This window comes from Nyctereutes procyonoides, unplaced genomic scaffold (assembly GCF_905146905.1).
Source record: "Nyctereutes procyonoides isolate TBG_1078 unplaced genomic scaffold, NYPRO_anot_genome, whole genome shotgun sequence".
Classification (NCBI taxonomy): Eukaryota; Metazoa; Chordata; class Mammalia; order Carnivora; family Canidae; genus Nyctereutes; species Nyctereutes procyonoides.
The window spans coordinates 12,768,012-12,840,100 of record NW_026575147.1 but is presented as its reverse complement, the minus strand read 5'-3'; the positions used below and the strand labels follow the sequence as shown (position 1 = coordinate 12,840,100).

At 43.3% G+C, this 72,089-nt stretch overlaps 1 protein-coding gene across 3 annotated transcripts; it reads left to right on the top strand.

The window, feature by feature from the left end:
• Positions 1 to 14,879: 14,879 nt before the first annotated feature.
• TSPAN2 (tetraspanin 2) lies at positions 14,880 to 65,466 on the top strand. 3 transcript variants are annotated; one of them, XR_008662696.1, is made up of 9 exons: positions 14,880 to 15,010; positions 30,979 to 31,081; positions 42,058 to 42,155; positions 43,472 to 43,546; positions 44,796 to 44,894; positions 46,006 to 46,077; positions 59,830 to 59,913; positions 62,244 to 62,442; positions 65,086 to 65,466. XR_008662696.1 is itself a non-coding variant. In XM_055312177.1 (8 exons), exons 1-8 carry the CDS (start codon positions 14,942 to 14,944, stop codon positions 62,307 to 62,309), a joined length of 666 nt encoding a protein of 221 aa, XP_055168152.1. In that variant the 5' UTR covers positions 14,880 to 14,941; the 3' UTR covers positions 62,310 to 65,063. The 3 variants fall into 3 exon arrangements, 2 of the variants coding, with proteins under 2 accessions (XP_055168152.1, XP_055168154.1); XM_055312177.1 differs by lacking the exon at positions 65,086 to 65,466 and having other exon boundaries at positions 62,244 to 65,063; XM_055312179.1 differs by lacking the exons at positions 59,830 to 59,913; positions 65,086 to 65,466 and having other exon boundaries at positions 62,244 to 65,063.
• Positions 65,467 to 72,089: the final 6,623 nt, after the last annotated feature.

Genomic DNA, 72,089 nt, shown 5'->3' with positions numbered 1-72,089 from the left:
CAAGCATGCTAGGAGAGAGAAGATTATGGGCGGGCCCTGGGGGAGGGTGGGCCAAGATCTGGGGGACCGCAGATGGGTGCCCAAGGGACAGGGTGTGCTTTCAAAACGAATGATGGGAAGTCTTCTTGGTTGCCAGGAAAGAAACCTCCCTGAGAATGCTGCTGCTAAAGGTGCTGGTGCTGGTAAAGGTACGGGAACCTGAGAGTGGGGGGAACTGGGAAACAGCAAGCAGGAGTGATTCAGAGCTGAAGCCACAGACTGAAGGTCTGAGCTCCCTGCGACGCTGGGCGACCCAGGCCCCAGGAGCCAGGCACCAGGTAGCACCCTGGGCAGGTTTCTGCCCCCACACCCATGGCCCATGGATCCCCCTCAGCGCGCACACATGGGGCCCACACAGGGAGGCCAAAAAGCAGGTCCCCAAGGCCAGACTATGCTGAGATATCTGACTAACCACTGTTCTCCATCAGATCAGTGAACTCAGAGTGCCTCCATCTAAGGAGGTCAGGGGTCTCGCCTCGTAAAAGGGGACCAAGATGCAACCTGCAGAGAGGCAGACGTAGTTTCAGCAACCTCAGCTCCCAGGGGCCTGAGGGTTGAGGCCTGAGAATCGCCAACACTGAGCAGTTAACAAACCAGATGCTGATGTCGAGGGAGGAGGGAGCCTCCTGGCACACGCCTCGGCCCAGCGCTCTTCCTCTTCCTCTCCTCTTCCTCGGTTTTGGGCCCCAGGCTCCCTGCTCCTGGTACACTCCCATGGGGTGAAGACGACTCAACGCCCCAGAACATCCCAGAGTCAGGGCAGCTCTCATCACCGCTGACAGTCCCAACCAGGGCTGCCTCCTTGGGGAGCTTTGAGAAGGATCACAATGATCACTACTGCTATTGCCATTTACCAATCACACTAACTGGATGCCATGCATGTTAAGGACTTTATACCCTGCCTCGCGGAAGGCGCAGCCTGTGAAATGGGCACCATCGACGCTATCTTACAGATGAGGACCTGACAGCCACAGGCATCTACCGATCTAGATAGCTAACACTCGGGGGTAGAGGACACCAGGGAGACAAAAATCTCAGACTTTGGAATTGATCCTGGGGGTTAAACGCCTCAGTTCTTGAAAGAACAATATCAGGACAGAAGATGCTCAGAGCCAGCTGGGAGTCCTCACAACACTGCTCTCTGACAGCAGGGGGCACCAATGTCTGTGAAAAGCTACTTGCCACAGACAATTTAGCCGCCCTTGGTGCAGAGGAATACAGATACCAAGGGGAAGGAGGAGACCGGATCCCTTGATCCCTATAGGCCCCAGGAAGGAAACTCAAAACAAAAATGGCCTGTGCAATAGGCCCAGATTTAGACAGAGCTTGATTCTGGCTTACCAAGTCTTCTTATCAACCCCCCGCCCCCGCAACACTCTATGGAGAAGAGCAGGAGCCTTGCCTTCAGAGCCTCTCTGGTTTCTCTGTCCCACTGGCCCCTGGAGATGGCCACATCCTCCGTGGTTTCTCTTGTTTTCTGTGGAGTCTGCTCACTCAGATCAAGTGCATTCCTGTGCTCAAACCAGGCAAGTGCCCTCAGGGAAGAAAATGAGTGGGCATCAGCTGGCCTGGGAGATGCTCTTCTTTCTCTAGTTTTGTTGCTTCCTACTCATTGCTTCCAAAGCTCTCCACCATCTCGCCATATGGGCTTTGAACAACGTATCCTGTTCTCTTCTAGCTCCTGTCTTATTGCAACAGTTGTGGTGGCCTGTTGCAACTCTATATCTTACCCAGAAGCAGAGAGTCAAGTTCTCTCTCTCTCAGTTTCCACTTCCTTGTTTGTGAAACGACAATGATGGTGTGAACTTGAAATGAACAGAGGTACCGCAGTCAGCCAACACAATGCCCAGAGCACAGTGGGCACTGAGCAGAGTCTGACCTGCAGTCACTACAGGTGACCCTATAGGCCCTGCTAAAGAGCAATGGCCCTGGAGTCTGTGGCTTCCGATTTGAATCCCAGTTCCCCAGTTTGCAAGTTGTGTGACCTTGAATAAGTTGCTTAACCTCTTCTAGCTTCAGTTTTCTCCTCAAATGAGAAAAACTCATGTCCATCTCATAGTCTTGTGCACATTAAATGAGATGCCATAAGTGAAGCCCTCAGCTCTGTGCATGCCTGGCTCTCAGTGCATTCAGCAGTAACTAGTAGTCTATTTTCTTTCACTTACTAGATGAAGTAAGGGCAGGTGGGTTAAAGCATTATAGCATTCGGAGAGTGCCTAGAAAAGACTAAATGTCATCATGGATATCAGAAAGCTATAAGGCAGTAGATAAATATTTCTCACATTTTATGTCCACTTAGCAATTTTCCCAAATCTTTGACATTATCTCTTCACATTCTCATCATCACTAGGCATTAGACAGTAGAACAAATATCACCCCCATTTTAAAGATGAGGAAATTAAGCTTCAGAGAGATTAACTGAATTAGCTACTCAGGCACAGAACCAGAATAAAGAATTAGTTTTCACAATTCTATTTGCTGCCTTCAAGAATCTAATAATCCTACCATGAAATAGGCCTCCATAGGAGAATATAATCAGGTGGTGTAAGGTGAACATTAGGCAGGCCTAGGATAGAGGGTCAAAGAGAGGAGAGTTGCAGGAATGCTTGCTAACCACAACTATGTTTACGGGTTTGATTAGAACTCTGGCCATCACTGCCCAGTGTAGACCAGAGCCCTAAAGAGAACAGATGCAGCCCAGAAATACTGATAAAAAGGGAGACTGGGAGTGAATTCATATCTCAGGTGGTCTGGCAAGGTCAGATTGCACAGGCTTTTTGTACTCATTCAGCAAAAAGGTCTTGGACTCTTACCCCATAGCAAGTGCTGTGTTAGGGACAAGAATACAGTCTGCGACAAAAACAGAGTTCCTATCATCATGGATCTTATGGTCTAGTGAAGGAGACAATGATCAAATGAGCCACAGAGAGATATATAATTACAGAATACTTGTCATCATGAGGAAGTACCAGGAGTGTTAAGAGAGCCCCTAGCCCACCAACCTGGGCAAGGGTTGGGAAGGGTGTGGGAAGGCTGATTCTAAGAGCCCCACAGGCAGAAGGCAGCACGAGTGAGTGGGCACATAAGAGGGCATGGGACACACAGTGAAGGGGACAAGGCGAGGGAGGTAGAAGAGAGAATGGTCGCCCATGGAGGCTCCCAGAGCCCATGTGGGCTGGGCCCGCAGGCTGCTCTGGGAACAGGGGCTTGCTCTTAACAGAAACATGAAGCCACCAAGGCCATGAGCAGGGAGGAGCTACAAGAGACAGAGAGAAGGGAGCAGAGGGTGGCCTTTTCTGGGTGCTTTGATCATAAACAATAGCAACAAGAGTCTGGCTTACTCCAGAAAAAGCTAATTTATTGGAAGCAGATGTGGGGGCATCAAAGGAAAGCCTAAACCACAGGGTTTTGAAAAGGAAAGGAACAAAGGAAATGCCACCAGGCCCAGGAGCAGGGATTCTAGGCCGTCACCATCATCCCAAAGAAGCTGCCTTGACCACCTTCCGGTCCTGGTGCTGCAGCTCTCTTGGCCTCTGACTCCCCAGCGGCAGACTATGACAGCTCAGTCTGGATCATATGCTCACTGCCCACTGACAGACTCTCAATAAGACAGCTTCCAAGGGGGAGGAGTGTTCTCCTAAGGAAAATCGCAGAGAAATTGGAGTGATAATTCCAAAGAAGTAGGAAGGGATTCTGCCCCCCCCCCAAAAAAAGTGTCTAGTATAGACTCTGCAAGAAGGCTAGAGGATCATTAAGGACAAAGTGAATTTATTTGTGGTTTAGTCTAAGAAACAGAGTCAGGCAGCACTATGTCAAGAGGTGGGCACAGAAGAGGTTTGGAGGATGGAGAGAAGAGAAAGAAGGTACCACATGGCACCTCATATCAGGTCACACGCCACGTAACCCTCCCCAGGCTTCGTCTGACTCATCCTTAGCACTCAGAGAGATAAGGTAACCAACCACGGGATAAATAAACCACCAAGGTATGGAAAGGTGGCAGAGGATACAGAAAAGAAATTTATTTATTCCACCAATGATTATGTATAAACATGCCCCTCTAAAGAAGGCTGCCTCTGATTCTGAAGTGGCCCCCTCTGGAAGGATGCAGGAAGGTATAAGTGTTACCCTTCCATGAGATTCGGATGTCAGAACAAAAAGCCAGAAGAATGAGCTGACAGGCTATAGGCAGGAAGCACTGGGAGACAGGCTCGAGCCCCTTCTCCTCCCCAAGACCAGTTGGAATAGCACTGTAGTTTCCTTCCTGGACAGGCAACTTCCCTTGCCACATGCTAATCCAATGCTTAATTTCTCACAGGAAGAACATTTCGTTGTGGGTTGCAGCATCTTAAGAAATCCGCAATGCCTCAAAGAAAGTAGACATTGCCAGAGAACAAAAATAAAAAGGACACAGGCGTGGACATTAGGGTGGGATGGAAAGCCTTCGCTTGCCTCCCTGCTATGTTGTTTCACTGGGATAGAGCTCAAGCTTCTTTGTGAAATGTCAAGGCATCAGCCTGACAGTTTCAGAAGGTCTTATCCTCCGCCCCCCCACCTCCTCCACCCCCCCCCCCCGCCCCACATACACACACTTTTCACAGAAGACTTCTTTCATTGCAACAAGACAAAAATCTCTGGTGCAAAAAGAATGGCATTGATTCTAAGGAAAGGAGCTCAGAGAGGAGACTGACATATAATCTGTCAATCTTCAAAATACCACCGCCCAAACCGGGAGGTGGCTACTTGCAGAAAGGCAGTGGGGGAAACTTCCAACAGCACGTGTTGCCTCCACGTGAAGCAAGCTGATGAATTTACAATAAGAACTTGAGCAAATATAGGAACGTGTGAAGGAAAAGCAGCACATGTTCCTTAAACAGGAAACTCTTACTACTAATGCGTTACAATAGTTTCCTTACTGGTCTCTCCAGCCTGGATCACTTTTTCCACTTCACACGAGCTTCCAGATTGATCTTTCTACCAAAGCACCACTCTAAAAAACTAGTGTGCCATCCCTCCTAAATCATTCTAAACTTAGCCCAATTTCCTTGGGTTAATTTTTCCTTGACGATTTTTGTCAGATCTGTGCTGTGCCCCATCCAAATCATTACTTCATGAAAATTGATTAAATTGCCTCATTTTCTTTACTTTCCCTCATTGTAAGCAATGTTATCATTACTGCTTAAATATTTCCACTGTACATTAATATAAATGCCTGACTGATGAACTCTAAAATGTCCACCAAAAACCATCTCATGCATCCCCTAATGGCACTTCAGTGTCCCTGGTTCCCACCCACTAAGCACCCTTCATTCATACATCCTGCACTGTGGCCAAATTTTGCCATTACCCCCTCACACACACACACACACACACACACACACACACATACCACTCGCTCCGATATTTGTCCCACCCCCCAACTCAGCCTCTCAAATCATACTACTCATTCAAGACCCTCCACTGTCACCCTCTCCTGAGGTTTTCCCAGACTGATGCAGCCTGAAGGAATCTTGCCTTCCTGAGCTCTAACTGCACTCAGAGCATCTGGGACTTCTCACTTAGGACTCTCTGTGGGTCTCTTTGAAGTATAAGGCTTTGGTAGACTCCTTCCCTTTCAGAAAACCTGCTGGCTTGCAGAGACCAGAAGTCATATCTGGTTATTTTGCATAGGGTCTTGCTTAGTTAACGCTTGCTGAATGAATGCATTCTCCCTGCTGTCCAGTGCTCTTTTTGACAAAACACAAATCTACTCAAATCATTCTCTTCCTCCCCACAAAATAAAGTTTCAATAACTTAGCAGACATAAAAAGACCGGGTCCTTCATGATTCTGCTTGAGTTGTGAGGAGAAGCACGTCTTCCCTCTCCCCTCACCCTGGTGGGGTGAGATGGACCCTTTCTCTCCACTTTGTCCATGTATTTTTTTTTGTAAGGTCAAGGTGATGGGGGGATACCCTTGGCTAGCAGATTAGGTTTCATTTCATCCCTTTGCAAGTCCTGCATAGACAGTACAGTAGTTATTTTTATGTGTCAACTGGACCAGGGACAAGGTGCCTAGACATTTGGCCAAACATCATTCTGAGTGTGTCTCTGAAGGTGCTTCTAGATGAGATTAACAGTTGAGTGTGCTTCTGGATGAGATTAACAGTTGAGTTGGTAGACTGAGTAGAGCAGATTACCCCCCCCCCCAATGTAGGTGGGCCTCATCCAAGTAGCTAAAGATTGGAATAGAACAAAAGGATTGAGTAAGAAAGACTTCTTCCCACCTGACTGCCACAGAGCGAGACACTGGTCTTTTTCTGCCTTTAGATTTCAAATGGAAAAATCAGCTTCGTTTCAATCTTAAACCTGCCAGCTTTGGGACTGGAATTATACCATTGGCTCTGCCTCTGTAGACAGAAGATCTTGGAACTTCTCAACCTCCACAATCATGTGAGCCAATCCTATATAATATGTTTACACATACATCCCTTTGGTTCTGTTTCTCTAGAGAACCCTACTAATACAGACAATCATACACCTTGCTTTAGAATGTAAAGGTCCCTAAGATTTTGTTCTCAGTCTTTGGGGCCTCTGTCAAAACTTAGAAACAACAAGAAAAGTCACATTAAGATGATGCCAGCTTATTATTCTGTGATTTTTTTAAAGTTTTTCCTAATCCAGGTGATGAAAATGGGGATCATCTATGAGATACGATAAACATTCAGACTTAGAACTGACACCTGAATGGGTCATGTTCTCTCCCTTCCCGACTCCCTATGAAAGTAAAAACAAAAATGAGTAGGTTATTACCATAGGACCCTATGGAAACGGTCAATTATCCTTTGCTTTTGTTTCCTCTCCTGTTTCATGGTCCCTCTTCTTGCTTCACTCATGCCTGTACAAGCAGATGTACACTCCTTCCTCTCACCAGCAAACACAGAAGCAAAGCAAGGATGAAAGGGAGCTACTGCTCCCTGAATGCTACAGAGGAAACTTTGAAAGAGGAGTGCCCAGGGGCACCTGGGTGGCTCAGTGGCTGAGCCTCTCTGCCTTCCACTCAGGTGATGATCCTGGGGTCCTGGGATCAAGTCCCGCATCGGGCTCCCCACAGGGAGACTGCTTCTCCCTCTGCCTGTGTCTCTGCTTCTCTCTGTGTGTCTCTCATGAATAAGTAAATAAAATCTACCTCTCCTCTCTCTGGCCATCCAAGAACTGACTGGTTTACAAACCGAGCCCACAGACTATTTTCCAGCAACAGTGGCATAGCAACAGGATTTGTACCTTGCAAACCCAGAAGTCAAAAACTGTCTATGTCCTGTTTTATCAAAATCAGTTACAGTAGCAGGCACACCAGACTTTTTCTTCCAGCGGTAGGGCAAACTTGATATCCCAAACCACTTTCTCCATAGAAACTAAAACATTGGATAAAATACATCAGCATCTTTTTAAAAACACGTTGCTTAGCTAGCACAAAAGAGAAAGAATATACAAAGGCCAAACTGACATGAAGGCAAGAATGCTGCTGAAGTAAAGGTGGCAAGGCCACCTCTGGCTCCGAGGTTCTGTTTTAACAGCCGGAAAGTCTTGCAGTTTATCAAGTAAAGTGTGAACTCCTACTAAGATAAAGAGTCTATCAGAAAACCCTACCCAGAACTGGTGTCCTCTCCCAAGGGCTACACGCTCAAGGCAGAAATAGAGAGGAAATAAACCCATCACAAGAAAGGGGGCAACAAGAAAATGGTCATGTTTTGATCTTGAGGTTTGCAGGGGGAGGCTTCAGGTGAAAATGACCCTGGGAACTTGCAAAACCAGCCTTGAAATGGGTCTACAGTGTTACCTTGAGATGACTGATTTGCAAAAGTGAAAGTCTATCCCCTCCAGAGAAACAAAATCTCAACTCAAGACACAAAGCATTTCCCACAATTTTCCAAGGAAAACAAGCAGCTGACCATAAGAAAAGTGAAAGAAATCACACAATTCACAAGGAAACAAGATACTAGCTAAAATCAATGGGTAGAAAGTTCCACAGGCAGCAAAATCAGATCGCAGAGTGTTTGAGGAATGGGATTGGGCCACCTTGACAGCCACCTTTTCCTATAACGCTGTCCTTGCCTGTGTTCTCCAATCTCCAAAGGTAAACCTCCATCTGGGTCCTGTCTCTCCACCCACTTCCAGATCTCCCTCTTGCTTCTCTTTTTCCACCTTTCTCCACAGGCACCTTCCCAAAGCACTAAGAACATATCCAAATCTTTACATTGAGGAAGGAAGGAAGGAAAGAAAAGAAAACTTGCCCCCTCCCCATCTTGCTCTACCACTTTCATAGCTGGGCTTCCTGAAGAGCAACTAGGGTGACTCCCCAGCTGCCCATTCACCCATAAACTGCAGCCCAGCTTCCACACCCAACCCACCACTTTTCTAAAGCAGCCCTTACCCTTACCTGAGTTACCACAGCACCAAATCCAATCAACTCTTATCTCATGGCTTCACAGATTCCTGCTGAGGTTCCTGCTGAGGTTCCTGCACTGTGGCTATTCCTCCCATTCAGAAACTTCCTCCCAGACCTTCCCTCCCCACCCCCCAACCAGCCTCTATGACATCACTTTCTTCTGATTTTCCTCTTACCTCTCCCATCATTTCCAACCAGTCTCCTTTGAGTGCTATGTCTCCTCCGCCCACTTCTTCAAATGTAGTTATTTTAAAGTTTCCATCCCCAACACTTTTCCCCTCCTCCCTGGCCATATCATCCACTCTTCGTGGCTTAGAGCAGCCGTCTCATCTCATCTCTGGGGTATGCATCACCTGGCAATGTAAGAAATCTTTCCGGAAGGGACTCCAACATGAATAGTTTCATTTCCAGAACCTCAACTGCCATGTGCATTCATTCCCTAGCATCAATCTGCCTGAGAATATGCCTGTGATCAAGCTGTGTTTCTTCGTGAGCTTCTTCTCACTCATCCTAAATCTAAGAAGGGTAGGGCTCCTCAGAGTTTGCGGGGAAAAAAATCTTTGGACCAGCAACCTGAAAAACTGCTGTAGGAGAAAACAGTCTGATGGCTGCCAGAGGGTAAGGGGGCAGGGGAATGACCAAAATGGGTGAAGGGGAATGGGAGACCCAGGCTTCCAGCTATGGAGAGAATAAGTCAAGGGAAATGAAAGGTACAGCACAGGGAATAGAGCCAATGGCATTGTAGTAGCATTGTATGGGGACAGAGGGGAGCTACACTTGTGGTGAGCATAGCACAAGTGTATAGACTGGTCAAATCACTACGCTGTGCACATGAAAGCAATGTAATATTGTGTATGTGTCAACTATACTTCAATTTTTTAAAAATTGCCATAAATAACGAGACTATTTACAGTGACGATAATACAGTGAACGACTATAATATGGATAATAAATGCTCTTGTAAGTTAAAAGACTTCCAACTCTATTTTCAGTAAAAAAAGAAGAAAGATCAAATGGAGTGGCCAGCTTATTGATCAGTTGATGATAGGTTTTGAGGATACATCCATATGCGAATTGGGGTTTATAATTCAGAAGAGGTTTAAAGAACTGATTGGCATTTCTATAACAAATTTTTCCATCCTCATTCACTTATTTACCCACTATTTACCTAAACAGCATTTCTCGGGGCACCTGGGTGGCTCAGTGGTTGAGTGTCTGCCTTCAGCCCAAGTCATGATCCCAGGGTCCTTGTATAGAATTCCACATCGGGCTCCCTGCTGAGTGGGAAGTCTGCCTCTCCCCTCTGACTGTGTCTCGGTCTCACTCTCTCTCTGTGTCTCTCATGATAAATAAATAAAATCTTTAGAAAAATAAAATATAAACATTTCTCAGCATTAATATCAAAGCAATGAAAAATATTAAGGGAATTTATGCTGAGCCTTGTGTTGTTCTAGCAATAAGGATTATTCATCCATGAATACAAGAACTAACAGAAAAAAATCCCAGCCCCACCAATCTCGTTAAGAGATGCAGCTCCAATACTATTTTATTTTTATGTTTAATAATTGTGAATTTAAACTCTATTGTTATTTAAATCAGGAATCAATTGTGTACTAAGAATAATTTTAATGATAACTCAAGCTAGATTAAGTTAATTAACACTTAGAGTGTTAGGGTCTTAGGAGGCAAAATTTTAATAAATATATAATTATATTTGTTTGGACAAGTATAAATGGAGGGGGACTCAAGAAAAATCTTCCAAGCATAAAAATTACTTTAGGATTACATTTCATGGAAAAGATGGAGTGGAATTACAAGTCCAAGGAGAAAAAGGAAAGATGTCAAACGTTTACTCTGTTAAAGAGGATATGTATACTTTTGTTTAAATGGATCACAAATATGTACAAATAGCCAATCTTTATGCTGTGCACCTGAGACTAATATAATGCTTTACATCCATTGCACCTCAGTAAAAATTTATTTTGAACTATGTTTCTCATATTTATATACTTAAAAACTGAGAGATCGGCATCTGCAAGCCTTGATAAAAAATTTCATGTTGTCATTTCAAGCATTAAACCTGATACATTTAAAAAAAAAAAAGGATGATGGCAGGTAGCAGATCACACAAGCACTAAGTTTCTCCTCAATGCATTAAAATGAGGTGGCTTTCCATTTTTTTAACGTCAATATTTAAAATACAATAGAAACAACATATTTTGCAAACTTAAAAGTTAAGGAATTTTACACACCAACTTAAAAATATTTGAGGGTAAATACTGTACAATTCCATTTATATGATGTTACAGAACAGGGAAAATTAATCTATCATGAAAAAGAATCAGAACAGTGGTGGCCTCCAGGAGAGATGAAGGCATAGACTATAGAAGGGCTCAAGGGAACTCTCTGGGGTGATAGTAATGTTTTATACTTTAACAGAGCTTGGGGTTAGAAAGGCAAAAGCATTTGTCAAAAATCATCAAATGGTGTACTTAAGATGTGTACATTTCATTGAGGTAAATTTGATCTCAAGAAAAAAAACTGTAGGGATCCCTGGGTGGCACAGTGGTTTGGCGCCTGCCTTTGGCCCAGGGCGCGATCCTGGAGACCCGGGATCGAATCCCACATCGGGCTCCCGGTGCTTGGAGCCTGCTTCTCCCTCTACCTATGTCTCTGCCTATGTCTCTGCCTCTCTCTCTCTCTCTCTGTGACTATCATAAAAAAAAAAAAGAAAAGGAAAAAAAACTGTAAACAAATATATGTACTCTCGTCCAAGTTATGCATGCTGAAAAATTCAGGAGTGAAATGTTTTGGCGTCAAAAATTTATATGGAAATGTATAAAAAATAAGATAGATTGACAAATGGACAGATGTAGAGATAAGTAACATAACTAAAGCAAAACACTTAAAGTAGAACCTGGGTGGCATATATATGTTGTTCACTGCTCAATTATTTCAGCTTTTCTGTATGTTTGAAAATATTCACAATAAAATATTGGGGAAAGTGTACAACAGGAATATATTTTATCATAATTCTTTAAAGGATGTGTGGGCAAAAGTTTGGAGACCATTGGTTTCTATTATCACCATTTGCTAATGAATCTCTAACCCATACTTACAGCCCAAACCTCTCTCCAGAATCCCAATCATCTTTCCATCTGTCTCCTGGACGGCTCCATCTGGATTTCCCATCAGATCTAAAACTGAACAGATCCAAATAAGAATTTATTGTCTTCCTGTGTCAGTTAGAAATATCATCAGCTACAAGTAACAGGATAGAACAAACAAAACAAGGGTGATTTTTCTTACATAACAAGAGATCTGGAGGTAGGTAGCTGCTAGTGTCAGTTCAATAGCTCCAACAATCTCCTGGCTGGCAGGTCTGCCATTCCCTTGGCCTTCCTTCCTAGTCACAAAGTTTTCTACAGCTCTAGGCATCATGTCTGAGTTTAAGATAGGAAAGAAAGGGAAGGAAGGAATGCCAGTGACAACAGAACTTTTATCAACACAGCTTCATATTTTTCCAGAAGCCCCCTAGCAGACTTCCACATAAATCCCATCCATCAGAACTGTTGTCCTAGCACAGGAAACCAGGAAACACCATACTTGACTTCCCTATCCTCTAACTTGGCTGTAGGATTGGGTGATGGGTTAGCCCGCCTGCAGTATCTGTAACATTCTCCCCCAAACCCAGTCTACCTCCTATACTGCCTCTCTGTGTGAACAGTTCAGGACCTGACTAGTTCCTCAAGGAGCCCAGGAATTACCCTTCCCTCTCTTTCTCCTCTACTCCTCATATCCACTGCCTTGATCTTTTCTCAGTCTTTGAATCTCTCTCAAATCTGAGCCTCCTTCCTATACCCACTACCACTGTCTTGGTTCAGGATCTCATTTCTTCCCTGAATGGCTCTTAGCCTCTTAGTCTCAAGTCTTCACTGCAAACCATCCTCTGTGTGGCCCCAGCTTGACCATTCTAAAAATAGACATCTACCCATCTTATCCCCTGCCTAGATCTTATGTGTGGCTTTGCATAATACCTAGTTTAAAGCCTTACTTCCTCAGTATGTCATGTAATGTAGTTCCCCACTTTTGTATAATATCCTCTTCAAAATGTGTCATCAGTTAGGAGCACCTGGGTGGCTCAGCCAGTTAAGCATCTGCCTTGGGCTCAGGTCATGATCCCTGGGTCCTGGGATCGAGCCCTGTATCACACTCTCTGTTCAGTGGGGAGTCTGTTTCTCTCCTCCCTCTGCCCCTCCCCTCTCCCCTGCTTGTACTCTCTCTCTCTCTCTCTTTCTCAAATAAATAAACAAACAAACAAACCATTAAGAAAAAGAAAGAAAATGTGTCATCAGTTAGAGTACTTCAACCCTGTCAAGGATCAACTCCCCTAGAACACAACTTTATGGAGAGAGGATCTGGGCAAGTCAATACTCAAAATCTAAACCTGTTGTGCTAGGCAGGCAACCAAGTCTCTAATATATTTGTGCTAAAATTGTGGTAAGCAATAACAATAGACTTATATGTTATAATAGGGGTTCTGTTCCCAGGGACTATAGACTATATCATCTCTAAATGCATTTTTTCTGGGAAACATAAAATTCAACAATATATTTAAAGTATAATATCATTGTTGTTCATTCGATTCAGAGATTTATTGAATACCCACAATGTACTAGATACTACTCTTTAGTTCTTTTCCTTTATAACAGAGCAGAGATGACAGATCTAGAACAGTGTTCGATTGAAGCTATCTGCCTCTTTCTGCATACCTAATGATTTCCATCTTTTTCTCTATTGCGCTATTTAAAATTTATCACCAGAATCAGCACTTTCATTTTTCTGTCTTCTACTCATTTTCATAAATAAAATTCATTAGATATTCAAAGAAATGTCCAAAGACACAGATGGAGGCAAAGATGGCAATATGGTAGAAACTGGGTGATTGATAGAGTGCAATGTGATAATAGCTAAGCTTTATGGAGTACTTACTCTGTGCCAGGCACAGTTCTAGGCACTCTACAAATAGTAATTCCTTAATCTTTACAATGTGATGCAGTAGGTTCTAAGAGTTTCATGTTGCAGATAAGGACACTGAGGCCCATGAGTAGTTTTGCATCTTTGTCCAAACAACAGCCCTCAGTCTCATCTGTCTGCTGCACTTGAGCTAAGTACATTTCTCTTAGTTCTGGGGGGGGGGGGGTGTCTTCGGTGTCTCCGGCCCTGTGCTTTTTGCACATTATGTCCCATCTGCCTGGACTGCTCATTCTGTGCTCACGCTCATTCTTGGAGACCAGATGAGGCCCACTGTGCTCAGTAAAGTCTTCCCTGTCCAATAAGGTGGGGCCAGGCTGTGCTGACCAGCACCTTACCCAACCTCCTCATCCTGTTATATTTATGCGCTTAGAGCTCTGTCTCCACCACCGGAGATGATGCTACCAGGCCTGGCTGTCCCCTCGTTGTTGAGTCCCTGGGGCTTGCTACTATGGTTGGCCTATAATTGGCACTTACAATTTTGCTGAATTAATGCACAGAATCCCTGGATTTTACACCTTCTTGTCGCCCCCACGCCGTCTGGCACCACATATTGCAGACACTTAGTCAATGGGAGCGGGAGCCTGGTTTTCCAGCCAGCAGCCTAACTTAATAAAACAGAGCAAAACAAAACCCGCCCCCTTTCTCTCATCTCCACACCACAATTAATCCCAGAGGGTTTGAATTCTTTTCCAAGCCCTTCCATCAGCCGAATCCAGGGGGGCCCCGAGGGGTCGGACTGACTCCCCATCCCCCGGCCCCGCCGGCTAGCGGAGCAGGGTGGGGAGCAGCCGCCAGCGCACCGGGCAGCCGCATCCCGCGCCCTGCGCCAGTTCTGCCCTATTAAGGTAAGAGTTGGAGGGCGCGGGGGGGACGGAAGGAGGGTCCCCAGAAGGGGCCCCGCGCCGGGGCGCTCGCCGGGTGCTCCGCGACGGTACTGCCGGCGTCAGGGCGGCCCCGGTCCCACTCTGCTCTTCGACCCGGGGCCACCTTCCTAGGTTTCCATAGCCACCGGGGCCGCGTCCGCGTTCTCTCCCGCCACCGCAGGCCTCAAAGGAGTCTCTGTGCCGGGCGCTGATTAAATGGGTCTCGGCTCCCCAGCGGACCGCCCTTCCCAGCAGCTGCCCGCAGAAGCCCCGAGGGCGCTGCGCCCGCCGGGCCCCGCATCAGGGGGACCGACCCGCGCGTTTCGGGGACCCGGCCCGGGACGCGTCCTTCCGGCCTCCGGACCTCCGCCCCCTCTGCGCCCCCACCCCCGCCAGCCTCTCGGGGTCCCCGGGGGCCCGCCCCGCCCCGCCCCGGAGGCCCCGCCCCGCCGGCCCCGCCCCGCCCCGGAGGCCCCGCCCCGGGCCCTCGCGCTCCGCCCCCGCCCCGCCGGCTCCCGCCGCTCCCGGCGCTCCGAGCGCGGGCCTGGGGACTCGGGATCCCGCCGCCGGGGCCGCAGCATGGGGCGCTTCCGCGGGGGCCTGCGGTGCATCAAGTACCTGCTGCTCGGCTTCAACCTGCTCTTCTGGGTGAGACCCGGAGCGGGCAGGCCGGGCAGGGGAGGGGCCGGGCGGGGGCGCGGGGGCGCGGGGCGCGGGGGCGCGGGCCGGGGTCCCCGGGGAGCTGGCCGCCGCGGCGTCCGAGCCGGGCTCCAGAAGGCTGGGTGTTCAGAAGGGCGGAGGTGAGGAAGAGGCTTTGTCTAAAGAGGGAGGAGAGGGATGGGGGGGAGCGCAGAGGGAGGGAGAGGTGGAGCAACAAGAGCCGGTGAGAAGGGGGGACACCTTGAGGCTCTTCCCTTTGAGGAGCCTCTGCCTCAGCTGGTGACTCCAGGTGCGGGGACACCAGCCCCTCCTCCCTCACCTCCTGAGGAGTGGCTCGCCCTCGCTCCCCCCGGGGCACTCACCCCCTGTCGCCCTGCCTCCGCTGCAGCCGGGGCCTGGCCTGGGCTCTGGGAGAGAAACCCCTGTGCCCCTGCGGGGCTGCCAGCGGTGGTGCCCCAAACGGCGTGTGTGGGGACACCACCTGGCGGTGAGGGTTTTGTTTAAGGAAATTGGGGGTAGGAGTGAAAATGGTGGGGGGGGGGGGGCAGGTGTCGTCCTTATTCTGAGGGTCAGAGGAAGGTACCGCGGGCTGGGAGGAGGCGGTGGTGCTCTTCTTTCTGTCAAGGGGATGGTGAGAAGATAGGGGTTTCCAAAGGGCAGCAGCATCTCCCCACAGCCCCTAGCTCGCAGCCTCTGCTAAATACCACAGATGATCTCATTCAACTTTGCATTGAACAAACATTCCCCGGATTAGTGGTTCACAGAGAGATAGGGCCATGCCCCTTGTCTCCTATGTTATTGGGACAAGGTTAGGGCCAGACCATCCCTAGATCCCTGGATACCCTGTCTCAGGCCCTGGAGGACTGTAAGACAAGGTCTAAAAATTGTCTTGTCTGCACATTCCTCCTGGGTTTTCTCAGGAAACTGTCAGTCAGACCCTGGGGGAAAATATAAATCTTATTTTGGGGAAACAGGTTCCTAAGGCTAGTGGGGAGCAGCAATGGCCTGGATGCTTTGAAACAGCTAGGAGAGAGGAGGATGGTGACTGTCTGTCTGCTCCAGGGAGTTTGTCTTCCCATGACTGCAACTAATTAATTATTGAATGATGGGCTCTGCCTGTGTCTGCCAACCCATTAGCCCAGATGCCTGGGTGACTCCAGGAACTCTAACGTCTCAGAAGACAACTTGCCATGCTCAGCATCCTTCAGCAGGGGAAGGTATGAGGAGGCATCCCAAAGACAGCCCCTGAATTTTAAAAACACACATGATTTTTGTACATAGGGCATTTACATTCAGCATACTACAGGGAGGGACATTTCTAAAGGTCCTTTATGTTGTGCTGCTTTTTAATAGTCTGGCTTAATTTTAAAAGCTGTTAATTCTAGATGTCATGCTTCGGTGACACCCTTCGCTCTCACTGCTTACAAATTCAAAACAAGTTTTCAATCAGTCTAAGAAGGAATTCTCAGGCTGGGCTCAGTGCTTATTTAGTGACTGATGCTGTGCCAGCCTTTCCAGGGATCATAGGGAGCATTTATTGAATGTTTTCAATGTGTCAGGGACAGTGCTAAGCACATTGCATTCGTTGACACTTAATCCTCACAACAGTGCCCATGTGTATAATATTTTATCCCCATTTTTATAGATGAGGAAACAGAGGCTCACGTAGGCTGACTTGCCCAAGGTCACATAGCTAGTGTGTGGCAGAAGTGGGACTCAGAGTCAGCCTCTGTGGTCCCAAGCACTGTGGTAGATTACACTCCTAAGTGGTGGTTCTCAGAGGATGGCTCCTGGACAAGAGCATCAGCATCTCCTGGGAGTTTGTCAGAAATGCACATTCTCAGCTCCATGCTAAGCCTGCTGAAGCAGGAACTCTGTGTTAGCAAGCCCTGTAGGTAATTCTGATGCTTGCTCAAGTTTGAGAACCACTGTTAAGCAGTTATTAAATAAGTATTAGATAATTTATAATATATAAATATATGTAACTTGTAACTGTAAAATGCTGTTCTGTTAGCTGCTAATGTTGTTAAGAAAACAAGTCCAATGCATACAGAACAAGTTAATAAGTACATAATCAAGTGACAAATGTCACACTTTGGCCATAAGCACAGTAAAGAAGGGAAACAGAGGGAACAAAGCGATGTTTGACTGTCTGCCATGTGTTAGCTGCTGGGGTTAGACATGACCTTATATATATGATCTAATTAAGGAGTGCAGAGAAAGTTGGAGGGCCTGGGTGGCTCAGTTGGTTAAGCGTTCAACTCTTGATTTTGGCTCAGGTCATGACCTTAGAGTTCTAAGATTGAGCCCCACTTGGGCTCAGCATTCAGTGAGGAGTCTGCTTGAGATTCCCTCTCCCTCCCCCTCTCCCTTGTGCACACACTTTCTCTTTCTCTCTCTGGAATAAATAAATCTAAGAAAAGGAGTTCAGAGAAAGGATCATAGCAAGAGTGAGGAGCCAGGAAAGTTGGTCCTGAAGAATAGGGTGTTTAAGCTGGACTTCCCAAGACTGGTAGAATGAAGGTGGGCAAGGCAAGGGGGCTGACACACCACCCACCGGCAGAGGAGCAGCACAAGGCTGGGTGGGATTACCGTATGACACAGGGGTTGGGTTTGAGTGCAGAGATCAAGTTATTGATCATACAACCAGGGTGTGCTCGAGTAAGTTATTCTTACTTCTAGGTGTCTGTTTGCTCATCTGTACGAGTGGGGTAACAGGGTTGTGAGGAGGATTAAAGTGAAATGTATAAAGTGCCTGACCTCATCTTCCTGTGAATCTAGTACATAGTAAGGGCTCAGAAAACGTTATTGGTGCCTGCACATAGGAGCATTCAGTAAAAGTTAGCTGTCTTTCCCAGGTCCCTTTATTTGGGGGAATAGCATATATATTTGCCAACTGACCTGCAGCTTATCTTTGTTTTAGGATGACACATTATCCTCTCAGTTTGTACTGTGAATTTTCCCCACTAGAACTTGGAATGCTCTGAGAGCAGGCTTGTTTTTTTTTTTTTTTCTGTATGTTCACAGTTATATCTCCAGTGCCTAGAACAGAGCCGGGCACACAGGAGGCATTCAGTAAATATCTGTGGAGTGAATGAATCTGCAGGTTAGAGCACTTGGTACAAATGACCTTCCCAATTTGCCCCAATGATCAATGATGATCAATGATCTAGAGGACTGATCCTATCTCTTCTTGCACATTACCTGTTGATTTGTTCTTTGTTTGCCCAGACTGAGCCCAGGAGGAAGGTATGGGGCCTTCCCCTCTCTCACCTCCATGGGAGAGTAGATGGGCAGCACCACAGGAAAGGGCTAATGGAAACTGACACATAATGATTTAGGGGAAAGTGATTATTTGGGATAAGTTATTTAGATATCCACCTTCTCTGTAACTGAGGGAACCTGATTCCAGAAAGGCCTCACCTAGTTTCTGAAGTTGTTTTTCCTGGTTGGAGGGGTTCATGAGAAGTTTGGGGAAGGGGCAAAGGATGGGGGCTGCAGATGAGGCTGCAGCTGTGACTTCAAGTGTCATATTCACTCACACCTTCACATGCTCGGGTGCCTGCCCTTCTGAGATATAAGGTCCCCCTCAGTGACCAGTGACCACACTCTCTTCCCTATCAGAAACTCACCAGAAAGCAGGCGAGGAGGTGGGGGCGGGTGTGTTCTGTGATCTGCAATTTGTGCCCTTCGGTGACCACACTGTCTTTCCTATCAGGAACTCACCAGAAGGCAGGCAAGGAGGTGGGGGCAAGTGTGTTCTGTGATCTCCAATTTGACAAATCCATTTGCAGCCTCCTCTGGCAGCTTGGTTTCAGTAAGTTTCCCTAGGCTACTCTGATTTTATAAACATTCAGCTAGATCCTGCCAGAGCCAGCACACTGCCTGGCTGACTGTATTCATCACTACATTTTTAAAAACAAAAGCAAAGCCTAGCCCTGAACCCCACTAAATTCACTTCTGTTATCATGGTTGATGTCTGCCATGGAACCCCTCCCAACATCTGTCATGTCTAAATTCGGACACTGCAATCAGCACAGCATATGCCCATGCCTCTCACTGAAATCACCTTTATTTTTTTTTTCTTCTGTTGCATAGCAATATAAATAAAACACCACAGTACACCAAGCCACATATGTTGGTTTAAAGAAAAACCTAGGCACTGTTTATTCCTTGCCTTATTGTACGCTCAGCGTTTTCCTATCATTGTGCTATACTGAGCAACTCAGTGATAGCAACCGACAGGAAGCAGGGCCGTTCATTGTTGAAAGTCACATGCCATATATGGCTTGTCTGAAGTTTCTCTACTTTCCTTCTCACCAGTTTTCATGCAGCTTTGGAGGTTCAGTCAGTGATGCCTAGCAGGTACTGTTGGGAAAGACTGTGTCCCTTGAGCTTGGGAGTGAAAGATGTTTGGCACTGCTGCGGATTAGCCAGGTGGCCTCCTCCTCTTTGTCAAACTTCTTTCAAACAGTAATTTTAGAGCTACCACCTGTCTGGAACACTGTTTTGTGTTTTTTTGTTTTTAAAAAACTTTCTTTGGGATCCACCCAAAAGCTAGACCACCCCAGAAGGCAGATAAGAATTTTCTTGGTCTTCTTGGAGGATAGTCTTTGTTTCTGATTTCTGTCAAGGTGAGAAGACAGCGGTAGAGGCTGGCCTCCTCTAAATGGATGAGAGGGGCCTGGCATTGCCGGAAGGGGCCACGAGTCTGTGACAGGGGCCATTGTGCAAGGTTAGAGATAGAATGCCAGCAGTCCAGCAGACAGGTCTAGACAGGATGGCCATCCAAATCCAGGAACTTGAAGCCAGGAAGGTGGATACTGGAATTGCACTGCCTGGATTGATTCTTGTCTGTGTTATTTACTAACTAGGGGACCTCGGACAAGTTGTTTAACCTATTCGAGCCTCAGATTTCTCATCTGTAAAATGGACATAATTAAGTACCAATGTCATCTGTGATTTTTGTGTGGATAAAATGAGTTAATACATGTAAAGTAGTAAGTAGCGTGGTCCATATGCATAGTTAATACTCAATAATGTAAGATAATAGTAGTAGTCATATTTAAGAATTGGAAGCATGAGTAGACACCAGAATCCAAGAAGTTTATAAAAGTAAAGAAAGGTGGTCAATAGGTGTCCAACCAAAAAGAAAAAGAGCAAGAGTTTCATAGCTTCTCAAGGGCATGGAGTACAGAGAGATTTCTTCCTCTGCAGTCATTTGGGAAACATATCCTGATGACCTACCATGTGCCTGGCATCCTACCAAGTGCTTAGGCATTCAAAAATACTGAAGACACAGGTCCTTGACCTTGAGGCATTCACACCTCTGTTTAGTGCTCCATTTTGCCTTTTATTGTAGTTTATTTCCTCTCTAGTGTCTTTGCTCCTTGAGGCAGTGATTGTTTCTTGTTGGGATCCTCCTTCTTTCATCCCTTGGCTCCTAGAAGAGGTTCAGCAGTCAGTGGCAAAGCTCCAGCTCACAGGATTATGTGCACCGACTCCCGACACCAGCACAGGAGCTGCCTATTTGTACCCTGCCCTGCCTCTCTGCTACCAAAGTCTTGGGAAGAGATGGGAAAACCTTGATGATTGGTGCCCCTCTAATTTCAGGATGTATGCAAATCATCTGAGGATCTTGTCCAAGTATATATTCTGTTCAGTAGGTCTTTTTTTTTTTTTTGAGATTTATTTATTTCAGAGAGAGGGAGAGAGCAAAAATGTGCATGAGGATGCAAGGGGGGAGGGGCAGGAGGAGAGGAGAGAGAGAATCCAAGCAGACTCCTTGCTGGGCACAGACTCGAAGCTCAATCTCAGGACCCTGAGATCATGACCTAAGCTGAAATCAAGAGCCTGACACTTAACCGACTGAACCACCCAGGTGCTCCAGTAGGTCTGCATTTCTAATAAGCCTCCAGGTGATGCTGATGGTGCTGGTCTAGGGAATACACTTTGAGAACCATTGGTTAAGACCTACTGCTGGCTCTCACTTCTGAATGGGGCAGAGAATGCCCTTCGTCTTGGCACTTCTCTTAATTCCAGTTACTATTACTTTACCATTATTATTTTAAGCCTTTTTTTATATTAAGACTTGATGGTTTCTAGAATTACTAGGCAGCCCCGTGTTCATTGTCCACTGTATTTCACTGTGTAATTCTAGAACATCCATGCAGTATCTTTGGATCTCCAGCTATGTATGGCAAAAGAGAACATAACCTACATCCTCTGCCTTAATATTCACAATTAATATCATACCAGGGGGGCAGCCCAGGTGGCTCAGCGGTTTAAGGCCACCTTCAGCCCAGGGCATGATCCTGGAGACCTGGGATCGAGTCCCAGGTCGGTTTCCTTGCATGGAGCCTGCTTCTCCCTCTGCTTGTGTCTCTGCCTCTGTGTGTGTGTCTTTCATGAATAAATAAAATCTTTAAAAAAAAATATCATACCAGGGCTGTTTGCCTGAAGTAAGTGATGCTATACTGACCATTGAGACAGTTTCATGGTTGCTAAGGAATCAGGAGAAGGAATTGAGGAAGAAGCAAGTAAAATGAGAATATCAGATTGGTTGGGAGCACATCTTACAATAAGTAAGGGTTACCTTGGCCCACCTCGTCATCCTTTTTGGATTTAATTGGGAACAAAAATAATAATGCCAATTAACATTCCTATGATGTTTTAGTTTACAAACTGCTTTCACACTTATTATCCTATTTGATCATGAATTGTAGCAATCCCATGAAATACTATAATTATCTCCATTTTGCAGACATAGAAGCTAAAAGTCAGCTCAGTATATGAGATAAGCAGGAGAGCTAGGTTGAAAATACTACTGCTCAGTTTAAGGCAGAGGAAAAGCAAGAAGGGAATTGAGAAAGGGTATATATCAAAGAAACAGTTTTTAAATTTAATTTCAGTAGTAAAAACTTGAAGAATAGTAAACATTATATAAATGCAAGGTGTGTGCCATTGCTTTCCTGAGCACATTTCCTTTAATGCTCACACTGACCCCCTGAAACTGCAGCTATTGTCACCCCTACTTTATACAGGAAGGAACAGAGGTACAGAGAGATTAAGAGACTTTCCAGGGACTCAGAGCTAGCCAGCGGCAGAGCTGGGATTCCTTGTGTGGCCCGAGTCTATGTTGTCCACCACTCCAATCTGCAGACGCACAGGAGAGAAGGCTGGAGTTATGACGAGCATGTTACTTTCAATATGGTGTCTATGTTACTAATCATGTGTGGCTATTCAAATTTAAATTAATTAGTACTGAAAGAGATTTCATATTTATTTAGCTCCTAAGTCACAGTAGCCACATGTCAAGTGCTTAATAACCGTGGCTAGTGGCTGCAATATTGGACAGCACAGATCGAGGACGTTTACATGTACATCACTGGAGAAAGATCTGTTGGGTAGCTCTAGCCTAAATAGAGTTATTCTTTCTCTCTAAACCATTTTTCTCTTTATCTTTTATTGGGTCTTATAAAACTAAAACTAAAGAGAGAGGGGGAGCATAGCTTCTAGAAAGGGGCACTTAACATATTGAGTATAGATGACTTAGAGAACTCAAGGGATTCTAGCCATCCTGGAAAGAGCATAGAGCTAAAATAAAAATGAGTAGAGAAAAGCAGCAGAGGACTTGGTTATGGGCACTATGCGAGTGGTTTTTCCTACCTTGGATAGGATTCAGTTTTCGATTTGAATGTAACATTAACAAGTCTACCACCATAGTAACACTAAGTACCAGGCACTCCCCATTCTAAGTGTGAAACTCAAACTGATTTAACCTCTTAGGGAGGCACTATTATTACCTCCACTTTGCAGAGGAGGAAACAGAGAGCAATCAGGTGTCTTGCCCAAGATCACAGACTAGTAAGTGACAGAGCCTGATTAAAATCTAGGGATGCCTAGAACCCCTGCTTTTATCTGCTGCAGCCTCTCGATACCAGGATACCACAGCACTATACGGTGGGGGGTTTTGTTATTATCCAGCCTCAGGGCATCACTGTGCAGTCTGAATACTCAGAAGAGGTAAAATTTTCTAGAAGAGCAATTGGCAATGTTCCAAAGTGCATGCCAAGTGGTCCTCCCCATCAAAATGGCGATTGGGAAAAGAGTCAGCTTATAAACCAGGGCCGGGGAATTGGGTAGGGATGGCAGGGCCCCCAGCACGGCAGGGCCTGGTGCCTGGCAAGCTGTTGACATGGCCGGGGAGCCCACCTGCTTGCCCCAGGCGAGTGAGATGAATAGCACACTCTCAAATCAGCCCGTCCCCTGCAAATGACCCGGTGCTGCCTGCCTTCGGGACACAGATGGCTTCTGGCAAAATTGCTGTTAAGTGAAAGCTCTCTAGAACACCAATCTAGACTTTCACAGCTTCTCTGGGATTCCATCCAAGCTAACTTTTTTTAATAAACCAAAGCTTTTAGGCTTACTCCAGTCTAACCTGAGTTCTACTAAAATGTTTTTTTCTGCCATCGTCTCTCTGTCACAACTAAAACTGGGTGTAGACCATTATCATTGAATATATAAGAATCCTATTTATCTCAAGAGTAGTTCTCTCAAACTACCTTGGAAAATATTAGGCTGTAAAACAAATATCGTTAAATGCCCAGTCCTTGCTCATGGAAAGCTTGATACAGGTGAGATGTCAGGGCAGGCATTGTAGCTCTCAAGGGGAAGTGCTTACTCAGAGGGCAATCCTGAGATAAGAGCCAGCCAGTGTTGCCAGGAGGAAGTTAGAGAATGTTGGAAAGGTCATCATTGTCCTCCTGGAAATCTTCCGCAAGGTGAGGTAGGGCAGACATCGGATTTCGTCCGATTCGGACACTTGAATCTTAGCTGTGTACATATTTGATCTTCACTTGATCAAGCCATCTGCTCACTGGAATCATTAGCCAGCAGCCTGTGATATTTGTGTTGCTGTCAAAGACAACTATACCGCCATCATCTCTCTCCTAATTCTTGCTGACTTTTCCTCCCTCTTCCTTTGCTCTGTATTTCTTTAGAGAAAAGGCATTGTGTAGACCCACCAAATAAATCCAACATGCTTTCCACCACCTGTCTTGTATCTGCTTTGTCATGACAGCAAGCTTTCCTCCACCCCAGGTTAGCTTCCTTCCCCTGAGCCCAGAATGGTCTGAGCACTTCCACACCGCCTCCCAGCAGTGCCAGTCAATCCACACAGGTTAACTTCCTAATGACCTAAACAAACAGAAGAAGGTATGTCCGGCTCTTGTACATAGCCCAGCATTCTCTTCAGAGATGAGTAGCATCCTGCTGATACTGTCGTGGTTTTGATTGCAGAATGCTACCATCAGTGTGGAGGATTCAGCATTGATTGGCTTTAAAATATATCCTTACCTGAAGGAAGTCTTTCAGGAATTTCTTAGCATGAGCTTGTTCTCATGGAATCATTATGAGAATAATAATAGGAAAAGCCAAAAACCCTGGTCTCTAACCAACACATTGCCAAGCCAACAGCCGCTTCATCATATACTGCCACAGCACTGCCTCCCGCTTCCACCTCACCTGCTCCTGACGTCAAGGCAAAGGCAGCAAGCTTCCACAGATACGGTTTTACATGGATGTCCTGTGGCATTTGGCTCTTGTATTTCTTCTGACAGAATCCTTGATTTTGAGAAAATGCCGCCTGACTCCTTGCCTTGCCCTCACTGACTAAGAGGATGAAAATCTTGGGAACTGGCTTTCCTCTTTGAGAAAATTAGTGTCATCTTCCAGAGCAAATGTGCTTCTCACTCTCGCCTGCTAAAAGGATGGAACTCCATTACCCTTATGGTATCATAATGTGGCTCGCAATCAGATCAAGATTGTGAGTGCTCATTACATGATTGCATCTGGGATGAGAATTGCCACCAAGAGCAAGTATTAGCTTAAAAGCTTTTAATGACAACTCTAGGGTTAAAGTGTCATTTCCAGCTTTGAATGACTTCATTGCAAAGAAGAGAATTGCAAAGGAGTTGGGTTGTACATGCACCTGGTATTCACCCTGGGGAGCAAGAATACAAAATTGACCTTGTTCATTCTTGCATTTGAGTGCATTGTGTGTGTGTTGCTATAATTGCATTAAGTGTTCATATACCCCTGCCTATAAAGGGCATGTACAGATGTACCCTTTGTATCTGTGCGTAACGCACAGCACAGATCTAAAGGCTAAAGAAAACACAGGCTAAAGAAAACACAGAACTGATACTTCATGCACTAGTTTTGTTTTGTTTTTCTGTGGGAAAGTATTTTGCTGAGTATATTCAACAGTGTGTTCACACACTGCCTTCCAAGGTGTCTGGTATAGTGTTTCCCAGGTACGGATGTTTTTTAAAACAGTGCTTTGCAAAGGATTCCCTTGGGGGGCAATCACTCCCGTCAGTCCGTCTTAGTCAAGTCAAACTTCCATTAAAAAAAAAAAAAACCAGAGTGACTTACACAACAGGGATTGACTTCTCACAATTCTGGAGGCTGGAAAGTCAAGATCAAGATATCGCCAATCAAGGTATTGGTGAAAGCTTTCCTCCTGATTTTCAGATGGCGGCCTTCTCACTGTGTTCTCACATGGCAGAGAGAGAGAGAGAAAGAGAGAGAGAGAGAGCACACGCACTGTCTGCAGTCTCTTAAAGAGAATCCCAACATGGGGGCCTCACTCTCATGACCTCCTCTAAACCTAATCACCTCTCAAAGGTCCCACTTCCAGATGCCATCACACTGGGGGCAGGGCTTCAGGAGAACACAATTCAGTCCATAGCACAGCCTGAAAGGTACCTTTGTGAAGGCCCTCTACTCGTTCATTTAACAGATGTCTGTTGGGAGTCTGCTCTGCACCACAGAGGGGTAAGTGCAGTATACACCCTATCCCTACCCCCATGCAGGCCTTAATTTTTTTCTTAAATTCCAGAAATATTTAAATAGAAATGGTTATATGAGACATGAAGGCAGGTACATACCCAGGCCAGGGGTGGCTTTCCAGAAGAAGTGACTTCGCAGCTGACAGGGCAGGGGGGTGGGGAGGGTGGGCAGGGCAGGTTGTGAGCTAGGTGGAAGGGAAGGGGAGGATAGCTTTCTAAGCTAAAGAAATAGCAGAAGCAGTGATTTCCAGGTGGGAGAAGGAACTGAAACTGTGTGGATAGAGCATCAGAGCATCAAGGGACAATTGTCCCCCATCTAGGTGAAAAAACATGTGCTGTCCAAGAGCTTCCCCAAGTAAACTTTTTACCCAGAAAGGAGGCTTTCTGCTGGGGTTTGTCATCCGATAGCAGAGTGGAATGTATCAGGATGGTGATCAGGGTTGCTGGCCTCCTCTGGGGGCAAAGAGTCTGGAGGGAAGCTGGGCAGCCCCTGGACCCAGGTCTGGGGAGTGATCTTGGCATTTTTGCATCTCAGCACTATCCACCTTCCAACTTAGTGCCTTCCGAAGAGCCATGTTTGTGATTCACGAAATTTTTTTTAAGTGAAAAAAAAAATGTGTCCTCAAGATAGAACTTTCATCAGTGATCCTAGGAAAGTAGAAGTAAATACAGTAAAATAAAATTGATATCCTTTAACAAGTTCTGCTTCGTGCTAAATGACCTGCTCCTGACCGATAGACATTACTTAAAGGAAACTTCTTGCCCATTCACTTTGCTTTAAATACTTTCTGAGCAGGTCCTTAGTCGTCTTTTCTGCTACTTCAGTTTTGAAACACAAACTGTCTTCTCTAAAGACATATGCTTACAATTTGCAACTTTGTGTCCTGTGGACGCTCTGGAATATGATTAGAAACTGAAATCACTTGCCTGTGAAGATGCATAATTGAATCTGGTGACCCACTATTTAATGATGTGGATTGATATGTCACTGTTCCTTTCACTGCTACCTCTTTTTTTCTATTTTATTTCCTTTTAAATAATGGGCACATTTTTGCCCTCAAAGTCCTGTTTCATCACATTCTCTGAATTCCTGATGCACGAGTGGTACTCAGAAAACAAATGTGACACAAAGAATGATGATATCTGGCATCTTCTCGTGGCCTGGTTCTGTGATTGAATTCTTACCTGCAAGATTAGTGTCCCTCCTGGACCACCTAGTGGGAATCAGCTTCCTCACCAGCCCCTGAGACCCTCCTGAGAAGGAGCTGGATCTTCCTTTCCTATGAATCCTTGGCTTCTGCTCACAATAGATGCTCAATAAATGTGACTAGCATCAAAATCCCACTCATGCTATTGTACAAAAAAGTCCATTCCTGGGGCACCTTTGGTGGCTTAGTGGTTGAGCCTCTGCCTTCAGCTCAGGTTGTGATCCCAGGGTCCTGGGATTGAGTCCTGCATTGAGCCCCCCACAGAGAGCCTGCTTCTCTCTGCCTGTGTCTCTGCCTCTCTCTGTGTATTTCTTATGAATAAATAAATAAAATCTTAAAAAAAAAGTCTGTTCCTGGAAAAGCAACATTTCTAGTGATAATTATTCCAAGGGCAGGGGATTGGTACTAGTCCTAGAAGCAGAGCAGCTCTCAGCAAAGTTCTTGAGTTGTTAGGGTGGCTCCTTCATGGTCTCACTGCTCACCACATCCACTCCCCAGCATCCCCACTCTCGCCTTCAGCCATCGGGTCTTTATCTCTGGCTCCTCACTGTCTGGCATCAGGGAACCCTCATGCTCCTGATTGTTCCCATCAAAATGAGTTGCTCCCATCTCCCCTACCCTCAAGGCCCTACCATAGGCTTTCCAAGATGATAACAAGCTAAGTAGAAGCCGTGGGCCATGCATGGTCTTTCCCAACTTGCCTTTCCAGTCCTGGATTCCTCTCTGTACCCATCAAAGGCTCCAGGTAAGGAAGCAAAGCCTTACCCATGCTGTTCCCTCTGCCTGGTGTTTGCTCATCCCTCCAGTCCTCCCCTGATTGGGGACTTCAAACTCATTCTTCAGGGTGTAAACCAAAACAGAATGTCTTCTACTGAACACCAGTTGTCACGCTTTGCTCTGCACCCCAAGCTCTTCCACTGAGCACACTTCCTGTATTATATTGCATGTACCCACTTACGGGATTATCTCCCATGTGAGACTACGAATCCTGTCTTTCATCATTGATTCCCTAAAGCCTAGCATGCCCCTGACCCAGACTGCAGTGGATTCCTTAAAAAACTGGGAGGGAGAGGAAGGAGATGAGATTAGGGGCAAGGGAAGGGGCAGCCTCTTGTTCCTTACTTGTCTAATATTGGCTGACATGCAGTGTTGTGGCTGAGATTCAGAAGAGAAGAAAGAATGGGGTGATGAGGGAGGGGGTTGGGTCTAGAAGGGATTAAAATTTAGGATTCTTGGGCCTGAAGGCCCCCCCCCCCCCCACACACACACACATCATTTAGTGAGATGTCTCTTTCCCAGGTTTGCTCCTGGCTGGTTTGGAACTGGGGTGAATTTTTTCAATTCAGTTCCATTTTGAGGGTGAGGTATCAGCCTGAGTCCAGTGACCAGAGTATAACAGGAGCCTCATGGGAGTGGTGAGTTCAAAAGGACCAACAGGCTACGTGGTCTCTGTTGATCCCACTTTCCAAAGCAGTGATCACTGTTGTCATGAGCAACCTTGGGCCTGATGGGTCCTCACCCACATATTCCTGACATGGCCAGTGGCTGTGCTGGGAGGATTCCCTGCACACAGTGATGACATTCAGTTAAGCCACAGTTTCCTCACCCTGGGAGGAAACCCGTGTGGTTTGGGGTTGGGGCTGTGGATGAGCAAGCGCAGATTTTTTTTTTTCTTGTTGCCCCGTGGCTTGAAATTGCAACCTCTCTTTTAATTTTCCATTATGCATCCAATACATCTGTGCCAGAAGTGGACAAATGTATTCCGTCTGGGAGGATGATCCCAGACAGCAATAAATTAGAGTCTGTGTACAGACATGCCAAAAATGTGGCCGCGTGGTAGGGTGTCCCTGGGACCAGTCACCTCCTCCACAGTCTGCTTAGTGGCTACATGCCTTGGCCTGATGCCTCTGTCAATAGATTTTGCTTTGTATTTGGAAACTGTCTTTCCATCAAGTCACCACAGAGGCAAGATGGGTAAGGTGGCCTGTGAGGCTTTGCTAGGCACATCTGTCCCAGGCAGGCAGCGTCGGGGAGCTTTTAGGACAGTGCCTTCCCGAGGGCATCACTCTTTCCTGCACCAGAACAGCAGTGACCTCAAAGCTGATTTCCTCCCAAACTAGAGCGTGGCCCAAGAAAACCCTCCTCACTTTTTCTGGATTGAGCAGATAAACTACCATCGAATGCATCCAAAAAACAGCATTTTGAAATTTATAAGAGTAATATAAGCTTACTGCAGACAAGTTAAAAGATAGCATGAAAAGAAAAAAAGCCACCTCTAATCCACCTTCAAAGATAAATACTGTGACTGTTTTAGCATGACTTCTTTCCATATTTTCCATGCCATGCCACCCTTTTAAAAATGCAAAACTCTTCTAAAGCTGATGGAGTCCAGCTCCTTTAGCTGCCCCTCACATTATCCAATTAGTGCTTTCCTCTGAGTACTGGAAACTCTTACTTATTCCACATGAGAGAGTCCAGCTGGTAGAGCTCTAGCCCCTCCGACTCCTCACTGAAGTCACGCTGCTTTTCTGAAGAAGGGGGCCACAGAGCGAAACAGCTTGGAGTGGAAAGAAGAGAAGGACTGAATCTTTCTATGAGTCCAGACTGAGAGCCCCAAAGGGTAGCACCAGGTCCTTGGGATATAAGCCCTGCAGACAGAGGGACCCTGCGGACAAAGGGCTCTGGTCCAACCCTGACCTTGATACCATTTTCCTTATTAAAGCTCTACTTCTCTGCATCCTGTCCTGTTGCCAGCATCTGTGTCTGCTCTTCTCTGTTGGGGCAGAAGCAGCCTCTAAGCTGTTCATCTGTTCTAGCCACCCACCCCCCCAACACACACACTAACTAGATGGGTTGACAGAACCAGAAGGCAAGCTTTACATCTACTTATTTCCCCGAGTCCAGAAGGTGCCCGAGAAATATCTGTTGATTGATTGATATGATGTAATTCCAGATGGGTGCCTGTGGCAGGAGCCTGCTGGCAGGCCATTGTGACAGTTCTGAAATGGTAGGAAAGCCTCCCAGCATTGACAAGGAGCCTCACAAAAGCCCTCAGAGTGGCCTGAAGGAAGCAGGCAATGATTCCACCAGCCGCCAGCCTGCCCAACTGCTGCCTGCGCCAGCCACACAGCCTCACCAAGAGCCACACAGCACACAGACCATGCTTTTTCAGAAAATTATTTTTTCCCTTCTCACTTTCCATGGAAACTCAAAATAGCAACCAAAAAAAAAAAAAAGACCCAAAAGAAAACAAAACAAAACAAAAGGCGAGTTCCTTCAATGCCTGGCAAAACCATCCCTGGGCAGTACAATGACCACGGAGGTCCCGGGGAGAAAGGGTTCTAGATATCTCTGAGACAGCTTTCTAACTGGCCCTGCACACTCAGGAGGTGTGGGCGGTTCTGAAGTTTGTGTGTTTTCTTCCAATTTAGAAAAGTGGGTTCCCCCTCAGGTCTTAGGATTCATCTTGCTGTTGGTGACTGGAGGTGGAAACATAGTCCCCTCTGACTGTGATGTTGGTGAGGAGGTCCAGAGTGCCCAGCAAGGGACAGCGTGGCAGGGGGCAAATCCCTTCCAGGGGGACTATTATTAGAACATTCTTTCTGAGATGCCTCCCAGGCCATGCTGTCCATACCTGGCAACCACAAGACAGTCCCAGCAGAACAGGACAAACTCACCTTGGAATCAGGAACCCCCAGTTCTGATATCACATTGGGGACCTGGGGGGCTTGGAGCCCATCATTTCTCCTCCCCCAAGAAACGTGAAGGGCAGACAGGCTGATTTCTAAAGAGATGCCCTCTCCCAACCCCAGCACTTGGGGTCCCCCACCCACCCCTGGCTCATGCGAACACTGCACCTTTCCACCCCTTGAAAACCATGTTGTTTCCCTTCCAGCTGGCAGGGTCGGCTGTCATTGGCTTTGGACTCTGGTTTCGGTTTGGAGGCACCATGAAGGGCTTCTCATCAGAAGACAAGTCCCCAGAGTATTTCTACATGGGTGAGTGACCTCAGCTGCCCGAAGCCCCGCCCAGCGCCGCCCCAGAACCTGTACCCGGACTTCTATGTGAGGGCAAGTGAGAAAGCAAAACCTGGTCTGTGCGGACTCCGCCCACGGATCTGGGGCTGTGTGGCCAGGGCCAGCGGGGATCCCGCACCCCTTCACTGCCCGCTCCTCCCGTGGTTCATCAAGGCAAGGAAGACCAGTGTGGAGGGACTGGCCTGCCGAGCGAGGGGGTGCAGCACAGAGTCCGTTCCACAGTCAGCCCTCTGGGCTGTGGGGTCCCTGCTGACTCGGGGTTTATGCTGATCTTGTATTTTAAGTTGTCTATGAGAGAGATGCAATCCCAAGTGCAGGGACATCTCAAGGTTCAGAGGTACCCAGTCCCCCCAACTAGGGACTGTGGAGGGCAGAGCTCCCTTGGGGATGAGGCCACCTCCCCCCAGCTTTGGGAAAGGGGTAAGAGGTGGCCAGGGAGTGGGGGTGGCCTGCAATTCTGAGACAACATGGTAAGCCTGAGGTAAGGGGGCTGAGCATTTCCCTGGGTTCAGTCCCTGCGATCTACGTCTCATCCTCTTCTGCAGACTGTACTCACCCTCTAGCCGAGTGCACCTGGCTTCTAGACTTCAGAAAGCCCGAGACTGTTGTCACTACCAGTGAGAGCCCTCCCTGTAGGAAAGGCTGCTCCACAGCTTGCACCAGCTATAGAGTGCGGAGGGTACAGGGAGAGGCAGGGTCCTGTGGAGGTCGTTTGCTCCCAGTGCCAAGAAGAGCAGTGTCTGCTTCCTGGGAGGTACAGAGCACCCAGGCTCACTCAGAGCCTCGGGGAAGGCTCCTCACAGCTGTGCTGCTCCCCTCCCCAGCACCCAGCCCACCCTTGGCCTCCCCAGAAGAGCAGCATCGCAGCCAGGATTCTTCTGGAGGAAAGTAACAAGGAACATACTCTAAGATGGGCGGCAGGAAGAACAATCCACACACATCTCATCAAATCTTAGAGGCAGTCTTTTGTAAAACACACGATTATTTTAAGTTCCACTCAGAAAAGAAGAAATGCTGCCAATTCAACCATGACGTGCCCTAAAACATGCATCCTGGGGTGCCTGGGTGGTCTGTGGTTGAGCATCTACCATTGGCTCAGGGCATGATCCTGGGGTCCTGGGATCGAGTCCCGCATTGGGCTCCCCACAGGGAGCCTGCTTCTCCCTCGACCTATGTCTCTGCCTCTCTGTGTCTCTCATGAATAAATTTTTAAAATCTTTTTAAAAAACCAATGCATCCTAATTTTAGGGACATTCAAATATGACCATGTCAGACTTATATTGAAATTGATGAAGCACAGTAAAAGAAGCATGGATATGGGGACTCTCCAGCATTCACTCAGGATTCCACAAAGTCATCAAGGACCCAGGTTTTTTCCATCTCTCCCCTGGCTGTCCTCGAGATGACCTCAAACACGTCCCCTTAGGTTTGAAAGATAGCTATGGTGGCTCCAAGGGTCGTGTCCTCAAACGGCAACGTCCAAAAGAGAAAGAAAGGACATTTCACCTCATGTGGCCCTTCTTAGGAATGACTACAACCTGTGTCAGAAGACACCCAGCAGCCTCTCCTTGCAGCATATTGGCCAGAACTGCACTGTGTGCTCATGCCTGAGCTCATCATGCCCAAGAAGAAAGCTACAATGATTGGCTCTTCTGACTAAAGAAGAGTAACCCTGGGCTTGGGAAGGGGCCCAAGCTCCCCAGGGGGCCTCTGACACTTGGATAAAGTCAGAGTTTTTATAGGGAAGAAGCAGAGGAATCTGCCATTGTACTTCGACACTGAAATGCTCTTTGCCACCCATGTGGTTTTCAGATAGCACAGGTCCCTCTGTCCAAAGCCTACACACACATTTAACATATTTCTCCTTGAGGCTCTCCTGGCTCCACGGACCTCCTCAGAACCGTTCTCTATCTCAGAGAGGCCCCTGTGCCCCAGATAAAGCTCAGCCTGTTCTTGTCCTGCACTGCCTCCAGGGCACGTACAGAAGAGTCAGGGGAGGGTAGCAGAAGGAGTGCATCTCCCCTCATGCTGCTAATGGGCCAGGGGCTGCGAATTCCATAACTGTGCCCTACAATTTCTAACTCCATTCACTATAATCACACCTCCGTGCCCACTGGATTCATCATAGCAATGGTTTGATCCCGTCATAATGGGATTCTGGCCTCTCCAGACATATGCGGTGATAAATAGCAGACAGTAATCCCACGCATATGTTAAGTACTAATGTGTGGTACAAACATAATCACTGAATTAAGATGTGAGAAGGGGCACCTGGCTGGCTCAGTTGGTAGAGCATGCAACTCTTGATCTCGAGGTTGTGAGTTCAAGCCCCACATTGGGAATAGAGATTACTTATAAAAAAAAAAAAGTCTTGTATGGGAACAGTGGTGGTATATGCCTGTGACTATAGCAGTCACATTTAAAAAGCATCACAGGTTTAGAAGAAGCTTCTAGCAACCTCTTGGCTGGCTCAGTCAGTAGACCATATATTCTTGATCTCAGAGTCATGAGTCTGAATTCCACATTGGGCTTAGAGCTTATGTTTAAAAAAAAAAAGTGGGAGAGAATACTGGGAGACTGCAGGACAAGCTCAAGGTGGAGGGGTGCTTGAATGGTGCCTCGGGAGTTAGGGGGGTTTCTGATAGATTGCGTTAAGGAGATCCTTATTGATGACTCTGAATTAGCACTGACCAGTATAAGGCAGGCAGCTACTCATTGTTTCCTCAGCCCGAGGAAGGGATGGCTAATCATTCAGGATACTCCTTTAGGGGCATCTTCCTAACCTAGCCCCTCCAACCATATATAACTGATCCTTGGGGTGAACATTATTTGCTCTCCCTACTCTGAATTCGGTAGTTACTTAATGTCCTAACATGATGTCAGTCTCAATAAAAGCATGGAAATAGTTTGCCTCTGAAACTCGGGCACATAGAGGTTCAGGGTATTAGCCTTCAATCTGTTTTCTCATCACATGCTGTTGTCTCTGTGCTGGAACCCTATTTATCTCCTCTTCCTCAGGTAGGACTCTCAGGACATTCCATCAACAGCTGCATCTGTGCCCCCAGGGATGGGGAAGGAGTCTACCCTTTGGTGAACTAAAACGTGGGAAAACATCCACCAGCTCACTTACAGGCAGACCTTCTCCTTCAAGTTGTTTGGCAATAACTAACTGTCTAACACCCAGCTACGTACCCACGTCACCACTGAGGTTGAGGTTGGAAGACGTAAATCTCTATAATGTTATTTCTGAGCTTGAACTGGAAATTTTCAGCAATAGTGAAGAAAAACCATTTTTAAAAGACCAAGAAAAGGGATGCCTGGGTAGCTGAGCAATTGAGCGTCTGCCTTTGGCTCAGGGCGTGATCCCAGTGTCCCAGGATTGAGTCCCACATCAGGCTCCCTGCATGGAGCCTGCTTCTCCCTCTGCCTGTGTCTCTGCTTTTCTCTCTCTCTTTCTGTGTATCTCTCATGAATAAATAAATAAATAATTTTTAAATTAAAAAAAATAAAAGACCATGAAGACCTGAGTTATATGAAAAACTTGTAAGAAAGTCTGTCTCCCTTTCATTGAGGATAAACATCTGGCTATCTAAAATTCTTTTCATGGTGTTTTTATTTTTTTTTTAATTTTATTTATTTATTCATGAGAGACAGTGATGAGAATGAATGCTGTACTCAATCCCTTGTATCTTTGCAATCTATTTAAAAAGACTCACAGAGTTAACAATTTAAATTCTGATGGAAACTAGTATATAACTAAAGCCAGCTAAGTGGTATTTGCAGTGGGCACATCAGGGGTCATTCTAAACTAGTGAGGCAAGGATCTGATTTAGGTTTGAAAGACCAGGCTGTCATCAATGAGTGGAAGCAAAATGAAGACAGCAAAAGCCATAGGGCAAGACCACAAGAGGCGTGTCCACAAGACAGTGATCAGCAAGCCCAGGCCAGGCAAAGGACTCTGGTTAGAGGGGAACAGATTGGGGCAAAGTGGGAGGTAGGATTAGAAGTGTCAGGGAGGGAAGGGGGGTGGACAAGCACACAGGGCCCTGACTGTCAAAGCTTGTTAAATTAGTAAGCAACAGAGGGATAACTAGGGTTTGGGTCATACCTCTAGGTATGAAGAGGTATGACCCACAATGCATTGTGGAATGAGAGAGGAGACAGAAAAGAACATGCTAGGTTACTGATACACTCAGACATAAGGGCATCGCCCGTGGTGGTTGTCAGCAGTAGGAACTGTGAGCAAAGAGATGGGAAAACAAGAAACATTATTAAACATTATTATCCTACATTATTAAAGTCAGGGCCAGAAGGAATCAAAACAATAAAAAAATAATCAGTGATAGAAGAGTCAAGCCTCAAAGTAATAATTTATGATTTTCGGTAGGAACTTGAGTTGCACAAGAAAGGGTTCCTGTCCAGAGATGGGGGGAGGGATGTGGACCTGAGATGCAATCTGGGGAGCAGGCTCCATCTACCTTGTCCCACAAATGAAGTGCCCATAGCAGGTACACAGGCGTAGGTTTGGGTCCAATGTAAGAAAACCTTTTTTCATGATTTTGTAAACCAAAGAAGCGACAGATAAAAGCAAACTTTCACCTACATTGGTCTGTAATTGGCCACTCACGTGGCAAAACCCAGAATGGAGTGTTCTTCAGTTCAGGGGAATCCTGGGTTGAGTAGGGGGGTGAACTGGTTCCATGCAGATATTCCTGGTCCTATTTGCTAATCTAAACTGAAGCAATGTGAGGGGCCCAAGAGGCAAGAAATGCCCTGTCAAGACTCTTGATTGCAAATCACAAAAACTTGACGCAAGCTATGTTGAACAAAACAGAAATTTCTTGACTCACAAAACTGAAAAGTCCAGGATTAGTACTGGCCTCAGGGGTGCAGGTGATGTGCTCAAGTCCTGCCTATCCCCGTCTCTTAGCTCTGCTCCCCTTTGGCTCCATGCTCAGGCAGGTTTCCTGAAGACGATAATGTGGCTGCTCCCAGATCCGATGCCATCTCCCTAGTCACCCTGGCACCCTTCTTTCGTTCCAGCAGCTCCAGCTAAAGTCCTGACCCTCGCTCTCATTGCCAATCCTGGGGCCAGTGCCTGTTCCCCCACCAGGCATTAGGATGGGCTTGTTGGCTGAAGCCTGGGCTTCATGTCTACCCTAAAGGTTAAAGTCCATAGGGACTGAGCAGAGAGGGTTTGTGTTTCACAGATGTGAAGAGGAAGTGAATTCTGGCTAGGGGAAACAACAGTCTATACAGCCGGGCCTGAGTCCTTCTTGTGTGCTCTTGGGGGCCTGGGGCCTAGGTATGGGTTTGCCCACCTCAGTTCTTCATCCTCAGCACACCTCCCTTCTGCCCTTAGTGAGTGGCTGGTGGTGAGACGCTTAAGCCCAGGGCTGGAGCTTCAGGCAAACGTGTTATCAAGAATCTTGGTGCTACGTATACTAAGGAGAGAGAACCAGCAGATAAAACAACAGCAGGCTGGCAGTCGGCCAAGGTTTCCAGCTCTTCATGGCAGGGCTCAGCCCACAGCCCAGGTCTGCTGACACCCCAGCCTGTGCTTGTTCTGTTTGTCTCTCTGGACAGTGGCAACGATAAACAGTCCTGTGAAGTCAGAGACCTCCTCCTCACTTCAGATATTTCTTATAACATAAACGGAGCGATATACATGTTGGCAGAGACTAATTCTTTCCTCAATAAATAATTTTCCAAATAAGAAAGATACCTACTCTCTGGCAATAAAGTGAGAAGACAAATATACCAGGACGCCACTTATGGACTTACATAGCAAAGAGTGTGAGGTAATAGGACTTTAAAAAAGAAGTAGGCCCAGATTTTGGAAAATCTCACTTCATGTCACAGGGTGGCAGTCACTAATCTGTGTGTTTTCTTTTCAGAATAAGTTCCAGAGCAATGAGCCCACTAAACTCTTATCGCCCCTTTGTTAAAGAGTGTTGGTGACCGGGCTTGGCACATTCAAGTGGCTGTTAAAGAAATAGAGCCTCACAGCCTCGAGTCCCCTCTGCAGGAGGGGTCTTGGGAGCACACGTGGTCTAGCTGCCTGCTTCTGGGCAGGTGACTGCTTAGGTTTTGTAGAACTTCCTCTGTCCCTGGGGGAATACTTTCCTGTCTGGGATCTTTGCTTCCTCCTCCTTATGATGGAGAGAGGTTCCCTCTTGTGACAAAGACCCATCCTGACATCACAGCTGGCGCCAGGGTGGAGAGATCCAGCACTGATCCCTGAGGGTGAGCAGGAGCTGGGGATACTGAGGGCAGGGGGTAAGGGCAATCAGAATGCCACTTGTTGCCCCTTCTCAGGGTCCTCTGAACCAGGGCAAGGTCTGGAGGCTGATGTAAGCTGTCTGTGTCCCTGGGGTGCTGATGGGGAAAATAGAGAGCCCAGCAAGAGAGGACCTGCTTGGACAACTTGGGGTTTCCTGCACTCTCTCTGCTGTAGTCTCTCTCAATGAACTCCTGGGGGTAGCTCCCCTACCTCTCGTCATCCAAACTCCATCAGCCTGCCCCTCTGGCTTCCTTTTTTTTTTTTTAAGGATTTTATTTATTTATCCATAAGAGACACACAGAGAGGCAGACACAGGCAGAGGGAGAAGCAGACTCCATGCAGGAAGCCTGATGCAGGACTTGATTCCAGGACCCCGGGATCACGCCCTGAGCCAAAGGCAGACGCTCAACTGCCCAAGCCACCCAGGAGCCCCAGCCCCTCCGACTTCCTATTGCAATCCCCAGCTAGGGCTGCCTCCTAGAGTGACAGGGCAGGGGCTCTTTGTAGGAGTGCTGAGTGGGGAGCTGGCCCCTCCAGCCTTGGAAGCCCAGACAGGTGGCATGTGCTGGGGCGCATGAAGTCCTGTCTGTGAGCAAGGATGGTGGCAGGTCTTTCTGAGCACACAAATAGCAGCCGTGTGGCTCGTCAGGGTTACAGGCTGACCATTGTAGCCTTCTCTCTGTGTTGAATGCAGGGTCTGGGAGCCTGGTTTTGATTGCAGCTGGACCTTGTGTGGAAGGAAAGGGTTTCAGAACTGAATGCTGAGGAGCTGGCTTGCCTTTTTAAAAACTCGGACTCACTCCAATAATACTGTTTTACTTCTTGTTTTTCAGTTTTACCTGAGTGTTGTAGGGGCTGCAGAAGTGACATGCTATAGCTTACATGGTTGAGACGGTTTCTCCAAAACATTTTTACAAGTTAGGTTCTTATTTCCAAATCGCAGATAACAAAACTAAGGAATTCTAAGAGGACGCACCTAAAGGTCAGTTGACAGGTCCAGAGGTCTGGCTCCCAGCCCTGTATTTTCAGAGGAAAACCTTCATCCATTAGAGATTCCTCAAGCACTTTCCTCAAGGAAAAAGAAAGAGCATCCTCTTGGCATGTATAATTGCAAAGTGAACAGCTTTTTAGCTGAGAGTCCCCATTCCTCTGAGCTCTGCTGGAATTGCACCAGAGGAGTCAGGGTGTGGATTTTGGAGCAGACTCTCCAGCTTTGCCCCTCACTAGCTGTGCAGTCTCAGGTAAATGCCTTCACTTCTGTGTCTTGGTTTCCCCGGTTGTGGAATATGAACACTAACATACCACAGACCTCATGGCATGAGGTGATTTAACAGAAGAGAACTCATAAGTGTGATATATGCTGTAGGTTTTGTTCTTTTATGTAGGTAGGTCATTGTGTTCCTCAATATGGAAGGAGCCAGCCTACAGGAAGCCTAATTACATGGGGGAATATGATGAGAGACAGATAAGGAGTGGTTTAGAGCCACGTCATCAGAATGAGAGAGTAGTTGACAGCATTGATACTTCTCAGGTGGCAGGTTTCCGAGCTGATGCCTATTAAGTGCGCCACGTGGATGCAGCACAGAGCAGGCCAAAGTGCCAGGAAGTGGTGGTTGTCACTCTGGTGCTGAATGACCCCATGACTAAGACATGTCAAGCTACATAGAACAAGATGCAGTAACCCATCACTGTTGTGATTTACATAGAGCCCAAGTCTTTACCTTCCCCAGAAGCTAGGTCCTGTACAATATTATATATATATAATATATATATATAATATATATATATATACATATATATGTATATGTATATGTATATGTATATATACACACACATATATAATTACGTGCATCCAGGGCAAGCTGGAAGGGAGGGAGAGTTGCACAGAGGCAGAGAAAAATATTCTCAGATGAAAAATGATTATTAGCTGGGTAGATGGGTAAAACCATCTACCACCAAAAAGCCACAGAAATTGATGAGCGTGCCTCATCCAGTCCCATGGCAGGCGGGGATGGGGAGCCACTTTAAATGAGTTCATACAGACAAAGCTTTTTGATTGTTGGGGAGAGGCCTCAGGAACTGGAGCTGCTAGGTCAGTTTAGGGATGTTTTTCCTCTGAACTCTAGGATTCTGATAGCCTAAGAATGGACTACAGTACAAATAAGCAGATTTTCTTGAGGAGATCGTTATTCTAGAAGGGCAAAGATTGTGGCCCAAGGGACTGAGTGAGCTTGTCTGCAGTGGGGAACAATTGTGTCCTCCTCAGGCCCTGTGCCTATGTCCCCCACACCCTAACCTCCTCAGGAGCTGCCTTCTTTCCTCCATTCCAGACTCTCAGGCACCCTTTCTCAGTGTGTGCATCCCTGTGCTCATTTGCCTGGCCTTGAGAGAGCCCAACCCTATGGGAGCTCCATGAGTGTTTGCTGAAATGTATTCCTAGCATGTATCTCTAAGCAAACACGTGGCAATGGCGGACAGCCAGTCTGATCAAGAATTCTGTCTTGTGCTGAGCATATCCTAGATAGGATGAAGAAGGTTAGTTAGTGGACCTCAGATCTTCAGAGAAAGACAAATAAGAGCACCCGCAAAAGCAGAAAATGGAAGGGAGCCGGCCAGGTCATATCACAGTAAATTCCTCTGTGGCTAGAACCCAGGCTAGATAAGGATCCAGGCAGGCCAGGTCCCTAGACTGTTGCTCTGAGCAGAACCTATAGACTGTAAACACTTTAAATGGGAAATTAATATAATAAGGCAGTCCACCCCTGAGACATTTTGTGGGGGGACTGAATAAGGTCCTGCACAGCCTCTTTGAAATAGGATGGGAATCAGGTCTCCAGGCCTGTGTGTCCTGCCTACAGCCATCATGCCCCTCTGACTCTCGTTGGCAAAACAGAAGCAGAACACTTGCCTTACCTATGGGGGTTGTTGGAGAAACCAGGGAGATGATGGCAATGAAAGAGCTCTGAGAAATAAAATTTCTAAACAATGAGGTGTTAGGCAGTGGAGCTAACAGTAGCACTGTTTTTAATACGGAATCATTTCTCTCATTACTACGTCCAATCTACATGAAATCATTCTTTTGGTTTTCACCAAAAAGGAAAGGGGAGGAAGTAGCCAAGTAGGCAGAGCAGGAAAGCAATAAATACCTACCAGGGGACTGAGGATACAGCAGGGCTTCCCCGTCCCAGAAGCCCTGAGAACAGCCTGGGTGGTGCAGGAAGCCCAGCAGCCTGGCCTGCCACCCCAGACACTAGATAGATCTGCCCACAAACCACCGGCAGCACCCCAGAGGGCCCCCCTGGAGGAGGCAGAGGTACCCTGAGGGCAGGCTTTCCCCGCAGAGGTGGAACGCTGGCTCCCCACCCTTTCTGCGAATGGGAGGGGTTTCAGGTGACTCACATGAATAAAATGCAAAAAATAAAATAGGGACAATTAGCATTATTCCAAGCAAGGCAAGTACCAGGCGTCACATTGTGTTCTAACTTATCTCAGGATCAGAAAAGGAAATAAGAAAGGGCTTGGCTTTATTTCTCTCAGAACAAGAACATATCTGTCCTTTTCTTTCTCTGTGAGAACCACAGTTCCTATGGCCTGACTTCAGCAGTCAGGGAAATTAGCACCCAGGTTAAGGGTGCTGTTACTGCTGGAGAGGCAGTGCCCCTTAGGGTGATGGTGATGAGATGGCTTTAGAGGCAGATGGGTATTTTCATCTCAGCTCATCCCAGCAATTTTGGGCAAATCGCTTAAACTTTGGGGGCCTAGTTTCTCTATAAAATGGATATAATAATGGTACCTTACCTCACGAAGATTAAATTAATAAATCTGTGCCAGTTGCTCAGAACAGTACCTAGAAAAAAAATCAGCCCGTAATAAATGCAGCTAATATTGTATTAGTAATGGTATTTGGTCTGTGTCACCTTGTCGCCTTCTCTCCTTGGCTGTTTTCTTGGAACATTGCAACCTCTGGTGTGTTCAGTGTCCATGGTAATGCCCTCTCAAGTCTGATTCTCACAGAACGTGATGGCTTTATTGCTGTGTCCTCCCAACCCCATCCCTAATCAAAGCCTCCCTCTTCTGTCCCTCTCTGTCCCTGCTTCCCCATCTGGGCAGACCATCAGCCCTTTGCCCTCCCACTTGGTCCTCAAGGACTCTGTTATGACGGAGATAGTCATGAAGTCCAGGGTGCCACAAGAGTCCAAGGGGTTCCTGGAGGGGAGTGGGTTTATGTCCCGGCTCTGGCGCAGACACCTGACCTGCTGCATCACTTTCATGCAAAGAAGAGTACTATCCACTTTATAGGGGGCAGAAATCTGAAAGGTAAAGTGCCTGGCCTGTGGGAGGCATGCCAAGGTGAGTAAGAGCATCAGATGTGGCAGTCGGACACGGGAGCTCTCGGAGCCTTGCCGCTCAAGTGACAGTGAGGGGTCCTTTCACCCCCATAGGTATCAGCTTTCTCTGTTCACCGGGGGCGACAGTAGCCCCTGCCTCTCGGGATCCTCTGCAGGTTGAGTCAGGTGCACTCAGCGAGGGTACCCGTGGGTAACACCCTATCAGCAGCAGACACAACACGGTGCCTGTGCCGGGTGGGGACACCTGGAGCGGTGGGGCAGCCAGTGGGCTGAGCAGTCAGTGTCTCCTGTGACTCTCCCCACAGGGCTGTATGTGCTGGTCGGAGCGGGGGCCTTGATGATGGCCGTGGGCTTCTTTGGCTGCTGCGGGGCCATGCGGGAGTCGCAGTGTGTGCTCGGATCCGTAAGTGGGGCGTCCGGGGTGGAACTGGCCCAGAAGGGGGCCCAGAGGTCTGGCCTCCAGTGCCAGTTCCTCAGGGCCACGGAGACCTTGGCACTCACTCCCTCTCCCTGAGTCTCCATTTCTCCATTTCTCACTTAAGAATAATATTGTCTTTGTCCCTGCCTCATATGGAAAGTATGAAAAAAAAAATGAGGTCATTAGTGTGAAGATGTTTGGGGAGTTAAAGTGCCTAATAATTGTACAGGGTCATTATGATCATTCTATCACAATGATTTCACAGTGAGTGAGGTGGCTAAGGTTCCTATAGGCAGGGAGGTGCTCTTAACTACAAGAAAAAAAATTGCTCTTGGAGATCAGTAACTTCACCAAACGCCCCTCTGGTGGTTTATTTTAACAAGAAGCCTCTGTCTTTAAAAAAAAAAAAAAAAAAAAAAAGAATTTCGGTTACTGCTATACATCCAATGGCAGAGTGACCTGAGAGAAACAGGAGAAGGAAGAGAGGCCAGAAGAGAGAAAGATTTTGTCTTTCTCCATGAAGAGTCAGAAACAGCAATTTTAGTGGGCAGTCTCTCCTTACCATAATTGCTGATTTTTAACTGTGCCTCCTCCTTCTGACCTCTTGCTGTATAAAATCTCTAAATCATCTCTGCAGTCCTCCTTTCTACCTGTCTTTCCCCTGTTGCCGAGCATCCCTGTTGCTTATCACTGAACACAGAGTAGACCCAAGAGACCAGAACAGAAATTGGTCCAGGAGAATGCCCCTCCCCGCCATTCCCACCCCCCAGAGAAGCCTCTCAGCCCACACAGTGTGGGTCACACCTTCCCCAATCCAGGCCCAACCAGTCGCTCCCTATCTCCCAGTCTTGTTTTAAATCTTTATAAAATCTCTTTTGTTCATCAAGAATTCATTGAGCGCCTAGGTGCCAGGCACTGTTCAAAGTGGTGGGATTTCTTTATCACTACCTGGAATTATCTAACTCACTTTTTTATTCCTTTCTCATTTATCATACTTCCCATTTTCTAATAGGAGGTCTGTGATAGCAGACATTGGGGTCATATCTTATTCACCACTCTATATCCAGTGCCAAGGACAGTGCCTGGTACAGAGTAGATGCTCGATGAACAATTGCTGAATAAATTAATGAGCAAATGAAAGAATAAACAAACTACAGGGGGATGGGGGTAAATGCTTCCTACCAGATCAATGCAAACGAATAACCTTGCCTAATGTTTTTCAAATGGAACTAGTATTAAAGAGGCCAAATAAATAGAAAAGGCGTTGAGTTAGTGAAATGCGTATTTTCTCTCCTCTGCAGTTCTTTACCTGCCTACTGGTGATATTTGCTGCTGAAGTAACCACTGGAGTATTTGCTTTTATAGGCAAGGGTGTAGTAAGTAGAAATTACAGTTACTTTTTATGATGGTTAAAGTATTTCTTCATGGCAAAGGCTATGAGAATAGTTCACCCACAATGATACTGAAAAACTAAATAACCCCCACATATATCATTTACACAGAACTTTTTAACCTGAAAGTATTATACAGGCCTATATATGTTGTATGTGTAAGTGTGCATACATATATGTGCACATATTTTTCTGAGGAGGTAATTCATAGCTTTTGCTAGATTTATAAAGGTGTCTGATTTTTTTTAAAGGATCTCTAGTTTAAGATGATCCCATTTGTAACAGGAAAGCAAGTAGATTGCATATATGAAAAAGAGGGATGGAGAGGAACACACATTTTCATCCCTTGTTAGACTATCATTTGTCCATCGGGCTTGGCCTGGAAAGAGGCCACGTTACCCTCAAAGACTAGAGCCTGGCCTGCTGCGTGCTGGTGAGAGTTTATTTAAATTGGTGCTCAAACTATAGGTGTCTAAAATAGGTTATCAGGAGAACTCACGGAGGAAGAGGCCTTTTTAGAAGGAACACCCTGTGTTAAGACACACTGTGGGAGAGAGGGGAGTGAAAAGGAGGAGGGAAGGAAACTTAATTTACTGTATTTCACATAAATTCATGTGCTACCAATATTGTGTTTATGAACTCATTATAGATTTTTTTAAATGGTAAACATGTGGAATAAGTAACACCTCCTCTGGGATATTGCTAAAGTATCTGGTTATATTTGTAGGTTGGAAGAATTGGATCTTTGGACTTTTTGAGATCTCTATGGATGTCAGATCACATGCCTTTATACCAGAAAAAGCATTCCCTGAATTCATGATATTTGTATGCTGAACCAGTTTTCCTTGGTCATGAACATCTTTCAAACCACGTCATGAATAGACTCGAGGACTTTTAACCAGGGTGGTACCAAGAATGCCTAAGTCCCCACTCGTTGTACATGAGAATCTCCTGGGTGGGGCTGATGGGCCTCAAACCATTCAGGTTTGAGAAGCTCCACTCTAAAAAAAATCTTTCTAGGCTATGAAAGTTATTCTTAGTCTATCCTTCCATCTCCAAAAGTATCCGAGAAATTTCAGAATCTATAATCCATCCCATATAAGCAGAATTATCTTAAAATACAGATGAACATAGGGAAGGACTATATTTTCCAAGAGTAAGGAATAGGGGATTTTCCTTAATGAAAGGAGAATATTTGAAACTTCCCACTCACTGTCCCTTGGTATGTTTTCAGGCTATACGACATGTTCAGACCATGTATGAAGAAGCTTATAATGATTACCTGAAAGACAAGGAAAGGGGAAATGGGACTCTCATTACCTTCCACTCAACAGTAAGTAACTTTCATTCTTCCTTAATTCCTTCTAAAGATCATTCATTAACCAGATTCTCTCTTAACCCCTGATTAAAGATCAGAATAAATTTGATGAAGCCAAGCTATAGCACAGTATTTCAGCCCTCATGGGAGCCACAGTTGGCATCGAGTGTAGAACCTAGAAGAGGAAGAGGCCTAGCACACAGAGTTCACAAGAAGAAATCAGGCAATGTGCCCCAGAGAGACAAAAGAGCACAAATAAGAACACCCAGAAAGCAGCCCAAATAAATACCAAGTTCTCTCAAAAGGTGGCATTGTGGTGTAACAGAATCAATTACAAAATGAAAGGCCACAGAGACAGCGATGCTCCCTGTATCCTAGAACATTGGTGGGATTGTGCTGTCAGTGCAGTGCTGAAAGCTACACATAGTTAACCAAGAGGGGCTTCCAGAGGAGACGGGCCGGGCTGGAGTCATCCCAATTTCTTAACCCCTGTGATGCAGAGAAGTAGCTATGAACTCCTGGGCCACATGCTTTCAGGTAGCTCCATTCTTGTTTGTCACAGGAATGTCCTGGAAGGTGCCAACCCTGGATCCTGTTCAGCCTCAGCTACCCCAAGGACACCAGGCAGCATTCCTTGTCCTTTGTCTTTGAGGGGCCGGCCCCAAGGCAGGACACCTGTTGGCTGGCCAGCCTTCAGGCCCTGACATTTTAGCACCCAGGCTTTATTTACTATGACCACTCCTCCTCTCTGTCCCAGCCTGTCCTCAGTTAAAGAGCCCTACCTAAAGCTCATAAAACATTAGCTACTCAGCAGGTTAAATGACTCCCAGGCTGAAAAACAAACAAACAAACCTAAAGACACAATTCCTGTCTAAAAAATAGCAATTTACACAGATATCATCAATTGGCTTCTTGCTTTGTTTGGGTTGCCTTGAGTCACTTCCCATCCTCAAACTCAGACAACTTGACAGAAGTCCTTTGTTGTTTTGCTAGCATGAGTATGTGACTCTTCTCTTTTTCTAGAAATGGCATTTTGCTCAGTCCTCCAGTCCTCAGTAGTGATGCCCAGACTTGGAGCTCCTACTTCCCCTTCCTGGGCCCTAAAAGCTCTTTTCTGACTCTCTAGTTTCAGTGCTGTGGAAAAGAAAGCTCTGAACAGGTCCAACCCACATGCCCAAAGGAGCTTCTGGGGCACAAGGTAAGCTTCTCTGCCAGGGTTCCTATCATACCTCTAGTGTAAGATGGCTCTTGCCCATGGGGTGATGGGTGTGATTCTCAGAGGCCCTCTCCCGGTGGCTTCTCTGCCTCAGCTTTATTCTATATAAACTAAGTGAAGCAACGCTGAGTTCCAGTATGCTGGTCCCCTGGGAAATGATGGCATGCTGACTTGCCCATAATGGTACAAATGCTATGGCATTAATTAAATTTGCCAGGGCCAAGGGTGTGCACCCTGAGAATATCACCCCACATCTCTCCGTGGAAGTCGCTGATAAATGCTTCATTTATTAAGTGCTGTGTATCAGGCACTGTGCTGGGTTCTGAACACTCTATGATGAAAACCATGGTTCTGCCCCTCGTGGCCTCCCTAGTCAAGGGAGACAGTGCTGTGCGTAATGTCTGTACAGAGTACAGTGGAGACACAGTGGTGTTAGGAAAGCTTCACAGAGGCTGGAATCCATGGGCTGCACTTTGACAAAGGACGGTCATCCCAGGCCAAGCCAGCAGCCGGAACAGAGGCGTGGCGGTGAGGAACTCCAGGATTGCAGGGGAGCCGGGAGTCCAGAGGGGATGGTGCCAGACATTCTTGGGGAGGTAGGCAGAGGCGTGACTTTACACCTGGAAGTTTGGGAAAGGTGTTGCTTTTAGCAGACGATTGACATGGTCAGTTTTGCATTGTAGAAACCGTAGTCAGGCTGCTGAGTGTGCCAGGTAGAAGAGAAAGCCAGAGAGTGATGGAGGGAGCCATTTCGGTGGCACTTGTGGTCACCCTGGTAAGAGATGCTGAGGAGGGACGCCTGAGGGGCTCAGTGGTTGAGCATCTGCCTTTGGCTTAGGGCATGATCCCAGGTCCTGGGATCAAGTCCCACACCAGGCTCCCCACAAGGAGCCTGCTTCTCCCTCTGCCTGTGTCTCTGCCTCTCTCTTTCTCTCTCTGTCTCTTGATAAATAAATAAAAAATAAATAAACAAACAAATAAAAGAGATGTGAGGAGCTAATGCAAGTTCACCAGCAGTGGGAAGAGAGAGGGAGCAGTGGATTCTGAGATGTTCAGGGGTAGAATCAACAGGCCTGGGAGACCTCTTGTATGTGAGTGGGGAGGAGGGAGGAGGAAGTTAAGACTTCAGACTTCTGCTTAGGCACAAAGAGTGGATAGAGACTCCGCTCCCCATGAGAGGTGAATATAGGGAAAGGAGCAGATCCTGAGGCAGTTTTGGTCAAGTTTACGCTTTGGGTACCTTTGGGGCTTACAGGTAATCTGAGTTGAAGATCGGTGTTGGAATCCCAGCATAGTGGTGGTAGCTAAAGCCATAGGAATAGAAGGGAATGCCCAAGGAGATTGTGTAGAACAAGGTAGAGGTAGGCTGAAAACCTTGTCACAAAGGTAAGCAGAGGACAAGAAGCCAGAAGTCTGTGGAGGAATTGAGTTGGGAAGAGTCCGAAGACAGTGAAGTGGAGGAGGAGATAGTTTGTCCATGGAGTTTAGTGCTGGGAAGAAGACAAAGAAATGAAGGCTGGAAATAATGTGTTGTATTTGGTCTTAGAGGATCATTAATGGTGTGTGCTATGCAGTTTCAGTTCTGAAGGGCTTGAGGAAAGCACAGACCCAATGTGGGAAATAAGAGAGGGAAATATGAGCATGTGGGGACAATGACATGGATGCTTCTAAGCATATAGCTGTGAAGAGACTGATGAGATCCTAGGTCTAGCTTGTATCATGGGTTGTCCATTGAATGCTTATCGACTCCCTGAGACCGGAGGACATGAATAAGGCACAGCCACTGCCCTCAAAGTTCTCACCATCCATTGGAGAGAACTACAAGGGAGCCAGCACCCCCACACATGAGTGAGCCTCCATGAGAGGGAGCACCACAAACCCAACAGGGGTCATGCAGTTTGAAAGATTGCAGAAGGACCTCCCCATGTGATTGTTTTTTGTTGTTGTTCAAGTACCATTAACATATGGTATTAAATTCACTTCAGGTGTATATTATGATTTCACACATCTGTACATTACTCAGTGCTCATCACAAGTGCACTCCTTAATCCCCTTTATGTATTTCATCCATCCCCCTAGCCACTTCCCCTCTGGCAACCAACAGTGTGTTCTCTATATTAGAGTCTGTTTTTTTTGTCTTTTCTTGCCTTTGCTCATCTGTTTTATTTCTTAAATTTCATATATGAGTGAAAGCATATGGCATTTGTCTTTCTCTGACTGTGTTTCTGTTTCACTTAGCTAATACCCTCTAGGTCCATCCATGTTGTTGCAAATGGCAAGATTTCATTCCTTTTGATGACTGAGTTACATTCCATTATGTATATATACCACTGGTTTATCCATTCATCTATCGGATAGATATCTTCGCTATTGTAAATAATGCTGCAATGAACTTCGAGTACATATATCTTTTTGAATTAGTGTTTTTGTTTTCTTTGAGTAAATACCCAGTAGTGGAATAGTTGAATCATATCATATTTCTATTTTTAATATTTTGAGGAGCCTCCATACTGTTCTCCACAGTGGCTGCACCAGCTTATGTTCCTACCAACAGTGCATGAGGGGTCCTTTTTCTTCACATCCTCAACACTTGTTTCTTGTTTTTATTCCAGCCATTCTGACTGGTGTGAAGTGATATTACATTGTGGTTTTCATTTGCATGTCCCTGATGATGAGTGATGTTGAGCATCTTTTCATCATCTGGCTGTCTTCTTCTTTGGAGAAATGTCTATTCAACCTCTCTGCCCATTTTCTAATTGGATTATTTGGGGGTTTTTTGGTGTTGAGTTTATAAGTTCTTTAGATATTTTGAATATTAACCCCTTATTTTGTCATTTGTAAATATCTTCTCCCATTCAGTAGGAATAAAAATTTATTTATTTATTTTATCATTTATTCATTTTGTTGCCTTTTAGTTTTGTTAATTGTTTCCTTTGCTGTGCAAAAATTTTTTATTTTCATGATGTCCCAATAGTTAATTTTTGTTTTTGTTTCTTATGCCTCAGGAAACATATCTGGAAAAATATTCTAAAGTCAGTGTCAAAGAGATTACTGCTCATGTTTTCTTCTAGGAGTTTTATTTTTCCAGGGCTTCTATTTAGGTCTTTAATCCATTTTGAGTTTATTCTTGTATATGATGTAGTAAAAAAAAGTGGTCCAGTTTTCCCAGTACCACTTATTGAAGAGATCATCTTTTTCCCCTTGTGTATTCTTGCCTTCTTTGTTATAGATTAGTTGACCATAAAGTGTGGGTTTATTTTTGGACTCTATTCTGTTCCATTGATCTATGTGTCTCTTTTTGTGCCAGTGACATACTATTTTGATTACTGCAACTTTGTAGTGTATCTTGAAATCTGGGATTGGTTTTCTCCAGCTTTGTTCTTGTTTCTCAACATTGCTCTGGCTATTGGGAGTCTTTTGTGATTCTAAAGAAATTTTAGGATTATTTGTTCCCATTCTGTGCAAAATATTGTTGGTATTTTGATAGGGATTGCATTAAATGTGTAGATTGCTTTGAGTTGTATGGACATTTTAACAATATTTGTTCTTCCAGTCTATGAGCATGGAATGAATGTCTTTGTGTCATATTCAGTTTCTTTCATCAATGTTTTATAGTTTTCAGAGTACAGATCTCTCACCTCCTTGGTAGTTTATTCCTAAGTATTTTATTATTTTGGGTGCAATTATAAATAGGATTGTTTCCTTAATTTTCATTCTGCTATTTCATTATTAGTGTATAGAAATGCAACAGATTTCTATATACTGATTTTGTATCCTGTGACCTTACTGAACTCATTTATCTATTCTAGTAGTTTTTTGGTGGACTCTTTAGGGTTTTTTTAATATATAGTATCATGTCATCTACAAGTAGTGAAAGTTTTATTTCTTCCTTACCAGTTTGGATGCCTTTTATTTCTTTTTGTTGTCTGATTGCTGTGGCTAGGACTTCCAGTACCATGTTTAATAAAAGTGGTAAGAGTGGATAAAAAAAGAAAAAGAGTAGTAAGACGGGATATCCTTATCTTGTTCCTGATCACAGAGGAAAAGCTCTCAATTTTTTCCCATTGAGAATGATGTTAGCTGTGGGCTTGTCACATATGACCTTTATTACGTTGAGGTATGTTCCTTCCAAATGTACTTTGCTGAGGGTTTTTATCACGAATGGATATTGTACCTTGTCAAATGCTTTTCTGCATCTGTTGAGGTGACCTTATGGTAAAACTCTCTTAGTGATGTGATGTATCAAGTTGATTGATTTATGAATACTGAACCACCCTTGCACACCAACAATAAACCCCACTTGAACGTGGTGAATGATCTTTCTAAATATATTGTTGGATTTGGTTTCCTGGTATTTTGTGGAGGATTTTTACATCTTTGTTCAACAGAGACATTGGCCTGTAGTTCTCTTATTTTGTAGTGTCTTTGCCTGGTTTTGGTACCAAGGTGAATGCTGATCTCATAGAATGAATTCAGAAGCTTTCCTTCCTCTTCTCCTTTTTTGGAATAGTTTGAGAATAGGTGTTAACTCAGGGAGCCTGGGTGGCTCAGTTCGTTAAGCATCTGACTCCTGATTTCAGCTCAGGTCATGATCTCAGGATCCTGTGATCAAGCCCCACGTCAGGCTCTGCACTGAGTGTAGAGACTGTTTAGGATTCTTAGTTTCTCTCTTTCCCTCTGCCCTTCCCCCCACTCATTCGGGCTCTCTCTCTCTCTTTCAAAAAAAGAAAAGGATATGTATTAACTCTTCTTTAAACAAGTGGTAGAATTCACCTGAAAAGCCATCTGGTCCTGTACTTTTGTTCGTTGGGAGCTTTTAAATTATTGATTCAATTTCTTTGCTAGTATTTAATCTGTTCAAATTTTTCATTTCTTCCAGATTCAGTTGTGGGAGGTCATGTTTCTAGAAATTTATCCATTTCTTCTAGGTTGTTCAATTTGTTGGCCTATGATTTTTCATAATATTCTCTTATAATCTTTCATGTTTTTATAGTTGTCAGTTGTTTTTTCTTCTACTTTGTTTATGATTTTGAGTTCTCACTCTTTCTTTTTCAATGAGTCTCACTAAAGGTTTATCAATTTTGTTGATTTTTTGGAAGAACCAGCTTCTGTTTTCATTGATCTCTTCTACTGTGTTTTTAGTCTCTGTTTCATTTATTTCTGCTCTGATGTTTATTATTTCCTTCCTTCCACTGGCTCTGGGCTTAGTTTATTTTTCTTTTTTCTAGCTCCTTTCAGTGTAAGTTTAAGTTGTTTGAGATTTTTCTTGCTTCTTGAGGTAGGCATATATTGCTATAATCTTTGCTCTTAGAACATCTTTTGCTGCATCCCAGAGATTCTGGAACATTGTCTAATCATTTTCATTTGTCTCCATGTATTTTTTTTATTTTCTCTTTGATTTCTTGGTTGACTCATTCATTGTTGACTAGCATGTTATTTAGCCTCCATGTATTTGTGTTCTTTCCAGATATTTTCTTGTGATTGATTTCTAGTTTCATACTGTTGTGGTAAAAAAATATGCATGATGTGATTTCACTCTTTTTTAATTTATTGAAATGTGTTTTGGGGCCTGATATGTGACTGATTCTAGAGAATGTTTCATATATACTTGAAAAGAATGTGTATTCTATTCTTACTGGATGGAATGTTCTGAATATATCTATTATGTCCATCTGGTCCAATGTATCATTCAAAGCCACTGTTTCCTTGTTGATTTCTGCCAGGATGATCTATCCATGGATGTAAGTGGGATGTTAAAGTCTCCCTATGATTATTGTAAACTATCAGTTTCTTCCTTTATGTGTGTTAATAGTTGCTTTATGAATTTAGGTGTTCCCTTATTAGATGCATATTTACAATTGTTATATCCTCTTGTTGGATTGTTCCCTTTATTATTATGAAGTGATCTTCCTTTGTCCTGTATGATAGTCTTTGTTTTAAAGTCAATTTTGTCCAATATAAGTATTGCTAGCCTAGAATTTATTTACTTTTTTGCTTCCATTTGCATGGTAAGGTTTTTCCACCCCTTCTCTTTCAATCTGCATGTGTCTTTAAGTCTGAAGTGAGTCTATTTTAGGCAGCATATAGATGGGTCTTGTTTTTTTTTTATCCATTCAGGCCCCTTTTGATTGGAACATTTAGTTCATTTACAATCAAAGTCATTACTGATAGGTATGTACTTACTGCCAATTTGTTGCTTGTTTTATGGTTGTTTTGTAAGTCGTCTCTGTTCTTTCTTTTGGTCTCTTCCCTTGTGATTTGATGATTTTCTTAATGATTTACTTGGATTCCTTTCTCTTTATTTTTTGTCTGTAATATTATTACAGGTTTTTGATTTGTGGTTACCACTAGGCTCATATACAACATTTTATGCATATACAGTCTATATTAAGCTGGTGCTCACTTCAGTTTGAACCCATTCTAAAAGTACTAAATTTTTACTCCTCTTCCTCCACATTTCATATGATGTCACACTTTATATTCTTTTATTTTGTGGATTCTTTGACTGATTTTTATAGATACAATTGATTTTACTGCTTTTGTGTTTTAATCTCTGTACTGTTTTTTATGTCATTAATCTACTACTTTTATTATGCTTGTATTTACCTGGGAAATTTTTTCCTACAAATATTTGAAAAGTGACTCAGACAAAACAACAGGGCATAAGCAACACACATAGGATACTCTCCTGAAGTGCCAGGACTTCTTTTTATTAAAAAGCAGTTTCAAGAGCAGAGAACACAACTGACTTTCTTAACACAGAAACAACCACAGAGAGGCAGACAATGTGAGGAGACAGAAATCTATCCCAAATGAAATAACAGGACAGAGCCACAGCCAGAGATCTAAGCAAAACATATATAAGTAATATGCTTGATAACATATTTAGAGCAATGATCATATGGATACTCACTGGACTTGAAAAAAAAGTAGAAGGCTTGAGTGAGACCCTAAGCACAGAGACAAGGAATAATATAGTAGAGATAAAGAGCTCAATAAGCAAAATAAGAAACATGCTTGATGTTCTTGAATAGCAGGATGAAAGAAGCAGAGAAATGAATTAGTGACGTAGAAGACAGAATAATGGAACATTATCAAGCTGAACAAAAGACAGAGAAAAGAATTATGGAAAATGAGAATAGACTTAGGGAACTCAATGATTCTATCAAACATAATAGCATTCATATTATAGGAGTCCCAGAAGAAGAAGAAAAAGAAGAAGAGAGAAAGCGGGCAGAAAATTCATTTGAAGAAATAATAGCAGAAAACTTCCCTAATCTTGGGAAGGAAACAGATATCTAGCTCTAAGAGGACACCCATCAAAATCAACAAAAACAGCTCCACATCAAAACATCTTGTAATTATCAAAACATCTTGTAATTAAATTGGCAAAATATAGCAATAAGGAAAAAAAATTTAAAAGAAAGACAAAGAATTCAGTACAAGCGAAAACCCGTAAAGCTAACAGGAGATTTTTCAGCAGAAACTTTCCAAGCCAGAAGAGAATAGCATGATATTTCATGTGAATGGGAAAAATCTTCAGCCAAGAACACTGTACCCAGGAAGAATACTCTATCATTCAGAATAAAAGAGATAAGGAGTTTCTTGGGGAAAAAAGTTAAAGGAGTTCATGACCACTAAACCAGCTCTGCAAGAAATATTGAAGGAGACTCTTTGACTGGAAAAGAGAGAACAAAAGTGACAGTATAAAGGAAACACAAAAGGAATAAAAATGAATATTTCTGTAAAAATATCAGTCCAGGAACTCACAGAAAAAAGATATGAAATATAATAACATATAAAAGTATGAGGAGGAAAGGAAAAAACAATCCATTCAAACTTTAACAATCATCAATTTAATATAGACTGCTACATGCAAAAGAGGTTATATACAAACCTAATGGCAACCATCTATCAAAACCACTAATAAATACACAAAGAATAAAGAGAAAGAAAGCCAAATATATCACTAAAGAAAATCAGCAAAAAAAAAAGAAAAGAAAAAAGAAAATCAGCAAACCACAAGAGAAAGATAAGAAAGGATCAGAGAAAATCTTCACAAGAAATCACAAAATAAATAACAAAATGACAATAAACATATAATTATTAATAATTACTCTGAATGCAAATGCAATAAATGCTCCATCAAAAGACACAGGGTGAAGAATAGATAAAAAACAAGTCCCATCTATATGCTGCCTACATGAGACTCATTTTAGACCTAAAGACACATGCAGATTGAAAGTGAAGGGATAGAGAAACATCTATCATGTAAATGGATGTCAAAAGAAAGCCAGAGTACCAATACTTCTATCGGACAAAATGTACTTTATTTTTTTTTATTTTTTAAAAGATTTTTTATTTATTCATGAGAGACACATAGAGTGGCAGAGACACAGGCAGAGGGAGAAACAGGCTCCATGCAGGGAGCCTGACACGGGACTCGATCCAGGGTCCCCAGGATCACACCCTGGGCCAAAGGCAACACTAAACTGCTGAGCCACCTGGGCTGCCCCAAAATAAACTTTAAAAACAAAGACTATAACAAGAGACAAAGAAGGACACTATATAATAATAAATGGGACAATCCAACAGGAAGGATCTAGCAACTGTAAATATTTATGCACACAATGTAAGAGCACCCAAATACACAAAACAGTTAATAGCAAATTGAAAGGAACTAATCAAAAATAATACAATAATAGTAGGGAACTTTAATATCCCAATTACATCAATGGGCAGGTCATCTAAACAGAAAATCAACAAGGAAACAATGGCTTTGAGAGACACACTGGACCAGATGGACTTAACGGATAGAGTCAGAGAATGTTTCATCCTAAAACAGCAGAATACACATTCTGTAAGTGCACACAGAATATTCTCCAGAATAAATCACATATTAGCCCACAACAAAGCCTCCAGAAATTCAAAAATCAAAGTCACACCATGCATCTTTCTAACCACGATGCTTTGAAACTAGAAGTCAACCACAAGAAAAAGAATTGGAAAGGCCACAAATACATGGAAGCTAAGTAACATGCAACTAAACAATGAAAAGGTTAACTGGGAAATAAGAGCAGAAATTAAAAAGTACAAGGAAACAAATGAAAAAGAAACCACAATGGTTCAAAACCTCTGGGATGCAGCAAAAGCAATTCTAAGGAATTAGAAAAACCCTAAAGACTCCATAAAAAAAAAAAAACTGCTAAAAACAAATTCAGTAAAGTCTCAGGATACAAAATCAATGAGTAGAAATCTATTGCATTTCTCTACACCAATAGTGAAGCAGCAGAAAGAGAAATTAAGAAAACTCCCATTTATAACTGCACCCAAAATAATAAAATACCTAGGAATAAATGTAACCAAAGAGGTGAAAGATTTGTGCTCTGAAAACTATAAAACACTGATGGAAGAAATTAAAGACAATCAACACAAAGAAGTAGAGTGGCATTCCATGCTATGGATTGGAAGAACAAATAGTGTTAAAATGCCTATACTGTGCAAAGCAATATGCATATTTACTGTAATTTCTATCAAAATAACCAAGAGCATTTCTGACAGAACTAGAACAAACAATCCTAAAATTTCTATGGAACCACAAAAGACCCTGAATAACTAAAGCAATCTTGAAAAAGAAAAGCAAAGTTAGAGGCATCGCAATTCTGGACTTCAAGCTATATTATAAAGCTACAGTAATCAAAACACTATGGTATTGTCATAAAAACAGACACATAAATCAATGGAACAGAATAGAAAAATCCAGAAATAAATCCACAACCAAAAGGCCAATTAATCTTCAGCAAAACAGTAAAGAATATCCAATGAGAAAAAGTCTCTTCGGGCAGCCCGGGTTGCTCAGTGGTTTAGTGCCGCCTTCAGCCCAGGGTGTGATCCTAGAGACCAAGGATCGAGTCCCAGGTCAGGCTCCCTGCATGGAGCTGCCTTCTCCCTCTGCCCATGTCTCTGCCTCTCTCTTTCTCCTCTCTCTCTCTCTCTCTCTAATGAATGAATAAATAAATAAAAGAAAAAGTCTCTTCAACAATGGGTGCTGGGAAAACTGGACAACAACAAGCAAAAGAATGAAACTGGACCACTTCTTACACCATACACGAAAATAAATTCAAAATGGATTAAAGACCTAAATGTGAGACGTGAAACCATAAAAAAATCTTAGAAGAGAACACAGGCAGTAACTTCTTTGACATTGGCCATAGCAACGTGTTTCTAGATATGTCTCCTGAGGCAAGGGAAACAAAAGCAAAAATAAACAATTGGAACTTCATCAAAATAAAAAGTTTCTGCACAGCGAAGGAAACAATCAACAAAACTAAAAGGCAACCTACAAAATGGAGGTATTTGCAAATGACATATATGACAAAGGGTTTGTATCTAAAATATATAAAGAACCTATAAGCCTCAACACCCCCCCCAAAAAAAAACAAGTAATCCAGTTAAAAAATAGGCAGAAGACATTTCTCCAAAGAAGATATACAGATAATCAACAAGCATGTGAAAAAATACTCAACATCCCTTATGAGGAGAATGCAAATCAAAACTACAATGAATTGTCACCTTACATTTCTCAGAATGGCTAAAATTAACAATACAAGAAAGAACACGTGTTGGTAAGGATGTGGGGGGAAAGGACCCCTCATGCATTCTTAGTGTGAATGCAAACCATCACACCACTGTGCAAACAGTATGGAGGCTCCTCACATAATTAAAAATAGAACTACCCTATGATCTAGCAATTTCACTACTGGGTATTTACCCAAGGAATACAAGAACACTAGTTCAAAGTGATACATGCACCCTGATGTTTATAGCAGCATTATCAACAATAGTCAAAATTTGGAAGTAGCCCAAGTATCCATAGACTAAGGAATGGATAAAAAAGATGTGAGATATATCTATATCTATATCTACATCTACATCTATCCACATATATATACACACACACCCACACACAATGGAATATTATTCAGCCATAGAAAAGAATGAAATGTCCCCATTTGCAATGACATGGATGGAGCTGGAGAGTTTAATGCTAAGCAAAATAAGTCATAGAAAGACAAACACCATATGATTTTGTTCATATGTGAAATTTAAGAAACAAGCAAAGGAGGATAAAAGAGACAAATCAAGAAACAGACTCAACTATAGAGAACAAACTGATGATTAGCAAAGGAGAGGTGGGGAGGTGGGTTAAATAGGTGATGGGGAAGTGATGTATGGAAGTGTTTATTACTGTATTGTACACCTGAAACTAATATAACACTGTATGTTAAGTAACTGGAATTAAAATTGAAAAAGAAATTTAAAGTGGTGAGCTAAGTGTGTGTTCATGCCCTTTGATTCAGAAATTTCACTCCTTAATTTATTTTAAGGAAAAAAATCAGATATGGACAGAGATATGGTATCACTGCAGTGTTATTCATAAGAATAAAATACTGAATAGGCCATTAATATTGTAACAATAGGAGAATTATGTACTATCATATGATGAATTGTTTTAGCGCCATTAAAGGCCACTATTTCAAAGAATTTTTAATGAAAGTAATTTTGAAGTCATAATTTTAAGTCTACAAAGCACATAGCTGTATATAAAGAATGAACTAAGTGTATGTTTGTGTTTAAGAATACACCAGGGGCACCTGGGTGGCTCAGTCGGTTGAGCATCTGACTTTGGCTCAGGACATGGTCTCAGGGTCCTGGGATCAAGCTTCACGTCAGGCTCCCTGCATGGCAAGGAGTCAACGTGTCCCTTTCCCTCTTCACTGCCCCTCGCCATTGCTTGTGCTTTCTCTTGCTCTCATTCTCTCTCTCTCTCTCTCCCAAATAAATAAAATCTTTAAAAAAAAAAAAAAAGAATACACCAACAAAGGCAGCTGGCTGGCTCGGGTGATGGAGCATGCAGCTCCTGATCCTGGGGTTGTGAGTTCAAGCCCCACATTGTGTGTGGAGATTACTTAAGAAAAATAAAATCTTCAAAAAAAAAAAAAAAGCAAAAGAATACACCAGCAGTGTTAGTGATTATCTTTATTATAAGAATACAAATATGTCTTCTTTTCTTTCTTTTAATCTGCAATAGTTCCCCCTTACCTGCAGAGGCTATGTTTCAAGATCCCCAATGGATAGGTGAAACTCCATGGGTGACACACTGCAAAAGCCAAACCACAGATAGGGGGGAACTACTGAATTTCCCAGATTTCAACCGTAAGCACATATTTCCTTTACAACTAAGCAAACCAGTACATGTTAGTTGTTCACAAAAAGAAGCTTACTGTGAAAGCAAGGAGGGAACGTGGGCAGAGCTAGAGGAAGACTGCAGTAGAGGGGATTGTTTTGTTTTAGGCTGAAGAACACAGGCATGGCATTATATGATGAGTGGAAATATCAACAGAGAAGGAGAGGCTGAATGCACAAGAAAAGGGGAAGATAACTGACAGTACAGGCTTCCTGAGGAGATGAGAGGGAATGAGATTTAGCTCCAATAAAGGGTTAACTTTCAACAGAGAAAGGTACTTGGTTGGCTTTGATGAGATGGAGGTAAGGGGCAGAGCTGCCTTGTTCACTTTGCATGATTGCTGCCTACAACAGTGCCTGGAACTGAATGGAGCATAGAAGTTTATAGGTGAAGAAGAAGTTTGAAGAATTTCTATAGGTTGACTATAGAACCTCTGGAAACCATTTTCTCCAGTTTAGTGAGACAGCCACTATTTAGTGCAGTGGTTCTCAAACTTTTACCAGAATGTATTATAGTTTGTTACTTTTTGTGAATCTGTATCCTTTTCTAAACTGTGAGCTCCCTAAGGGGAGAAGAAATCGTGTCTTATCTCTATACCTACCATGTCATTCCAGTAACTCACTGAGGCGAGGTAGATGCTCAAGAAATGATTGTTGAATGAATGAATGAGTGCGGTTATGACAGAGACCTAATAATAGTGATAGGGATTTCATACAGCTTATGTGAGTACTAGAGGGAGCTGACGAGTGACAAGTAAAAGGACCTAGACAGCCTAAAGACATAATTGCATGGAGAGCATACCTCTATACGTAAGAGGATTCCAAATAGAAACTGGAGAAATTGTAGTGACAAGTGATCTGTTCTGCTCCCTATCCAATTATCCCTCATTCTTTGAATCTGACCTCCACAAGTCTCTATGGGGCAGATGAGACGATGGAGACCCACCCAGCACAGCCATCATAGATAAGAGTGGTCGTCTAATTGCTAGAGTTGTATTCCTTTGTTTAATTTAAACCAGTACAGACTTTTAAGCCTCTTACTAGGTAATACCTACCTTGCATAGTAAATTGGACCAAGTATATATAGAAAGTCTTTTAAATTATTAATGACAAGACAAAAGCAAGGAGCTATTATTTGGGGGATATTTTACTTATTTTTATATGCTGAAAGCAAGAAGATGCCCCAAATTTTTAAATGCTTCAGGTCCTAGAATAGCTTCCTCCAGCCAGGTTTCAGGGCTCTGAAAGAGCTGTTGGCCTAAATAGGAACATTCCACCAAAAGAAGAGGATTGTATTTTTTTCCCCGATATACATTTTTGCTTTAAGGTTATCAAAATGGTGCTAAGAGAAGCGCTTTAAATGTGAGCAAGAAGCTGATGTGGTTTACCTTTCACAGGATGCTCTGTAGAGAAAGAGAGGGTTGGATCAGAGTGATAATTCACAGATACCATCGTTTGTTATTCCTGACTTTTTTTTTTCCAAAACAGAATTGCATTGATGAAATTGAGGCCATAATCAGTGTTAAGCTCCAGCTCATCGGAATTGTTGGTATTGGGATTGCAGGTCTCACGGTGAGAAAGTTCCAGAACTTATCATTTTTGCTTTCTAAGAAGCCTTTGCATCTTATTTGCCTTCGAGTGTGATATGTCAGTATTTTAGGAGAGATTTCTCATAAAAGACAGACACTTGTTGACAGGACATCTTCTAAGAACAAAACTCATTAGATATAGCAACACTCAGTTCTCTAAAATATGATACCAATTTTAACTTTAACCTAATTATGACCTTGAGTTTATCATTGCAATAACTTCATATTTTAAGGCCAACAAGCTTAAACTAAACAAGTGATTTCCAATTCAGGTTCTCTTCTTACTGTTAAAAATTTAAAATAGCCTACCAGGTTAATCTCTCTCACCTATGATTTGCAGAAGCAGTGTAGTGCAATGATTAATAGTGCAAGCTTTGGCATCACACTGTCTGGGGTCACCTCTTACAAGCCCTGGGATCATGGGAAAGTTTCTTACTTTCTCTTTTCCTCAATTCCCTCATCTGTAAGATAAGGATTTTAATGTACTAACCTCATAAGATTGTTGTGAAGATTTCTGAAATGGGGTAATCCATACAGAGTATTGACTCATATAAAGTGTCTGGAAGATAGCACTCAGTAAATGCTAGCTCCGTACATAATCTGGGTGCTCCTGAACCCAGAATCCAGACAAAGAAAACAACCTATGCAGAAGTGTGAAGCATAGTGCACCTAGGTACCTGTAGGAGGCTCAGTGCCTCTACAGTACAAGAGTGTGCAAGAATTGATAGGGACCAAAGGGATATGATAGGACTGGCAAGAGAGGACAGTGAGGAGGATATGAGGATCCACATAACTGTGCCCTTTTGAGACGTTAGGCTTCATCATTAAGGTAGAGGGAAGCCACCAAGGGACAAAAGGACCTGTGATGCTATGTGGAGGTAAGTTGGAGGGAAGTGAGATTTGAGTCAGACTAGTAAAGAGATGATTTCCACAGTCCAGGGGTTGAGGGATAATAGCTCATGCTAAGGTAGCACTTACCCTCTAGCTCTCTATGAAGATTAATTCATGGCATAAGCTAAGGCAGAGGCAAAGGGAATTGCAAGGAAAATCATGGAATTGGCAGTTTTCTGGGACACACAAGCATCTTCCCTCTTTTCTGCATTTAGAACTCAGAGGGGTGGGGCAGTGGGTGAAATACTATGCTGAGAACCTCCTAATGCAGGAACATCTCTCGGCCCTCCTCATCTTCTATAGGGCTAGCCTAGTTGCTATTCTGTTGCTTCCTGAGGACAATTTTGAGGCAGAAGATCTGAAAATGTGCTGAATAATAGAGGTATCAAAGAGACACTCATAACAATTCTACAATCTCAATGAGCAAGCATCCTAGAGACAGTAACCCCTGACTCACGACAGTAGCAGGACAATACTGAAAAAGTTCCTTTCTGAGGGGATCCCTTTAGAATACAACCAGGACGAAGTAAGGGCTGTATCCAAGTTGACAACCACACTAAAGGGGGAAGGCTCTCTACTGGTCATCTTGAATCAGCACCCCCTGAGCTTCTGTAATTCCTTTCTTCTTAAGGTAAGAGTTGCACAGTTAGCCAAATGTCCATTAGGTGTCTCTCCTGCCATATGTGGTACTGAGTTGTGGCAGCCAGAAGCTTGGAGCCCTGCTCCAGGTTCTCTTAAGCCTACCTCTTCCCTTCCGTAATAGCAGATAAGTCATGTCTTTTTAAGTTTAGCATTTGTAGATTCTAGTCTGATGTAGTTTAGGATTGTGGAGAGAATCATAAGGTCATGGTACATATTTCTTTAAACAAACATTGACAGTAGTTTATTAACATGGTACCCACAGATAGCATTCCATAGGCTCTGAGAAATTGTAGGGGAAATGATTGACAACAAGAAAGATCTTTTGGTATCCTTGTATTCAAAACCATTGGTTTTGCCCAGTGTTTGGCTTTTCAAAGAATTATCCAAGAGGCAGAAGATGTCAGTAATACCATATTTCAATATCTCAGTTTATACTTTCAGAATACTATTGAGTTAAATAGTGAAGCAACTTTATACTTTAAAATGAAGCAGGGAAAATGAAGAGACGCTCTACTTTGTAATATGTGGTCACTGTGGCAAAAATTCAGAGCTTTTCCAACAATAGGAAACTATTTAGACCAAAGTGTAAACAGCCAATAGTTGACATGTTAATATGGAAGTCTTTAACCAGCAGCCATAATTAATACATATAAAAATGCCACTTATAGCCAGCAATTATTGGTATAATTATTTGTTAGACACCCATGCAATTTACTGACTTTTTAAGAAATCAATTTCTATCATTTGAATGTCATTAACAAGTGGTTCCCTCTGTTTCAGATCTTTGGCATGATATTCAGCATGGTCCTTTGCTGTGCAATACGAACCTCGAGAGATGTGATATGAAGCTACTTCTACATGAAAATTGCAACCTAGAGCTTTCATATGACTGTCACCAGAACTTTCTCCTGGCTCACTTTTAAAATTCAAAGGACATTAGGATCTAAAATAATATGCTGTTAATTGTACATTTGCACATGTATGTATGTTTGGCTCATTACTCATTTACCCTTGAGTGAATGCTGTGTATGTTGACTGAGAGCATATTTGTGTGTGATCTGTGTATTTCTGGTGTATGCATTGTATATAATGAAATCTTTGCTGGAGATTCCTGATTCTTGTTATGTTAGAGGAACAACCTATTTGACTCTCAGAAACAGATGATAAATTTTTGATAAACTTTAAAACAATGTAGCTATTCAGAAGAAATGATAATAGGTCATTTTCTCAGATTTTAGCCATAGAAAGTTAGATACAGAGAATCTAGGGATTTCTGGTTCACAGAAGCAATAAGCTACAAGAATTGAGAGATCTTGGTGTAGTGCTAAAAATTGACTGCATCTGAGTTAGATGTAAGGGTTTCCTGGGATTTTTTTTATATACATACTCTCCCCAGAACACAGTAAACCACAGTTTTAGAACTAAACACATCTGTAAAACTAAATATAGCATGGAAAATCTAATTTGAAGAAGTCATACTTTCCTCATATTTAAAAATAAAAACCTCCCTCTGGAAAGAGTGGTCATACAGACAATCATGTGCCCTATAAAACTGAGTGTCTTTAGGACTTTAAAAAAAAAACCTTAATAACTTTTTAAGGAAATTTTTTGTTCTTCTATAAATACATTTAAATAATGCTTTATTACTTTCCTTTTCTGACTCTGCTCTGAACTATAGCAATCCTCATATGAACAAAAGGGCTTTTATCTCAAATTTTTCCGTATTTCTCCAAATGTACAGATTGAAAGACTAAAGCAAGAGATCTGGCAGTTGCAAATAGTGGGAAAGAGAATTTCTACTGGCACTGTATCTATGAAATACCTCATAACTTGAGTTTACATATTTTCCTAATTTTTTGTATTTTTCTTATTCACCTAGAGACTTCATAGATTTTGATCTCCCATTTTCATCCTTTAGAATAAAACAAAATCCTTCTTAATTCAAATATTATATCATAAGCATCCTTGACCAAACCAAAAGAAAGAAAAGCATCTACCAGTTGTGCGCACACAGCAGAAACAAGCTAAGTAAATTAAAATACTTAAACACACAGAACAGAGATAAGTTTTTTCTGTGTAAGTCTACTATAAAAATAAAATTTTCATATTCTTTATGGTCTTGATACTTCAATTTAGGTGTGTAAACCCAAATTTAGGATCTAAATTGATATTTTGGCCAATTTTTAATAACTTAGTACATTTAATAGATCATGGAGGGGTTTTTAAATTATATTTTAAAAGGCTACACAAAAATGAAAGTATTAGGGACTTTCAAAACACACACACTTGTGAGAACATAAGTCTTCGGGTGTGCACTAAAGGAAAATGTACACCCCCAAGAAACTTTTACAAAACATTTTGCTGAAAAGACTTAACCACTACAAATAGTCTCATTGGCATAGAAAACCACACTTCTGCCATACTTTTGACTGCTACTAACTTTGGAGGAAGCTTTTCTAGAAAAAAAGATTGAAAGCAAGTTAAAAATTGAATTATACTTTACTGTGTCCATAACTAAAGAAAAGATATTTTTAAGAAAATCACTTCTTGAAATAGATGTCTATATCCTAGTAGGTAAGAAATAGAACCTTTTAAGCCAAGACTAAACAGTCCATTTCTCTTACTGGCTTTAGTTCATCCTCTACCTGAACATAGGCCCAAGTGCTTAGGTTTCTTCCACCTCAGAGTTATCTCTGATTCAGGTATAGAGTTTCATTCTATACCTGAATTAACAACCCTAAAGAAGACTACAATACTTAGAAGTGTAAGAGTAGGAATCTGTTCCATCTATGGTTAATGTATCCCTCTTGGGAGTAATGTTTCCAAAATACGTACCACGAGTGAAATTAGAGAATCCCACCCCTGAGTGAGGGTAGATTTATATATATATATCCTATATATATATGTGTGTATATATATACACACATATATATATCCTAAATCTATATATATCTTGAATTCCTATATATCTTGAATCTGTAAGTGTTTTGATTCTATATATCTTGAATATATAACTCTTGAATATATATATAACTTGAATATATGTATGCATGAATGTGTGTGTATGCAGACATGTATACATATATGGGTACATATAAATGCACATATATATATAAATTTTTGGTTATGTCTGTTTACCTGAACTGATTTGAGATCAGACCCAAACATATTCTTAAGCATCTGGTACCAAGACACTAAATTAAAATTTCTTGATGAACATTTTAAATTATTTCAAATTAAATTTTCTATGTACTGGAATTGCTTGTTTGATTTATCTTAAAAGTCTATCATATACACACGTTTACACAACTTATCTAAATGTCCAACTACCAAACAATGTAGTGTAAAAAAAAAAAAAAAAGAAAGTGTAGTAACCCTTCTATAGTGTTACTATGAGAAGCTAAACTTAAAAGCAACACCCTAAGGACCTTCATGCAAATAGTTATATTTCAATTAGCATTGTCTCATCCAACTTCTACATCTCTTCCCCAGAATAGCTCCTTTGTTTCCATGTTTCGCTCTGTAAAGCTGCACACCTGCACACTGACATCGGGGCCATCGTGGTCCACCACACAGTCTTCAAGGATAGTTACTCTCCGTTCCCCATGTGCTCTGTTAATAGGTTTGCTTGATGAGAACAAGGCTTGTGGGAAGAAGGCAGTGAAGGAGATAGCATATCTTCCCTTCTGAAGTAAGTATCAAAGATTAAAAGGAAGAGGCACCCTTGGGAATTCAGGAAGTGCACCCCAGCTTTCCTGGTTCACTGCTCTGTTGACATCCCCTTTTGACCACCACCCTATGATACCAGCAACCCTTTTTTACCCACCCCTATGTGGGAACATTCCTAGGCCCCTGAAGCTAATCAATTAACCACATCATCTTGATTTGGATTCATCAAAATCAAATTTGTATTAAGCTGTATTTTAAGGGGAACAAAAGGTTTCTACTTTCTTTCAACATGACTCTATTTTTTTCCTATAAAATGTATCAGTATGTTATTATATGTAGGTGTCCATTGAAAAGTAAAAGGACTACACTAATGCAAAATGTTATTAATCATTTTGTTCGTATCCTCACTGTCAACAAAAGTTAAATACATTCCAGGAAACCACTATTCCAATGGCTACCTCCTAGGGATATGGAAAGCATGAAATTCAGAAGTAAAATGTCCTGAATGTTACAAAGGAAAAGCTATGCTGATTTCATAAAGTTTTTAGCTAATGTGCCAGAAACCCATCTGAAGCTTTGGGATTTGTTTTCATTTTTTTTTCTTGTATAATTTAACGATGGTTTTACTTATATTAAATAGAAGAAATTTAAATTAAATTAAAGGAAATAACCAACCATGAAGTTAGCAAACCTGGCAACTAATGAATATTATCTAAATTGTTATAATTATATTGATGAGAGTTTCTGTTAATTATAAATCAAACATGCATCATCATGCACAACTGAAGATCCTTCTGCATGATACCAAATACCTATTTGAACCATTCACTTGTTGAATTAATGAATAGCTTTTGATGTATTTCCCAATTCTATTTTAATTCAAAGACTTGATATCAATAGCCATAGCCAAATCCCTATATTTACCTCTGGGCCTGCTCTGCCTTATAAGATGCAACTGACTCTAATACTAGATTTTTTTTTTTTTACTTTGCTTGGGGCTACTATTTTATATGTTTGAAAAAAACTCTTTAGGAGATAGTGATATGCTAAGATGAACAAGAGAAGTCTGCCTTCAAGGAGTTTAGAGTGGAAAAAAAGCAAATATAATTCCCGTGATATGATATCCATTAACCATGAGTAGACCCTCTCTACCTTGGAAAGGATAGTCCAGGAAGAGAGATTTTTCTGAATTTTGAGATCTCTAAACTGAGTGCTAAAGAACTCATACAAATTAGCCAAATAAGAAGTAATAGCAGTAGAGAAGAAAAGCAGATCACTGGGGGACAGACATCAAGTAGGTCCTGAAACAGACAACCTGGAAACATTCCAAAAGGGCATGTCGAGAACTAGGGAGATAAAGGACCCCGTTAAACTGTACCAAGGAGTCTTATCTTTGTATAGCTATCATTGGAAAGATTTTAAACAATGAGTTACAAAATCAAATTTGAACCTTTTAAAAATCAGTTAGCTTTAGCATGAACAATCATTGGAGGGCAAGGGCCAGAGGATTTCATGAGGATTCCTAGCTAATATACAGGGATTCCTACCAAGTAGACAGATACAGGGGAAATCAAGGGAAAGAGGAACCTAGAATCATTCCCAGGTCTCCTGATAGCTAGAGGATGGTGGTACCCAGGAGAAAAAAGAGAATGCAGTGATGAAGCAATTTGGAGATGACTAGGACATCCAAGAGGAAACATAATCAGGCACTGGATACATGCCCTGAGCTCAGGAAAGGAGACTAGGCTAGAACTATAGTTTAGCAATCTGCAATATAAAAGTAGTAGTGCCTATATTTGAACAATATGGGTAGTTTCATGTTGAAGACCTCAGTGACAAAGTCTCAAAAACTAGAATCTTCTATTCCAGTAAAATTTAAAGCCCAAAACAGTTCTTTACTCCCCATCCATTCCTCCATCTCAAGCTAGAGGGTCTCTATCAGGTACCTGCTTTCCTTCAATAGCTGCCATCTAAACCATATTTTATTGAAATAGGTAGTTTCTCATATGTTCTACATTTAACAATGTCCAAAGGGCCAGTAGGACACATAAGATTATCACAGCACTATTCCTTCTTTCACAAAATGTGCAATCTTCACTCCTACAGCACAAAGCAAAATTACATTCCCAGAGGAAGTACAGTTCAGAACTACATTACAGTTGCCCGCTAGACCATCGCATGGATTTCTAGACATCTTAGAGAAGGGTAGCAAGAAAAGGAATGAAAAGAGAAAATGTTGACTTTGGCCTCATTAGGACTTATTGTAAGTGCCATAGGTGTATCCTGTTGTGAATCCAAATATATGACCATCACTGGGCCCTCTAGGGTAATAACAGAAAGGTCAGAGAAGATCAGGACCTATATATTTTTTTAAATTTTTATTTATTTATGATAGTCACAGAGAGAGAGAGAGAGAGAGAGAGGCGCAGAGACATAGGCAGAGGGAGAAGCAGGCTCCATGCACCAGGAGCCCGATGTGGGATTCGATCCTGGGTCTCCAGGATCGCGCCCTGGGCCAAAGGCAGGCGCCAAACCGCTGCGCCACCCAGGGATCCCCCAGGACCTATATATTGCACCATTAGTAAGTCATTGTCAACCTTACTGGAAACAGTTTCAAGGGAAGATAGGAATGGGAGTCAAATCATAGTGGGTTGAGAAGAGAATGAGAAGTGAGGAAATAGTGTAGGAAAGTTGGTATAGTCTGAATGTTTGTTCCCCTCTAAAATTCATGTGTTGAAATCCTAATGCCCAATGTAATGGTATTAGGAAGTGAGGTCTTTTGGAGGTTCCTAGGTCATAAGAGTAGAGCCCCCATGAATGGGATTAGTGTTCTTATAAAAGAGACACCACAGAGATCTCTTGCCCCTTCCACCAAGTGAGGACACAGTGAGAAGGACCAGCTAGGAGGTAGGAAAAAAAAACTCTCACTGAACCACGACCACATTGAGCACCACAACCTTGAACTTCCCAGCCTCCAAAATAGATTTCTATTATTTATAAGCTACCCATCCTGTGGTATTTTGTTATAGCAGCCCAAACAGATTAAGATGGGATTTTTACACACACAAAAAAAATTTGGAATAAGAACTCAAAGAGAGAGAAGCAAATAAATAGAAGGCTGCACAGGCTCACAAGAAGGCTGTTTGCTTGTTTTTGCTTTTGCTTTTTTATTTAGGAAGGACTGAAGGATAACTTATGCTGGGGAGAAAAAGTCAATAAAGAGGAGGCAAGAGAAAAGAGAAAATCACAAAGTCCTAAAGGAATGAGGGATGGGATCTTTTGAAACCAGTGATAAAGATGCTAAATCAGTCAGTACTTTTCAGTTGCAAATGTCAGAAACACAATTCTGACTAGTTTAGCAGTTATGATTAAAAGTTACAATTTCATTAAGAGTTGAAGCCAGCTTCTGATCAGACTTAAATGATATCATTAGGTCTCTCTCCTTCACTCTTTCTTGCTGTTGTCTGGGTTGACTTTATTCTCAGGCTGGCTATTTCTAGAAGATGCCAAAGATGGCCAGCAGTGGCTCCAGGCTCACAGCTTACAAACCCCAACAGGCCAACATTCCTCTTTGTCCAATAATTATAATAAAAGCCCTGAAACCGACTCCTACTGGAAGAGATTAGTTTACATGCCCATCCCTCAGTCTGTCAGGCCTCATTGAGCCTAAATAGCACGCCCACCTCCATCATTTGAATTGCAAACGTTGGTGGGGTAGTACAGGGTGAGGGGCACTTGGAGGGATGACAGGTGGAAGTCCTGGTTAGGAGGTAAAAGTTGGGATGGGAACAGAAATGGACACCCCAGTGGAACTCACTACGCTTGTGGTCCCAGTGAGAGTCAACCCCTACTTGATCATCAACATCACACCCTTCCAGGAGGAGCAGGCCTTGTCCCCAGACTCAAATGCTGAAGAACAAAGCATGAATCTGCCCATGCCCAGCAGGTGCTCTGTGCCCTGTGGCTGTGCAGCACTCTGCAACCCGCCACTCTTCTTTGCTGGCCTACTCCAGCCCTGTTGTCAATCACTCTGGGTCCCTGAATGAGAAAGTACACTCCCAAGAGACAATGACCTTAAGCATCATACCTTGTAACCTGAGGATTTGGAAATCCTGGCTGGAAAAGACAACTCCAGAAAGACTCTCTGATGTCATTGGACAGGCCCATAATTATCAGGAATTGCTAACCACCTTTGTGCTGCAAAACTCAAGGGAATAGACTCTTGGATTTGTGTGATACATCTAAAGAAAGCACCAAAGCCTGACTGCACACTGTCCTGTGACCTGAAAGTAAAAGTTTCTTGGAATTGAAGTAGACACATCTGATGAGACAGCTTTTCCAAGATGTGTGGACAGGTCTATATAACTTTTTCTTGCTGTTGCTTCTTCTCTCTGCTTCTTCCGTGGAAAGACCCTGTCCTTGTCCTCATTTCCCAAGCCCTTGCAAAAGAGGAGAACCTAGTCTTTTAATTATGGCCTTTCAGAAACAGCCTCATTATGATCCTGGGACACATTAATTTTCACTTTTTTCTGAAGAGTTAGAATTTTCAGAATTCACAAAAGTCTCCTTTCATCTAAACTGGTTTGTGGTTTCTGAATTTGCAACCTTACAGATTGTATTATCAATAACACATTTGGCTCCAAACAGTCCTTTTGAGATAAAAATAGTGTTTTAAAACATCTTTCAAGTTTTGCTATTTTTCACAAAGTTCATCAGCTATTGCTTCATGCTTATATCTGCTTGTATCTTCCAATGTACTCAGTTCATTCTTTCAGTGCACTCCTGCAGTATTCACTAGTGTGCTTTCATGGTCGCTATCAACAGAGTCTTCCAGGAGGCATGCATGACTCCAGGTTTGCCGTCTTAGGCAAATTGGAATAAATGCCAATAAATATTTCAGTTGGCTATTCTCATACCTAGAGTCCTGGTTTAAAACCATCATACAAGTTGGAATTATTTCTTCTGCGTATAATTGTTTTGTATTTTCTTCCTGTCAAACTTCTTTAAGAAACCATGTACCCAATAAGGTGATGCTGGCTGGCTCAGTGTGTTGAGGTGACTTCCAACACTTACAACCTTGAAAAAAATAGGCTTTTTTAAAAGATTTATTTATATATTTGAGAAAGAGAGCCTGGGGGATGAGGGAGAACCTCAAGCAGACCCTCTCCCTTCCACTGAACATGGAGCCCTACACAGAGCTCAATCCCATGGCCCTGAGATCATGACCTGAACCAAAATCAAGAGTTGAACTCCTGACTGAGCCACCCAGGTACCCTGAAAAGACAGGCCTTAGATGAGAAGTAATTGAGAGTTTCTCCTGCTAACCTTCCTTGTTGCTTAGATGTGGCCTTACGTGGCTCCTAACTGCTAAGCACTTTCCTCTGACGTAGGACATGACAACCAGGAAAAATCCTTCCTGGTATCAAGGGACAAAACCATTAAATAGAAAGAACATGACTCTTGATCAATGGTGCTTTCAATGAAATATTCTGATCAAAATGTGAAAATTAATAAAGAAAATCTTCTTCAGAATGTCATCCACCAGCTAGGAGAGGGAGTTCTCATGGCTCAACACATCTTGTCAATTTCAGGTTCCATGAAAGTTATATGTGATTAGTGCCAGTTAGATATGAATATTAGACATTTTATTCATTAATCAAAGATCTGTGCTTGATATACAGTTTTTAGAAGGGGTGTTATAACTCTGCAGCTTTAAGTGTTCATGTTTACCTAGTGATATGAGAACACAAACACCCAGATTAATATTTGAAGACTCTGCTGATGTCAACCTCAAATATTAAGGTAAGCATAGGGGCACCTGGGTGGCCCAGTTGTTGAGTGTCTGCCTTTGGCTCAGGTCAGGATCCCAGGGTCCTAGGATCAAGTCCTGCATCAGGCTTCTAACAGGGAATCTGCTTCTCCCTCTGCCTATGTCTCTGCCTCTCTGTGTGTGTCTTTCATGATAAATAAATTTAAAAAAATAAGGTAAGCATAACATGGATTCCTGACCTTGTATGTAAATGTACTACTATTCCCTCCCTATTGGCAGGTACTAATCCATCTACACTACCTCACCACTTGCGTGCACACACACACACACACACACACACACACACACACACATCTGGGGCACTGTCGGCATGTAGGCATTTACAAGATGCCCAGCTGAATGCAGCCAGTGACTGTGGGATACAGCAAAGCATCCCTGCTGATAATTGATTTTTACCCTAGTGGTAGCAGTTTAAATGGAGAGAAATGGGAAAATACAGGATAAATCATCTTTTTGAGGTCAAGTCTGCAGGGTACTAGGTCTGTCTCACTTCATGCATCTGTTGAAACTAAATTCATGAAAGAGTACCCAAGGAGGGAAAAGATAAATAAATTGCCACTTACCAAGTGCATTTGCTGGAAAACAGTGTTTCAATATTGATGAAGGTGTAGGTTAGAATTTAGGATGATTCTATACTATTTAATCCCTTAGTACTCGCTCCCTGTCCCTAAAATCTTTCATAATCATACTAGTTTTTCAGGACATCAAAAGCCAAAACAGCATAAGTTGCTTTTGGTATAAATACTGAAAAGTGTCTCCTATTACTGGAAAGAATACAAAGGATTTAGACCTCCACATGTAAAATGATCATGGCCTCTTTTCTAGGCTTTTGGGGTATAACTTTCATAAGTCAATTGGCCCATCAAAGTAATTAAATTAATGAGAATAGTTTTTAGAATAGAATATACTGTCTACTGAATTTTGGTGAAGTTTTATCCTGTGCATTTGAATAACTAGAATAAAGTGCCATATTGCAGATTTCACATATTCTTTACTCTCCATCTCCTTTCCAGTTCTGCTTCTAGCCTTTGGAATTAAGTGTCTCCAGTACGCTGATGTGCTATGTTTCTTCAGCTTCTGATCACATTACCCTTATAACTCCATAGCATCCCCACATTCATTTTCTG

Coding starts and splice junctions, on each gene's coding strand:
- TSPAN2 (XM_055312177.1), top strand. CDS start 14,942: ATGGGGCGCTTCCGCGGGGGCCTGCGGTGCATCAAGTACCTGCTGCTC. Junction 44,895..46,005: donor TCATTACCTTCCACTCAACA/GTAAGTAACTTT, acceptor CTGACTCTCTAG/TTTCAGTGCTGTGGAAAAGA. Junction 46,078..59,829: donor AGGAGCTTCTGGGGCACAAG/GTAAGCTTCTCT, acceptor TTTCCAAAACAG/AATTGCATTGATGAAATTGA.